The 60,948-nt window shown below is 42.7% G+C and overlaps 3 protein-coding genes and 1 long non-coding RNA gene across 4 annotated transcripts; 1 reads left to right on the top strand and 3 right to left on the bottom strand.

The window, feature by feature from the left end:
- Positions 1-3,783: 3,783 nt before the first annotated feature.
- LOC117459680 (radixin-like) lies at positions 3,784-26,570 on the bottom strand. The gene is made up of 15 exons (XM_034100753.1): positions 26,349-26,570; positions 24,853-24,930; positions 13,008-13,091; positions 12,768-12,863; positions 12,142-12,264; positions 11,900-12,051; positions 11,629-11,712; positions 11,339-11,485; positions 10,408-10,504; positions 10,138-10,301; positions 9,219-9,349; positions 8,724-8,884; positions 7,931-8,023; positions 7,609-7,845; positions 3,784-5,956 (listed from the first exon to the last, which is right to left on the bottom strand). Exons 2-15 carry the CDS (start codon positions 24,862-24,864, stop codon positions 5,792-5,794), a joined length of 1,746 nt encoding a protein of 581 aa, XP_033956644.1. The 5' UTR covers positions 24,865-24,930; positions 26,349-26,570; the 3' UTR covers positions 3,784-5,791.
- On the top strand, positions 18,809-23,040 carry LOC139435322 (uncharacterized). Its single transcript, XR_011644599.1, has 3 exons — positions 18,809-18,939; positions 22,066-22,232; positions 22,445-23,040. It is a non-coding gene; the product is annotated as an uncharacterized lncRNA (long non-coding RNA).
- A 4,176-nt stretch (positions 26,571-30,746) lies between the features above and the next one.
- LOC117456196 (receptor-type tyrosine-protein phosphatase-like N) lies at positions 30,747-35,333 on the bottom strand. The gene is given in 11 exon segments (XM_034095983.1): positions 30,747-30,885; positions 30,978-31,016; positions 31,221-31,356; positions 31,549-31,581; positions 32,898-32,932; positions 32,934-33,036; positions 33,038-33,057; positions 34,261-34,325; positions 34,328-34,337; positions 34,609-34,670; positions 35,204-35,333. Coding segments are annotated over 11 exon segments (699 nt in total). The 3' UTR covers positions 30,747-30,819.
- A 17,284-nt stretch (positions 35,334-52,617) lies between these two features.
- Positions 52,618-57,169, bottom strand: spry2 (sprouty RTK signaling antagonist 2). The gene is made up of 2 exons (XM_034100891.2): positions 56,672-57,169; positions 52,618-54,568 (listed from the first exon to the last, which is right to left on the bottom strand). Exon 2 carries the CDS (start codon positions 54,518-54,520, stop codon positions 53,504-53,506), a length of 1,017 nt encoding a protein of 338 aa, XP_033956782.1. The 5' UTR covers positions 54,521-54,568; positions 56,672-57,169; the 3' UTR covers positions 52,618-53,503.
- Positions 57,170-60,948: the final 3,779 nt, after the last annotated feature.

The following is a 60,948-nucleotide window of genomic DNA, read 5'->3' as shown; positions in this document are numbered from 1 at the left end:
GTTTATAAGGGGGTCACCCACAAAACACTTTTTTAAATCATAGTGTGTTGGAAAATATGGAGAGAAAAGTCCTTGCATGGCATTTTAAAATATGAAAAAGTATAGTGTACTTTTAGAATTTGCTCCACATGTATCCACTCACTGGATGCCAGAAGTGCTCCTGTGACTATGATGTGTGTGTATAGCTCCACCTGGTGGTCACTCACTGCACATGCTCTCCCTCCTCCTGTCTGCCTGTGGCCTCCATCCAGCAGCTGATGCAGCCCTCCACCCTGGGAAAGACTGCTCTGAGCCACATCAGCATGATCAGCTACACCTGGAGGAGCTGATGGAGGAGTGATGGAGCCATCAGCTGTGAGAGGGGGGAGCACTGCTGTTCGATCTGCTTCACCTTCTCTTTACAGACACATCAAAACAAACTGTTTCTGTCCATACACATTTTATTGTAATTTAATATCTATATATGTCTGGCATGTATTGTGAATGTGTTTTTAATGTTGATACAGTCACCTCAGCCATTTCGAATGTGGCGCGCTCAGCAGCAGATTGATGCGCTGCAGAGGTTATGATTGTGCGGGGGAGAGGTCTGAGGATTTAAACATTAAACTAAATTATTCTAATTTTAATATATTTATTATGCAACACCCGCGACCCGACCCACATCATCTTTGTTTTACCCAGAACCGAACCTGGAAAAAAGCGTTTGAAAAAATACCACCCGCGAATCACTTTTTTTGCGGGTCACCCGTCGGGTACCCGACCCGATGCAGGACTTTGCTGCACGTGCTCTCGCTCCCTCTCCCTCTCGCTCAACCTCTCCACCGTGTGCTCGCTCAAGTTGGCACAGCGTTACAAATGTGCCACAAAACCAACCAATCGGAGAACTCAAGGAGGTCCATTCTGACTGGCTTATTTCAGTTAACATGCGTTTTAGGACATATTAAGTATGTGTGGGCTTGAACGGGCTGGGCCCACCCACTCTTTGATATCTGCCTACGCCACGCTACTATACTATGACTTTTCTGATATTTCCAACATACTACAGTATGACCATTTACAACATAGTCATATTATACTATGCTATTTGTATTTACATTTTGGACATACTATACTATGTTGTTTTTCCTGGATTTTTTGACACACTAAACCAGAACGTTTTTCTGATATTTTCGACATACTGACTTCCTGGTGTCTTTTTCTTCTCCTCTCCTCACAGGACTGCGAGGACATTCATCTGACATCAATGAAGACGGTGGCTTCTGGAGTTTCTGAAGAAGTTACGGTACTATACTATGACTATTTATGATATTGTCAACTTACTATGTTGATTTTTTGCATTTTTATATATTATATATATTTTCATTCTACTAAACTGACTTCATGGTGTATTTTTCTTATTTTCCCGGAACACCGAGTGCAAGTACATCTGACATCAACGAAGACGGTGGCTTCTGGAGATCCTGAAGAACTTACGGTACTATACTATGACTTTCATGATATTTCCGACATACTATATACTATGTCGTTAATTTCAAAATGTCTGATAGTACTATATTATACTATTTCATTTTCTATGTTTCTGAAAAACTTGTGGACGTTTTCAGCCTTGGGGAAGTATAGCAGACTTAGCAGCCTGAGGGACGTATAGCAGACTTAACAGACTATCGATGTGGCTGCAGTGAGAGCCCACAGCCACTTAGCAGACTTGGGGCGGTGGCTGGGGGGTGCCGAGCGCCCCCCCAGCCACCCCGACTTAGCAGGCCTACAGATTTAGCAGACTATCGGCAGTGACTGCACGGCCCTGCACAGGAGTGCAGTGAGAGCCGACAGCCTCCTATCGGCCGCTTATTAGGCTTAGCCGACTTGGGGACAAGGCTGCACTGCTATGTATGAATAAAATCAATAAATGTGAATAAAGCAAAAGTTTCTTAAAATACATTTGTCTCCTTTCTTCATTTCCAGTTCCTAAGATAGTATCCTATTCACTACTCTCTTACTTCCTAACCCTCCTTTGTTCTATTCCCTTAATTAGCATCCTATTAACCTATTCATTACCCCCTTATCCACCTACTCTCTGCAACGTAGAAGTCTTGAACCAGCAAACTCTGGTCTATTTCCTTGAGCTATGAGACCTGATGACAGTTTATTCGACTTCTTCATCAAGGGAAAGACACATTAAAACTCTGCATGGCACAAGACTCAAACTCCTGGGATCTTTAAACCCGAGGTTCGAACTCACGTTCTCCGGTCTCCAAGACGGGTTCTTATCACAGTGAGCCATCCGACCTGACAGTGAGATGTTCCCTGGCCTCTTCGTGATTTTCACCTCAGGTTTGGACCTTAAAATACACAGCCCAAGCAGCTCTTATTTGAGATATAATATATGAAACAATAATATAGAGATATTATTGTTTCGTAGAGCTTATGTCTTGTTCATTCGGGTTTGTGGACCTTAAAGATGACTGCACCTGATAAGCCTTCAACCCACAGTCTCACAGTCAGTCTTCTATCCCTCTGACCCGAGAGGTAAACCTTTCATTTGGTAAATTAATTCTCAACTTTTGAAAACTCCTGCGCCTCAGGAGGATCGAACCCAAGCCTTCAGCTTACCTGAGCAGTGTTGCATCACTGACTGTTTGCACTATGACTTGTTTTTTTCACATTTTCTTTTTGTGACAAAATCTAGAAAACACCAACAATAGCTCAGAGTATGTGTATGATGTTTAAACTATCCTCCCCTGGCTATAACTAAGCTTACCTGTGTCTCATCTCTCTGAGCCATCTGACCGGACGGGGTATGGAAAGGTTTTTCGTAGTGCCAAGTAGTAAAATCCTCTTTTCATAAAAAGGGGGGACCCTTATGTAAACACATTTGTTCAGGACATATCTAACTTTTTCAAAATTATAAATTAGAAAAGAGACTTTGTATTTGTATTGTGTTATATTATTATAACACTGAGCAGTGTTGTATCTCTCTGAGCTATAATATAAGGCGGACCCTTATCTTAAAAAAAACAATTTTTTTTATATAATAGTATTTCAACAACTTTAGAAAAAAACATTTTTCCTTCCTATATTTCAGATATATTGATGAAATTAATAACATTGCATGACCAAAAAAGTAATATAGTAATGTTGAAATATTAGTATGTGGAAAAATGTAAAAAAAAAACATGTCAAAAAAGTAATTCTTTACCCAATGCTCAAACTATTACAAACCTCTGCTGGCACCCGCAGGACTGTTTGGGAATAGCAGGAACACCTCAGTCAAGAAGAACGAATGAACAGCCTTTCCCTTAAATGGCTGATAAAACTCCCCCCACTCTCACATATTCAAACATAAGGTCAGATGTATAAATAAGAAATGAAAGAAAACCCACATGCATTTCTTAAGGCTTAACTACTTAAACAGCAAAGGACATCGATGCTTGATATAAAGTGTGGCGTTCCCGCGAAATCTATAAATATATCAATTAGGCTGTGATATTATCCTCTGGGGAAGGACCACATTGTTTTGAGATACAATGTCAAATACTTCTACAGTTAAATGCAAATACATTTTTATCTTTTATATAATGTCAATTTCTGGATTTTCGTTTTGATATTCTTACTCACTGTTAAAATAAACCATACACATTATAGACTGTTCATTTCTTTGTAAGTGGATGAACTTACAGAACCGGCAAGGGATCAGATGTATGAATACATTAATGGTGACACGGCGTATAAAACTAAAAATGATGATCCATTCAATCGATAAATACAAACGAGTCGATAGACATCAAAATTTAAAACTTTTATTCGCAAACCAATGAAGTGGACTGCAATCCATCATTGCCTTCGATCTTAGAGAATACTAACATGAACATAAAGAAAAACAAACGGCAGAACATGACAGCTGGCGCCAGAGCAGGCATCATCACAGACACTGGCTTCATTGGAGTGAATACACTTTGCTGTGAAGACGATGCAGACATGTCAACAAGAGACTTCCCATCCAATGAAGCCGTCTGTAATAGTGACGCTGCTGGTCTTTGCTTCCATCATTTGTGTTCACCTGCTATGGCAAAGGATGGCAACACAAGAGGCAGGCTTCAGTGTCCAAGTGCTTTCACTTGAAAACTGACAATAAAAAAAAAAAGAGAACAACCTAAACCAGCTGTCAAGTATAGCTTAACACAACCATACATTTTTTTATCGTTAATAAAATAAAATTCAATTTAGAGATTTGCCCATTAAGCAAAGTCCCTTCACATTAAGAACTAATAATTATAACTAATTCATTCCCATAAATCCATTGGTCTGCAAACTGTTTTCTTAAAGTGAAATCCAAACAGAAAGCAATAAACTATTATACAGGAGAGCCTTCTTTCAAACCAACAATAGGAACCACATGCTTCACAGGAAAAGGACCTTCTGTTTGCTACAGTACATCTCAAACAGATAACTTATTTCCTCATTGTTTGGGATTTTCTTTTCCAGACTAAGTGAACCACTAGATTAAGAAATAACACTTTCTGACCTAGAACGCAGCTAGGAAGTTTCACAGACGCTTTGAAGCACAGCCACAAAGCAAGCCTTCACGGGAGCACCACTCCGCAACCAAGTGAAATCATGACCATACGTTTAGTTTTAGAAGAAGTAGGGCATTGAGTGTTTGACTGTCAGTCACCACTGCTCTCTGAGGTAGAGACGTGTCCTGGGTGAAGCACAGATGTTTTCGTACGCTCCTCAGCCAGAAAGGAGCCAGGTCTCAGCTTGTGAACACTTTGACAAACAGATGCTCAAAGAGACGGACGGACGGACAGCATCCTCCGTCTGACACCCTGGGTTTCTTTGTGAGCTGGTGGGCAGAGAAAACCATCTCTGGTGACTGGGAATAAAACACTCGGACGCAACTGGAAGGTTTGTACAACTATTAGCTTGTCTTCATCCTACTTTTAAAGCTCGAAGGCGAAACAGGCTCACTACATGTTATCCCATCACCTCTGCGTGTGAAAAACACTTTCCCTTCGTTACCTCTGCTACATTCTTTCAATGAAACCCGTCTCCTTTTCTCCACGAGGGTCAATAACTTACTGCTCTTTAGCCTGAAAAAAAACCGATTAAAATACTGCAGTGTGATCTTTCGTATAGAACATAAATGTAACATTGAGTTTGATTCAAACGACCTTGGCTCAGCTCTCTAACGACTCACGATGTGCGATATGTTTTTAAAATGATGTAACATAAGAAGTGCTTTGGACGCTGAATGAAAATATTGACCTCGTTTTTTATTTATTCAAAGCTTGTAGCTGAATGCAACTAAAAAAAGGAGGGCGTCATCAATACAACGAGCCAAACTAAAGCAGAGGAAAACAACTTAAAAACAAGAGGAACATTAAACTGAAGACATGAAATCATACGAAACCTTTGCATAAGAGTCAAAACAAAAAACAACAACAGAAGCAGCTTTCTATGGCCATGTTTGCTCAAAATAAAATCCAATTGCTTCCATTTGGGTGTTACAGTTTCTCTCGTCTCCCGTGTTTAAGGACGCCAGATATCTGCAGTCAGCGAGATTTGTCCGTTCAGAGCGGCGTGTAGGCAGCTCCGTGCAAGAGAGATATCCGGAACACTCAGAGAGGAGGTGTGCGGCCGGACTTTGGCAACGTTTGACAAGATGATTTCTCAAGATTGGGTGTTGAGGTGGACTTGGTGGGACGGCAGCATCTGTTGTCCATGAAAACTGGGTAGCTGCTAAGGGGAAAGTTTGGGAGCATGAACCCTCGAGGGGACAGAGGTGCGGTGCTCACATGGACTCAAACTCATCGATGCGCTGCTTCGTGTTGCCCGACCGGATCTGCCGCAGCGTTTTGTATTTGTCTCGGCCTGCTTTCACGTTCTCGGCGTGAAGCACGTCGTTCTGCGTCTTCTTGGTTTCATCTCTGGCATCGGCCAGCTCTGTGCTTAATGTCTGGAGGTAAAAGAGGGGGGAGGATGACAGCGCAATGAGGATGAGGAAACAAAAGAATAGAAACACCAAAGAGGGCAAGGTAGAGACATGGAGGTTGCAGAAGAGAAAAGCGAAGAAACGGGTGCAGAAGAGCAAAACACGTCTAAATTATTAAAAAGTAAAACACATCTGATTGACTCTGGTTGTGTGGCAAAACGGGTTTAACAGGAATAAATAAATCCTTCGAATGAGGTGCAGCAGTTATTTTAACATATTTAAAACCCTGAAGAAGAGGTCGTTTTAAGACAAATATGTGACCGGCTCCATCGAAATCAGTCGCGTTGACCCGAAGACACATTTTGAGTTGTATCCACTGTTGGAAAGAGGCGAGTCCTAGCTTTCTAATGATATCAGGATTCTTGTTGTGCTCCAGATATTAAGCTAAATATGTCACATTATATAACGACTGTCACCGAGTCATCACTTTGAGAAAAAGGCCTTCAAAGTTTCCTCTCTCTGGAATCCATCGATCTGATTGGTTATCAGCAAATGATCAAAATACTACGGAGGGAAGATATTTTCGTTTGGATTACTGGTTTGGGGGAAGCTCGCGAGTGTGTGTGTGTGTGTAATTTTGCGTTTGTGTGTATTGTGTTTGTTTCCCGGGGAAAACACGGCTGTTGTTTTGCCTGCTGTGACGTCAAGTTACTCCGTCCTCCGCTTGTAATTATCCCGAAGCTTCAAAGTTGTATTTATCATCTGAATTTGCCGAAACAAGCTTAATATTCTGAAAGCCAAGACTTTGTTTCATTGAAACCAGATGAAAACAAACCGTAACGGACCCTGCCGTGTTATCTATGATGACGAGACGCTTCCATTCATAATGTCAGCGGGGGGGGGGGGGGGGGCTGCGGAACAGCAGGGTGCGAGGGAGAGCCGTCGTCTTCCCTTCACGAGCTTCAAACATGTATTTATCGTGTGATTTTGGAAATAAAAGTTTCATATTCTGAAAGCCAAGACTTTGTTTATTTAGAATCAAACAAAAACACCGAAAAAATTGTTTTTTACGCAAATCTACATTTATTTTGAAATGAGTCGTCGCGACTTCCGACTGATTTCGATAGAGCGGGTCACACATGTCAAATATTTGAGTTTGAATTCTTCTCGCCATAGCTTCAGTACAAGTCCTGGGTTATGCTGTAGCCTAGCTCAGATCTCCTGTTACAAAGTTACAGGAGATCTTCTTTAGAGCCAGGCTACAGTCTAAGCCAGCACGTTGACTCCTTTAAAGGATGGACAGAGAAGGATGCCTCGTCTTACCCTGATCTGCCATCGCTTGGCCGGTGTCTCTTCCTTGCAACAAAACTGCTGTTAGAAAATAATATCATCTGGGTGTTACGTGTGCCGCAAATGTCTTTGGGCTAAATGAACCGGAAGCATTTCACTTGAGTTTGAAGTTATACAGAGTTTAATTAAATGTTGCTGTTAAATGTTGGGGATGACATTTCCTAGATTGTATTTGTGATTTTTACGGATTTAATTTGAGAGTGGAATCTGTGGAAAAGTAGCATCGAGAATCTTATATTTTTCAAGGGATTTTTCAATATGACAAAAGTGTGCAGCCTTTGAAAAGCAATGATTGAGCCCCCTAAAGGATTTACACCCCTTCTCACCTGCAGCTGTTTCTTGACCCTCTCGTTCTTCTGGGCTTCGGTGACGCGAGCCTCTTCACTGCGGAGGTCGAGCTGGCTGACGCCCTCAGTGAATAAGTCGGCACTGGCTTCCTCGTTGATCTCATCGTGCTCGTCCTGGTCGCTCTCGTCGTTGTTGTCCAGAGGAGCCGGCACTATAGTCATCGCTGTCTTCAGCTCCTCCTTGGTTTTGTCCAGGTCCTCCTGGGCGGACAGAGCCTGAGGGGGAAGACAGAAAAAAAGGACATGAATGTTGAATGTCTGGGGACATTTAAGGAAGCTAATGTTTGTAGCAGTCTTGTACCTTGTGCTGCCACTCCACGGCCTCCTCATCCTTCTTCTTCTTGGCTTCTTCCAGGAGAGCGATCTTGGCTGTGAATTCAGCCAGCTCAGCAGCCTGGGATAAATCAAAAAAGGCCCTCAATGTTAAACAAACTGTACATTTAAACACTTCAACGACTATATATGTCGTAGCTGCTACATTGTACTGCCATGTGGTTAATGCTTCTATGCTGCTCATGCTCTTCCTGCATATCATGTATTTATTGTTGCTATGTATATACCGTACTTTTCGGACTATAAGCCGCGACTTTCCCCCCCCCCCCCCCCCCCCATTTTTTTTGTACAGCTAACGGCCACTAGGGAACCTCCTAAATCTATGGATTTTACAGGTCAAATTAACCACCTTTAACTCTATGGGCTCTATGACCGGTCCGCGCCCGCCACCTTTAAGGGGCGGGCTCCAGCAGGAAAAGCTGGAGGCCGGAAAAGAGTGAGACAGGTAGCGCGCCAAAGTAAGAGTGGAACCGAGAGACAGAACGAGAGCAAGACAGACGGACCATTTAGCTGCTGCGGCTTATATGCAGGTGCGCTTTATAGTCCGAAAAGTACGGTAAATGTCATGTTCTTAAATGTTGTATGTGACTACGGATGGAAATGAGCTCAAAGCTAAAATCCGGCTCATTTACACTTGTAAGCATTATTTTGTTTTAAAGTGTTCATCAATGTGAACTGTCCCGATTCAAATTGTGCAAGCAGAAATGTAACGATGTCCACATAAGCCAGGGTGTTATTGACTAAATAAAACCAACACGCACCAGTTGTTCCTGGGTCTTCTGCTGGTCTGCAGCCTGCCTGGCCAGCTCTGCTTTGGCCTCCTCCGCTGCATGTCTGTCTCTCTCCAGCCTCTCGGCCTCCTCCCTCGCCCGTTTCCTCTCCTGCTCCAGCTCCATGGCGCGGCGAGTCTGCTCCTGGAGCTCTGTGACGGGGCAGAAAGGAAAAACACACGTCACATCATTTTCTAGTTCACTTTCATCTCCTACAATTCACATTCGAAGGTTACAGGTTGAGTGCGGTACTGTTGAGTCGGGTGCATACATCTGAAGTGAGGGGGCATTTACAAAAAAGGTTTGATGCTTTTTTATTTTTATTTAAATGTAGCGGTGATCAAGGTTAAACAGTAAAAACAACCAGAGAAATGAAAGTGAATTCTCTTGGAGGGTGGATTTGATTTCTCTCTAGTTTGGAAGACACGAGGAGGGGAAAGTAAGGTCGCAGCAAAGAGGACGGATGGATGCAAAAGAAAACGTTACCTTTCTGAGCTCTCATCGTCTGCTCTTCAATCTGCCTCAGCCTGTCCATCAGCTCCTCTTTCTCATGCTCTATCCTCTCCTTCTCTTTCTCTGCGTACTCTCGCTTCTTCTTCTCATTCTCCAGCTGGGCCCTGAGAAGTTTGGCAATCACATGTTTCAGATTTGTTGAGTATATAAAAAAAAAAAAGGGGAGAAAACCAATATATTTGTACAATAACAGAATAAAATACAGCAAATCAACCGCCCTGAATGAGAGCTCTTCTGGTGCAGGTGATGAACGTGATGGAGGCAAGAAAGCCCAGTGCACTTATTATTTCAAACTTATTTGAGCATGCCTAAAAACTTCAATACATAAAAACATCTATAAAAATGTATTATGGTCTGCAAAAGACACATTATTTTACAATTCTTTTCCAGAATTATATCAGGGTGTCAAACTCAAATACACAGTGGGCGGCCAAAATAAAAAGAATGGGTACAAGTCGAGGGCCGGATTGGTTCAATGTTTATTGCTAAACTTATTGAAATTAATTTATTGCTCAAACCTGGAACTAACAAAGCTTAAATTATTGCCTATAAAAACAACATTACACATTAAATAATCAGTTGCATTCATTTCTTATCTGCAGCTTTTCCAGAGTACATTTCCCCACAGGCCAACAACAGCTTCAAAAAAACAATTTCCCTCAAAGAAAAACAAACATGTCCTGTTGTCATGGGAGAAAGTGCAGAAGGAAACATCCATTGAAACTCAGTGTGCTGCTCTGTGATGCTAGTTCAGATACTTGGCGTCTCATCAATGTTTGGGCCCAGGCTCTGAGCGGAGGAGACCCTCAGGATGGAGTGTGCGTGCAATATACCGGCAGGCCAGATCTAATAGTAATTATCCTGTTGTATACACAGTATTCCTGAGCAGTACCTCTCCATCTGTTTGTGGTGCTTCTCCTCCCGGGCCTGAGCCTTCATCTGCTGCACCTCGATGGTGTCGGGCTTCCTCCTCCTCATGTACAGCTCATGGTTACCCATACACAGCGCCAAGATGCGCTTGTTGATGCGCAGTCGCGGGGCATAAAACACAAAGTCCTGCATGTTTTAAGAAAGAGAGCAGAGAGAAAATATATCCTTTAATGGGAGGCAGGACTTTTTTTTTATCCCTGGAATTGTTACACTTTTAATGGATGACACTCACAGGAGCTTTCTTGTCAATGGGTTTGATGACAAACTTCTTGTCGTTGAAAGAGATGTTTCGAATTTCACTCCAAGGGAAGCCGATCTTTGGGGTCAACCTGAAAAATAAATGTACACATTAACATCTCAACTAATGACATATAGAGCTCAGGGTGACGGATATTATACCCATTCTAATATCCAGCCAGCAGATGGGGCCTGATATGAACAGACAGGAAACCACGAGACTGAAAACTCTTTCAGTTCACGTTAGATTTTCTCAGTCACGTGGTGAAGAATAGTGACAGGAAAGAGAAGTAGGTGGATAAAAGTTATCGTTTCCTGCCAGGAATTCTAATCGAAACGAAACAAAGAAAGGAAAAGAGAGAAATGAAGTGATGGGATGTTGCTGTCTAAAGAGACAGTTAGAAACTATCCTTTACTTCCTTTCTTTGTAACCTGGAGAAGACAAGAAAGATGGCAGTTGTGAGGACCTCAGATAACGAACAGGAAGGGAAAGGCAGTGAGGGGAAATGCTGCAGGAGTTGTGATCGAATCTGTCCATTTAGAAAGGACAGGAAAGACTCTCCTATAATGGACAGAGACCTCTCCTAGTTATTAACGCTAAAAATATCTGTTTCCTCTTGTTGGACATTATGCATCTCATGTTGACATCGTGGTATTTTTTGGCTATTGGGTAGCATCAGATTTAGGGCCATTGATTGTCCGGATTTGACTTGTTTCCAAAAGTTGGGCCAAACACGAAGAAGGAGTCTGCAGGACGTGACTTTGGTTCTTAAGAAATCTATAAAACTTGGTTTCACTTGCAATAGAAAGGGAGGGAAAGGAGGGGGGGGGGGGGTTCAGCAAAAGGTCAGGCTCAGGATAAGACTGAAACAGAAAGCATCATTTATTTTGTAAATAAACTAGACAAATCTGTGTGTGTCCCTTACTTGTCTTCGTGTTCGTAGATATTGAGGCCAAGGGCATCCACGCCCAGCCACAGCTGCGTGCCTTTTTTGTTTTTGATCTCAAAGTAGTTGACTCCGTACATCTCCAAGTCCTGGGCGATTTTAAGATATTCCATCATCGAGTCCTCTCTAGAGAGAAAGAAATACAGGGTATGTTTTACAAGAACACTTCCATATTAACATCAGTGAAATAATGTAGTCCATAAAGCACCGAATTCAATACCTTGGCCTAGCAACAAGCCTACACATGCACATTCAGATGAGACACACACCTGAGCATTCCTCTGTGTTCTTCATGCCAGGTCTGTATTCTGTCCTCCCACTGCTCTTTGGTAAGCTTGTGCTGCTCCAGGACTCTGAACACAAACACAAACACAATGACTTCACCCGAGGGGATGTTGAGCAGCACACAATTGTTTCCTGCGAGGAAACAATTGCAAAATTCCAACAGGGAACGAGACAAATTCCAGGTTTCAACAAATCTGCTCCATGGAAATCTGTGGCTAAAGCGTATAAGACGTTACATATTGTGTGTGCCAGTACCTCTGAGGCAACAGTCTGTCGTGGGTTAGGTACCCAGCCTTGTGGACATCTTTGTTGTAGTCTCCATACTTGGCCTGGACAGAGTACGACGCCAGAAGCACGGCAGTCTCTGGAGGACAGTAGTTCTCATCGTTCAGAATAGCCTCCTTCACCTGGGAGAACACGAGGAAGTTCAGTACTTCAAATGTACTTATTTAAAACAATCAATTTGATGGAAACCTGACTAAGGACTGGCTCAGTACCTGCAGGAAGAATAGCCTCTGTGTGATCTCCTGGATTAGCTCCTCCGAGACGTCCTCGGGGAAGAACTTGGCTCTGAACTTAAACTGCAGAGGGTTCTCCTTCTTCACATCCTGCTGAGTCACCTACAGGAGAAAAACAGCATCGTCATCAAACCACCCATTAACCACAGGAACCCTACATCATCTCAAATGATGCTTGTGACTTTTATTAGAGTGCAGAATTTGGTTATCCGTCACATAAAACATTGGTAACGTGGGTCAAATAGTGTTTTTTGGGGGCTGTATGCGGACAGTTTCTGCCCACACTTCTATAGAATCGTTTTCACTACATTGTCTGTACCTGCTGCTCTCTCTCACACACGTATTTTCTGTCAGGCCTACCCGGAAACACACTGCAATAGCATGGGTGTTAAGGCGAGAGGTGTGTAGGGTGATGAGTGAGAGAGGAAGCCACATCTGAGGCTCCAGACCACAACAGAGCAAATCCCAGATAAAGAACAGACAACGAGTGGATAATAGACAAACAGATGACGTGAGGAAAGATATCCTGACAAAGGGAGACCGACAGATAAAGGAGACATTAAAAGAGCAATTCAAATGTCAAATGAAAGCGGAGGAAGACTGACCTTCTTGTTGAGTTTGAGCCAAGTGCTGTAGCCTTTACTGTCCACATACTGCAGGCCGAAGAACCAGACCTCCCGTAGTCCCACCGTCTTCACCACCTGACAATGACACACATTTCAATCTGAATTCTTAGGTTCTTTTATAAAAGGAAATGGTTGACCAGAGATATTACGGTGACATCACGGCGAACCATCAGGACAAGACAAAGCAGCCGCCTGTGGACATTTGTCAGGCATGCTCACCTGGTCAAAGAGCTGTTTCCCTGTAGTATTTGGTTGGATGGCAAACTCCAGCTCTGCATCCATGGTGGTCACACGGACATTGATCTGGAAAACCAACAACAACAAGTTTACCATGTTGGTTGCGATATAGCACAGGCAATGATTCTGAAGAGAGATACAGCACTGCAGCCTTGGCGTCGTCATCATTAGTTTTCTTGAACGAGTGTTTAGTTTAATGTGGGGATGAAAAACCATACGGCGTTTTGTTTAAGGCGAGACACTACAGGTGAATAGGGTACTTTTTCAGCTAGACATTTCTCCACTTAATTACTTCCATTAAGACAATGTTTTTTGTATTACAAGTTTTATGAAATAGCATGTTTAAATATGCAAATGAGCCATCATCTCATAAAAAAAAATGCGCATATTTTAATACATTTCAGGAACACAAATCTGAACATTGGATAAAGCCAGGTTCAAAATTATTGTTTCATTTTGTAGTCAAATTAGAATCTAAAGTTTTTACAGAAGGGATTTTGGATATCTCTTTTTATCACTCCATAAATCAGAAAATACTCTCGACAGCCCTAAAATATCAATTTTCGCCATGTTTTTAGGTATAAAATGTTGTATAATTCAGGCTATGAATGATATATGAACAAACCCTTCTGTAAAAGCCTTCATAATATTGATAGGAATATAACTGGAAGGTTTGGTGTATGTACGTGCAACTGAAGTGGGCATTTCTCACTCATTTTGAGAAAACGACCTTTAAAGATTGCAGTGAGGCGCTACCTGAACCCTCCTGTTCTCTGGACGACAGCTCGCGCCTCGACGCACTCCGTGAAGGTTGGTCGGGGTCATTTGTTTTTTGTATAACCTTGCTTCGTGCAAGTGACAATTGTTGTCGTCTTCTCTGAACGTTTTTTTCACTGCCATTTGAGATTTCAATTTCAAGCGGAAAGCTAACCAGGAAGTGTTTTTAGCACACCACGTGACGCATCTGAACGAATCACGTTGTCAGAAGTTGACACCAGCCAATGAGATTTAGTTTCCCATTGGCTTGGTTTAAGACCCCTTTGTGCTTTCACGATTGGTTGCTGATACAAAGGAAATGACCATATTTGGATCCGATGATTGTGCAGGAGAGATGGAGCTTTCCAGCGATACCTCTGATGACATGGTGCACACAGCGGTCGCGGTACTTTACGTTACGTTAGAATGCTAACTTTTGGTGACGCAAATAGACAAACTATAGTCAAATAAACACCTAAATGTGTATTTTGTACGTTTTCCTTCCAAAAGCCTGAAAAAAAACATGTTATAGAATCAAAATAGCACAAAATCTCCAAATTGACCAGTGCATGAAAAACGATGTTTTTGCCTGCCGTGTCTCGCCTTAAACTAGTAAATCGAATAGCCGAATACGCCAGGGATAACCACTGCCATACTAAAATATTATAATTCCCACCTCAGCTTTGAGCTCATTACTATTAGTGCTTTTTTTATAATCTCGACTAAGCATCCACTAATCTCCATCATCAATCAGATGACTGGTAGTGAACAGTTTGTGCTCAGTAAATGTGTCTTCCTTCGATATAAAGACAGATTCAGCAAAGGGACTGGCATCACTTTCCACCCTACGCTGCCAGTGGAAGTAAGCCCCACCTTTGATGGCAGCCCACTACTCTGTTGGGGTGGAGCAGCGGATACAACTCAGTCATTGGCTGAACAGCGGAGGCAGTAGGCCAGCAGCAGCAGCTGATGGCACAGAGCGAGGCTGATCTCCGAGGCCACACACACACACACACACACACACACACACACACACACACAGTCAATGCAAACAGACCATTATAGCACCGTTATAATTAATGTTAAACCTGAGATTTGAACAAATACATAATAGAATAAAGGTCATGAGATCTCGGCATTGCACAAACAAACAAATCTCATCTTTAAAATCAACATTTGCCTTCACTGGTGAGAGAAAACAAATCCCATCACAGTTCATTTGTGGGACTTTTACCTTTCTAGTATTGAACAAACAATGAAAAATATTAGTGCTGCACAATAATTATCGGCCCGATATTAGGAACTATGACGTCATCCCGATAAAAGTATTAATAGCCCCGATAATATACAATATATTTTTGGGGTAAAAAGAAAGAAAAACATCCTGCGGTGTGGGTGGATTGGGATGAGGGGCGCTTGTTTTTCACTCGGCTCCTCCCGTGTTGCCAGTACTGTGGTATTGTAGTTTAGGAAGAGGGGAGTTCTTCACAAATCCAGCGCTCCCTAACTCATGCCTGGCTGTGACGTAAATGGTGTGCGGCCGTGAAGCCAGGACAGTAAACAAACATGTCGTCGGTAGCATGGGACTATTTCAAAGTTTCAGAGTTAGATAGTTCGCTTGCTATCTGTATTAACAGATGCAGAAGTTCCACGAGGAGGGAAAAGGCAACGAGCTATAATACTTCCAACCTGATCAGTCACCTGAAACATCGCCATCGCTACGATGGTGTGTTAAAAGCGTACGGAGACGCCTGCGCTGCTAAACTAACGCCGAATCCAAAGCCAGCTGCAAAGGCACCGGGGCTTTCACCTATCGACGAGGCTTTTGAAAAAGGCAAGAACTTTATTTGGGAAAATAAATATGGTCACTTTGAAGAGTCAGAATTGTTCTTGGCTTTGTTTTGTTCATAGTAGTAATGCTCATGTCATTTGCTCAATACTAGTCTTTTTTTTAACACTAGGTGTGCAAAAACTACAGGTACATTCAATATATATATATATATATATATATATATATTATATTATTATCGGTATCGGTCTTGAGAAGCAGGAAGTTATCGGTATCGGTTTCAAAAAAACAATATCGTGCATCCCTAGAAAATACATAAAATATGAAGAAAAAGGATTATGCAATCTAATTTATATATATATATATATATATATATATATATTTATAACACCCGCCATCACTTTTTAAAAGTATCGAAACCAGATCTGATTTCGGTACGGTATACCGTAGCCACCAGTAACCGGTATTTCGGTAATACCGGTATGCATCCCTAGCTGTAAGTAACTCAATAAGATAGACAGAGGGAACTGCAAGTGGCAGAAATGAGAGTGCTAGTTAGCAGAGAAAAAGCAGGCAGATTGCAACAGGAAGCAAGAGAGATGAACTAGGGTCACTTTCAGATTGAGTTACAGTGAGCTTTCTGTCGATGAGCCAACCATACAGAATAAAGGGAAAGTAAGCAACTGAGGATAATAATCTTTCCTTTAAATATACACAAAACCTCAGGAAGCTTTTTATTCCCTCCCTCTCCTCTAAGTATTTATTTACTTTCTCTCCCGCCGTCACCCTTCTCCGTTTCTCTCAATATCCCTCCCTGCGATGAATAATCCATGTAACTTGTGTCTATACCGCACATAGCTGGACTCCCCGCGCCACATAGAGGTCTGAGCTCCGTCTCCCCCTCATTTATTACCCATGAAAAAGTTGCAGCACTTTCTCTAAACTATATACATCTCACATGAACATGAGTTTGGCCTTAAACTATTACTGTAACGTACATTTTACAACATTGTTTTAAAACGGTATCCCGCGCGCTCATCGGCAGCTGCCCGGGAAAAGAGATTTAACCGACTGAATAATTGTATTCTGCCTTCAGTCGGGTTCAATTTCGTATTAATGAAGTGCTGTTATTTTAGCTTAAGATTCCACTAAGGAGTTTTAGCCCACATCAAGATCAATGCCAAATCTTTGTGATAAAAAACAAACATGATGGCTTTTCAATGTGAACACTTCTAAATACCGTCAAGTGTTTGATAAACTTCATAATTAAATCAAGTCTCTCTCTGAGATTGGAGTATAAATGTTGTTTTTGTGCGTGATTATGAGATGCCTTATGGAGGAAAAGGCACTCTACACCAATGACACCCAATAACATAAGCTGCTTATTACAACACAGCCCTGTCAGCATCATTTCAATGAGGTTGCCGAGGATATGGTTACATGATAGAACATGAGCTACTGCTATCAGCTCTATAGTTAGTTTCACCAAAAATCAACACAGATTGTGGATCGTTATTCATGATAAAAAGTCATCAGGTATATAACCGGTACATGTGAAGGAATATTCTACACCATTACGTTGGGCAAAGTTCAATAAAATAACAAGACCACTGCTGCCAGTTTCATACATTGCATTTAGCTGACGCTTTTATCCAAAGCGACTTACAATAACTGCGTTCGACTAACAAAATACAAACTTGAAGAAAACAGAATCATAAAGTACATCAGGCTTCATAGAGCAAAGACATTTCAAGTGCTACTCAACTGGCTTTAGATAAGCCAGCCCTTTATTAGTATATAAGTGCTTTGTTAATAGTTCTATCGCTCGAAGTGGAGTCGAAAGAGATGAGTTTTCAGTCTGCGCCGGAAGGTGTGTAAGCATTCTGCTGTCCTGATTTCAATGGGAGCTCATTCCACCATCTTGGAGCCAGGATAGCAAACCCACGTGTTTCTGCTGATGGGAACTTGGGTCCCCCTCGCAGCGAGGGTGCAGCGAGTCGTTTGGCTGATGCAGAGCGGAGTGCGCGTGCTGGGGTGTACGGTTTAACCATGTCCTGGATGTAGGAAGGGCCAGATCCATTCGCAGCATGGTACGCAAGCACCAGTGTCTTGAAGTGGATTCTAGCAGTTACCGGAAGCCAATGGAGGGAGCGGAGGAGCGGAGGCAACATTTAGGAAGGTTGAAGACCAGACGAGCCGCTGCATTCTGGATGAGCTGCAGAGGTTGGATGGCACATGCAGGTCGACCAGCCAGGAGGGAGCTGCAGTAGTCTAGGCGTGAGGTGACGAGAGCCTGGACCAGAACCTGCGTCGCTTTCTGGGTCAGCTGGGGACGCATCCTCCTGATGTTGTACACGACATGACCTGAATAATACTTAATACGAGTCTTTCAACCAAGAGGCACTATTACTTGGAAAAGCAGCAAGCCGGGTTAAGTGTTGACACCTCCGCCCTTCTCTTGTCACACTGATTGCAAAAATGGGTCTTCCCTTGAGATATTGTTTACTACATGCGGGTGGCAGGGAGGAAACAGACTGTTTCTCTTTAACCTCTGATGAGTCACTGATAGTTACAGCTGCTACAAGAAAAGCACAGGCTTAAAGTATTGCCATGGTATGTACGGACAAGAGTTGCAGTGATCACCTCATGGAGCGATAACAGCCTTTAGCAACTCTTCACGGGGCTGTAGTTAATGCATTTGGGATCTGAATGGGAATATGGCACTAATTCATACATTTATGTCTAAACTGACCTAATTTAACTTTAGGAAAAGGACTATTCAGGGGCTTTGCTCTTTAGTGTACATTTTAGGGAACACATTCCATCAAAACACAAGAAATTAACAGAGACAAAACTGTTGTACTACTAGAGGAAAATGTAAATCCTTTCTTGCAAGTTCATGGTTGACTGACTGGTGTGTGGAAACCAAGTTGCTTTCAATACGACGCGCCTCATTGACTTTCTGAGAGGAGTAGTCAAAGACAATGTTGTGCAGAGCTGGCGTTTCCAAGTGACCGGCCTTGAATGTCCCTTCTTCCCTGCATGAGTGTGTCATCAGCAATCAGCTGTGCAAGAGGTAACCTTTGTGCTGCATGTGTGTCACTGCCAAAACACAGACGGGGAGAGGAGGAATCCTGCACGGAGCAGACGGTCAGCTAATCCCGTCTCTCCTGCAGAAAGGGGGGGGGGGGAGGGACGACATGCCGAGGCAGTGACACAGCTAATCACACACTGCGACAACTGACTGTCCTTACACCACCTTCTGGGTGTTTCTCAATGTCGAGTAAAGCTGCTCCAGAGCCACTATTTCAAGCATCGAGTGTAATACACGTTTCAAAATGATGCCGAAGTAACAACATACTGATACCGGTTAGTAAAACATGAATTAATGCTTTGACAAGTCTGCAGACAGACGGCAGAGAAACACCTTTTAAAATGCGTGTTTTCTGAATGGAGATCGGCTAAGCTAACATAGCAGTGTATGCTCCGACCGTCCACACTCACAGCAACGGCCTACAGACATAAATAAACCAGCGACTGTATCCTCCATGACACAGGCAGTCTGTGGTTTGTACTTGTTTAACTTAGGTCTGGTTTCTGAACAGATATGAGGAGCTGTGAGCTCTGAGTGCTAACAGCTAACGGCTGTGTTGTTTTTCTGGGGTTCTCATTGAAGAAGACGTCACGGCTCCGCCTACACTGCGTTACTATAGTTACTACCCCAGTTCCTAAACTGTAATGGAAATGCGCCATAAAGTGAGCCTGTCCTAACGAGGCCTAGCCATACCGAGCGAGGCCGTGTCCGAGGCCGTGTCATGGAAATGCGCCATTAGTGAGCCGAGCCAAATGATCCGGCTCACTAACAGGGTGTACGCAGGAGTCCTGAAGTCAAATGTCAGACCTTTTAAGACCCTTTCCAGATATTTTAAGACCTCATCGCCACTTTGAGTTCTAACCGGTTACCTTGGCGACACACTTTACCTCACATTGACTATATACAGTATTGATTGTCCTTCCTCCTTATCTTCCAACCATTTGGACGCAAACTTGCATTTCCCCATAACGATGTTTAACAACCGGCGTAAACGGACCTTCGCGCTATCAAGCAGTGAGCGTGCGATGTCCTGTTCAGATGACGTCCAACCCAACGGGATGCCATCAATAAACTACACAGAATCACACTACACACCTACGCCATGACTACATTCAGGCAGACTGTAGAACACAACCTCTTTGGACCATTTATATACTTATTGAAGACGAGCTACAAAATGTAAAACCTCGGAGAATGCTGTTTAATATTTTTGAATAGCCTTAATTTTCGCTAAATTGATTTATCAACTTTTAATACTTTTTAAGACACCCTGACTAATACGTAAGTAAGGGATAATGTGCTGCGACGCGGTCATTATGGGGAAAAGAACACCGACAGGCTGATGAGGAGCCCGACGCGAAGCGGAGGGATCTAGATCGGCATGAAGGTGTTCTTTTCCCCATAATGACCAAGTCGCTGCACATTATCCCGCTTATTACATGGCCACATTCTCAACAAAGTAACGTTATGACTCCCAATATTAATTGAAATGCTTTTATGGATTTAGAAAATGATTTTATTGATTTAAAAAATAGTTGTATGTATTGATTTAAATTGACATGCATCCGCGAAGAAAAATAGTCCGATGTTACTGTTTGAACTAACGTAGCAACGGCAGGAACTGCTTCGATAGCGTTTTTGAGGAGCTTTCTGATTACAGATTTGAAAACATCGCTGCTTGCTTTAAAAGTAGCACAATTCATGATGTCAAAGCTTGGAAAGTATCTCGATATCCCTGCCCTGATGCCAAAGTAACTGCACACTGTATGTTTTGCCATTTGATGTGTATGTCTGGACCGCTGCGTAAAAAGGAGGGTTTCTGCCCGTTACTTCTCCGCTGTTTTCTTGTCCCTCTTGTCTTTTTCTTTTCTTCACTGGGGACTCATCAGCCACTAACCATTACTCCAAATTACTGTGCTCTCCAAATATATTAAAATGAATGTTAAAATCCTCCATGTTGCTATCACACGGCAGCGGAAAACTAAAGACAATCAGACAGTTTGCTTGCTTTTCAAACTGTTACATTTGAAAAACAGTGAGAGCGTCTCTTGTCAGTTTGAAAAGCCAACGGTAGGACCTGCTTGCGTTTTTGAGGAGATTTTTGATTACAGATTTGAAAACATCGCTCCTTGCTTTAAAAGTAGCACAATTCATGATGTCAAACCTTGGAAAGTATCTAGATATCCCTGCCCTAATGACAAAGTAACTGGCAAGTGAATATGTGTCGCCGTTTGATGTCTATGTCTGGACCGCTGCGTAAAAAGGAGGGTTTCTGCCCCGTTACTTCTCCGCTGTTTTTCTTGTCCCAGTTCCAAGTTTTCGGCCCAACTGTATACAGTTAAATCGACCGGACTTCTTTCTGAAGATGTGAGCGTCCTTAACAACGGTCAATAAGTCCTTGACAGCGGTCTGTCTGTTCGGTATTAACAACGTGTCACGTGTTCTGAATTGACCAATCAGAATCGAGTATTCAACTAAGCCATGTAATAAAGATAGTTATAAGGGATGGCTCAATTCAAAATTCAAGTCATGTGACATCACACACACCCCCCCCCCTCTCGGGGTGGACGCCCTCTCAGCCCTGGTCTGGCGGAAACACTGGCTCTAACTCCTCCTTGTGCAGAATCACTAAAGAGGCCTCTTTAGGTGTTCAAGATCACAAAGAACGGACAAGTATGGGACAAATAAGGCCATGAGTCTCAAACTAGTTGCTGCATAATTCACATCTGATCCCCCTATGCGTCTTTTAAGCATGTTCCTAAATCCCCCTCTCCATTACAACTGCCAAGGCGACTTCTCACTCAGACGACCCCTTGTTAAATGTGCAGCTGTTAAGTTACTGTAAGCTGTTTAGAGGAGCTTTGCCTAAAGAGACACACACACACACACACTACAATCAGTGGAGTTGCTAATCTGTCTTTTGAGGCTCGGAGCAGCTGTCTGTCCGTCTGATTAACCGCCCTGCAGGGAGAGGCAGCATTTGGTAGGGAGCAGGAAAGGAAGGAGGAGGAATCACTGCTACCTACAAACACAAACATTCATCCTGTGTCCTTTCACAAGAGGACACAACGTTTACTTCTCCTCCTCCAGTCATCTGCTGCAGAGAGAATCTGAAAAGCTTCCAGGGATTTTTCTCGGAGGGTCTTCCTTACACAGACCTCCATTTGTACACACTTGTGATGTTGCAACTCCTCCCTTCCAATAACCTTTACCGTTTGTGTACCTCCTAAAAATCCCTGTATCTCCTGAGCACTACAACAGATTCAGATCTCATTTTCTTCTCTTTCCATTTCGTTCTATTCCCTCTTTTTGTAATGGTCTGACTCGTTCCAGGCTGCACGGACAGTCCCTCAGCTGTCTGGTGATAATCCCCTCTTCCCATTGCTCCTGTACTCCCACAGAGACAGGATGTTGACATAGGCTGGGCCCCCGATGTACACAGCGGGCCCCTTCTTCAGCAAATGGAAAAACAGCCACAAGCTAGGAAACCAGCGAGGGCCGTCTGTCTTCCTGTGGGGTGCCATCACTTCATAATGCGAGCAGAAGGGGTGTGATATGATTTCAAGAGGTATGAAAACACCCACGCAGGGGTTCAAATGTGTCAACTTTACCTCCAAACTGGACAAGATAATCACTGCTAAAGACTCACACGAGCAAGCACCATGTTTGTGTTTTTATAGTAACCTCTCCTACGTGACTCTTGATGCAAAACAATTCCTACTAGCTCAACAAACCCTTCTGTTGCTCAACCTCGCAATCGCTTGTATTCTTTGCTCACAGATGAATGCTGACACTGAGATACAAGAGGCCCTTTCTAGAGTTTTGATGTCTGGCTGTGGCTCCAATCCCAGAGAAGGTCATGCCCGCTGGACCCTGCTCTCACTTCCTCTGTTTACCGTGTCGGTGCCTCCCTGCGACAAGCTGTGCTTTCTCTGTCAGTTTGTTATCGTCTGTGACAGAGATGTGGCTCTGAACTCGGCCCTCTGAGGAGCTGTTTTGGGACGGTGCCCGGGTGACTAAGGGGACAAGTGGAGGATGAAATCAGTGCCTGGCTGGCGGTCCCTTTCTCTGTAACTTCTCAAACACACATCCACATCAAGAGCTAGCTGGAAATGAGGCAAAGCATGAAGCCTGATGTCCTAGGAAAGCTACTGATGTCGTTTTTAGCAACTAAAAACATTCTAAATCAAAGCACGTCACGCCCTGGCTCAAGGACGGACAACAGAAGAACGCCACAAATGATTCATTTCCAATTAAAGTACATTTATTTAAAGAAACTAAGTAAAGTGTGATGTCAGTTAATAATTAATGTGTGGTTTGTGAACATGCATCAGTATATTAAGTAGGGGTGTAACGGTATGCGTACCCGTACCTTCGGTTCAGTACACCTGTGTACCGAAGTGTACCGAACGAATATAACGTTAAACATAAAACATTTAGAACGTGAACAACTTCTTTGAAGTAATCTCAGGTGCTGCGTCGCAGCATTCAGAGTAATTTGCTCACATTGGGTTCAACACGTCAGAGCGAGCAAGTCATTTCATTGGACGAGAAGCATACTATGAGAGCTGGTCAGAGGGATGCGTTCAAATTAGTCAGTAATTTGAGGAACTGTCGAAATGGCGAACGCAGATAAAGTTGAGCTCGAAAATCCTCCAGCATCATTGAAGTCTCCGGTTTGGAAACATTTTGGTTTCGCAGTTACGTACAAGGATGACGGACAAAGACAGGTGGACCGAACCAAAGCTGTTTGTCGGCATTGTTCAACTAACATTGGTTACGCGGCTGGCAATACATCAAACTTGCACACTCATTTGAAAAGGCATCACCCGAACGTGAATATCACCGGTTCCAAAAGAAAAAAGTGCAAACCCAACTCCCGCTAGCATTCAAGCCTCCACCACTCGCAGAGACTTCAGACCGAGCCAAAGCTATTACAAACGCCAAATATCCTTATGTTGCCATGTTAGCAAAGCGCTACCTGGCTGTATCTGCTACCTCTGTCCCTAGCGAGAGGGTGTTCTCCACAGCAGGAGACATTGCTAGTGCCAGCAGATCTGCCCTTTCGGCAGCCATGTGGACAAGTTCATCTTTCTTTAGAACATGAAAATACAATGACAAGCAAGTCCTAATGTCAAACTGGCTGCTTAGGTACTAGTACAGTACAGTTCAAATACAGATTATTTCAGTTCATCGAAATGCTGCACCTTAATGTTAATTTTATTATATTTTATATTTATTTGAGTGAATACATTATTCACAGTTTAGTAATAATTAAAAAAATATATATATGTGATAATTTTTTCTGCTGTACCGAAAACGTTCCGAACCGAACCGTGACCTAAAAACCGAGGTACGTACCAAACCGAAATGTTAGTGAACCGTTACACTCCTAATATTAAGCAAAGACAAACAAATCAAGATCCAGTAGAGCTAAGCAACCCAAGAGGAGATAGAGACTGACTGCTCAGACACTCAGACTTGTAGTCGAGCAGTCAACCCAAATCAGGTGTCAGCCATCTTTCCTGATTGGGGGGGGGAGTGGCTAACCAATGTAGGTTGTCTTAAAATTCCTCAAGACTTTAGAAAGAAGGTTAAATACTCAGTAAGAGTATCAGTTGCTCAGAAACAAAAGACCAAGACTTTGAGAATCTGCTACAGTAGAGTTCGTCCACCCAGGTGTGTTTATGAGGAGAAAGCAGCCTGAGAACAGCGGGACAGCCGCAAAGGGACTGCATCAAATTGGTTGTGTTTTGGTGTCGATCACGTCCCGAGCATTCTCTCCACCCTTTAAGCAACAATGGCAGCAGTGTTGCAGTTACGAGGCTCGTGGGCCGGGCAGTTCATTCCACACTCTGGCTGTTGTTTACTTGGAAGAGGAGGATTGGGAGTGGGAGCAGCCTTGGGAATGAAACCGCTACTTCCCAGAATGCACAAATGCAGCAGCGCATGCCAACTTTTATGACAACTGAAGATTTACTTCATACAAGCAGACGAGAGAGGAACCAACAAGCAACGCTCATGTTTCAGATTCATGTTAAATACCCTGAGGCTACGGCCTATTCAGTTCTAACATTACACAATTAAAAGTGCAGGACGATCCCAACTCAAGGTTTTTTTTGGTTGCTTTTTCCCTTAGGGCTGCAGCTCTTATTTCTATGCCAACTCTCATGTTTTTAGGATCTTACCGGTTTCGGCATCTTTGCTTCGCCTCCTTCTTACACCCGACAGCTGAAAGGACGGCAACAACTGCTTAATCACAGGACCTGAAAGCAAAACAAAAAAGAGACATGTTTTCCTACATTGATGAAACAATATGTACAGCAATATTTCCTTGTACTACTCTTGTTCTCTCTGTACAAAAAAAATACAATACATTACATTTGGCAGACATTTTAATTCAAAGTGGACATAAGCAGTGCAATGGTTTTGCATTCAATCTCAACAAAATAAACTATATTTCTGACACATAATTGCTGGACATTTGCAGCAATTTGTCACCCTGCATGCCACGGTATACATGCGTAGTCGAGGTTCGCTCTAGTTGAAACACAAGCCTGCAAGTTAGATGATGACCTGGGTTGAACTGCCATATGATACAAGAGGTTTTCTTTATGTGAGCTCGTCACATTTAAATTTGGATGCTCTAGTTTATGTTCTAAAGGTATTGTGCTGAGTCACAGATAACATCACCATCTCAAAGCTTACAAAGTGTTGTACAGGATACTTTTGCACATTCGTGCAAAGGGATGCTTTCAATCACTGGGACTTAAAAACAGTGCGAATGACACAGTTTCGCCCCAAGCTGTCTTTTAACGCAACACAGCTGATTGATATCCTGTAATTAGGGAAAACGTTTCAATACAACACATTCCTGAGGTATTCAAAGTTGCATGCAGCATTTGTCCTTTACCATATAAAAAGACAGGTTGACAAATATATTGAATATATAATGAAGCCATAAACACGAACAACTAAAGAAAGACCAATAATTACTATTACACACAGTATAATTCCCTCAGCAAAGAATAATTAGAGGCCTTACACAACAACAGTGTGATAAAAACAATGGTTATGTTAAAAGAAATGTGTAGGGAAGCCCCCCTGAGTATTTAAGCTTTAACTAGTGTATGTACTACACATGAAGACATGCCCACTTGTAGCTCGTGAGCAATTAGCATGCGTATTTACCCGCCGAGTTAGATTCCGTTACACTGTAATTTGACCAAATGTACACAAATGGTGGACAACAACTGTAACTTATGTTAGATGCAAAGGCATGCCACGAAGATACAACATAAAATGCATTAAATGAGTTATAAATAAGCCCTTTTACCGAGTTTCGCTCCGTTAGCCGACAGAAATACTCCTCATAAAGTGAAAATGTGGCCGTCATGTTTAGGCTTAGATAACGTAGATAACGGTGCACACGGTTATCCTCTCTCATACATGTGAAGTTTTTAAAGCCATACAAATGTTTGGCCATCATTAATTCTCCACATTTTCATAAGAAATAAAAAGAAACGCGTGTAAAATGGTGACTACGTACAGCAAGCTACTGTGCGTTAACGAGCTGATTAAAAAGTAGTCATTAATCAATGTGTGGTTTAAAATATGATTTGCTCGAACACGAGGATATTCGCATCAAACTTGAGGCTCATCTTTTTAGGGAGAGGCAACTCACCGGGGGGACGAAGTATATCTTCAAATGAACAGGAAAGCCTTGTATCTTCAAATGGTACAAAAATATCCACGATGATATCCCGTGTCTGGTCCGCGGTTCGTATCTACTACTGCTGCTTTTTAGAGAAACAAATTCCCGCAGACATGGAAAAACCGTTGAAGTCTTAACAACCATAAGGCGATTTGGGGTGCTAGTGTCGAGCTAGCTGGAACAAACTAACACAACATCCGGTCTCCTCATTCAAAATAAAAGCCTTATAGAAGCAAGAAAAGAATACATAATTTCTGAAGATTTTTTTGTTTATTTTGAAGTTTCAAATCAAAGTTTATTCATATTGCATTGCTGTCAATATCTCAATATTAAAAGACAATACGATTCAGAATTTACAAAATAAACCTTGGAAGCTAAGATGCAATAATTATTTGTCTGTACAACCGAGTTTCTCTTAACCTACATTCATGTTTTAGTTTACTTTGAAGGCAAACACTCCATAACTTCCGGTCTTGTTTTCAGGTTCTGCGCATACTTGACGCAGCTAGTCGGGGAGATGTTCAATATGGCTGTCAGCAGCTGAGGAGTGGATGAAAGGCATGTATGCGGCATGCATCGTGCCACGAGTTGTATGGGGAGTGAATAATATCAGACTGGACCATTTTTTAAGAGACTCACTCGGGGGTAGGGCTCCTCCCTCTGGAGCCCCTGGCAAAATGCATCTGTGCATTGGCTCGCAGTGGAAGTAGATACACCACTTAAAGATTGTTGCAGAAAGAGGAAAATGTGACCCTATTATTTCAAGTATTCACATGTAACTGTGTCAGAAGTAGAATATGACTTTGGTATAATATATTTTGTTTAATTATTTGCCATTGGCACACACTCAGGTCAAATCACTTCAACGCGAGTAATTGCGCAACGCTGGCACATCATGGGTACCTTAATTTATTATGTATGTCCACCAACATGTTGTTGGTCAATCAATACATGCACAAATCGTTTTATCACTGACATATATTACCCCACCTAACAAGAGCAGCGTGGCAATAAGCATCTTTTAATGTAATGTTAACAGATAATAGGCCCATTATGAATTACAACTGCACCTGCACACAAACACCACTGCAGAAATAGTCTAACTGCTTCTACTTAGTTTGTCATGGATTAAATACCATGACAAACAAAGTTTAAGCTACAGCAAATGTATTAAGAGAATCATGTGAGGTGTGTGTATTAGCAGAGCCTGTACACCGGAAGTGCTCGTTGATTACCTCTGAAATGTGATGCAAGAGGGCCTTCGTGCACTGGGAGAGGAGATGGAGGAGGGGGAGTTCTCCGAGGCCAGAGAGGACATGGAGAAGGACTACGAGGAGGTGGGCACCGACAGCGTGGGGGAGGAGGAGAACGAAGGAGAGGAGTACTGAGTCACTGAATTGATGGATTACTTAAGTGATATCTGCAGGTGGTTTAATGTCTGACCATCCTTCAAAACTCAATAGATTTTCATTTAAAAACACACATACAGAAACCAGTGACAGTTTAGTATTTTAATCCCCTAACAGCTGTAACATGTAAAGTGTTTTCCCGCTCTTTCCGGCCCGGAAGAAGATTTAAGCTCCATTTTGAATTTGGGGATCATTGATTACAATTTAATTTCTGTACTCAGGGGCTAGTGGGACAAAGTCTGGACCAGGCTAAATCCTGGAGTCCTCAGATGTGTGGGAGGGAATATGATATCTATCTAGGTCTAAAACACCTCAGGTGCTTCTTTAGAAATAAAATGTGGTAATGTTAGACGAGAGGGATGATTGCAGAATCAGTCCTTCTTTGTTGATATAAATTCTCTCTCTGGATCTTCAGCCATGCAGCAAACAAAACCAAACCATGCTCCCAGTTCCTCTCAGAGTCCTGCCTACTATCTCTGTAAAGCGACTTTGAGCACCTGTAAAATACTGCTCTCAGATGTTGAGAGCTTCATCGTAGGGTGATGTACTTAAAACGAAAGTTAATTATAATCAATTATATTCTTGTATAACTCAGAATGAAAAGGTTTCATCTGTTATGTTTTCTATATTTGCAGTAAAAAACAAAGTGGTTTGTTTAAGTTGAGTGTGTAAGGTCTATGATTTATGGGTGTCACTGATAAGGAAGAGGGCAGTTTCTTCTCCTTTTTTTTCCTCACAGGAATACACAGGGAGGGGGGGCTCTTGCCTTAAGGAGAAACACTGAGGCCTTTAATAAGTGGTTATGTCATAGCCAAGGATTATTTTGCAAACCCTTTACATCAGAGGTCAGGCCCAGTTTTACAAATATGGGCATAAAGGAGGTGTTTTTTTCGAGTTTTCTGTCCTGTTGTAGAGCATAAAGCCACGGGGTAAGAGAGAGGGGCCAGAGCTGGGTTAGATGGCTCTCGGTAAGGTATACCTGGAAGACGTTGTTAGAACGTACAGGAATAAAATGAATAACACTATTTAGATCTACCTGGAAGACGTTATTCGGAGGTACGGGAAGCTTAGATCTAATGGTATTATTTAGATCGACCTGGAAGGCGTTGTTAGAACGCACGGGAATAAAATGAATATGAATTAAGGTTTTAGATAAAAAATATAACCCCAGCATGATATGTTTTGTATGATTATAATGTGTTAAAAGGTAAAGACTCTGTATTAGTTTGGACCTATTTTTCTTCAAATAAACTGATCTCACCTTTTGGACTGGGACAACTAAAAGGACATCTGTGCTCTCCTCTCCTACTTCAAAGGTAAGACTGCACCCTGCCACACTCACGCTTAGGTAGGAACACACCTCATTCACTGATACCAAAATCCTTCGGGATCGCTTAAACAGATTAAAAAGAGTTGTCTGAATAGAAACAGCAGTTAATTGAACCTGGTTCTTTGGGGAGTTAATAGAGGTGAGATCTTGCTGACGTTTGGTGGATCTGAGCCAAGCAGTAAACTTACATAGACTCAGTAACTTCGGTCAGGTCAATTAGTAGGTCAGAGTAATTTACCGGAATAAATTATCAGGACCTCACCTATACTCTAAACACAGAAATAATGTATTCATTTATAGCCCAACGTCGGTATGCACTGTGAACAACATGCTGATGGGACTCCATGACCCCGCCCCCTCTGTTGGTCAGAGACGCTTCTTAGGCTGCGGCCCCACGAGGACGAAAACGGCTAAACGCATAGGATTAACGCAAACGCAATCGGCTTCCGTCCACATGCAATAATTATCCGGATAGTGCCTGCCCACACGAGACCGCTCCGTTTAGCTCCAACCGCTGGAGAAGCTGCAGTACATATGCAGGAGCCTCTACGTGGCGCTGTAACTTCCTCCACAAAAGCAGCGAAGAAGCATGGTTGTCATGGTTGCCCTTCTGTTTATTCTCCGCGGTGGGGGCCGAGGGAACCGGGCAGAGTTTTTCGCCAGTCAGCGTGTATTAAAGTTGAAATCTTCCGGACAAAATTATAAAAGTGCCGGTCAAAGGTCTTCTTTGTTATTTACTGAGCTTTAAAACAAATGAATAACGACTCTATATAATATAATGATAAAATACACGGAGCCTCTCTTTTTCCTCCCTCTCTTCGGACAGCGCCAGTGTCTGTCTCATGCAGCAGCTCATCCAGTAATCAGTGACCCGGCCGACTGTAAAAATAAACATATTTATAACTAGTTTAGGTAGTTTGAGTGGTAATTAAAATAGCTAAGGGTGATGATCTGACTTGAAGTGTGTGTTTTGCTGCAGCGGGAGGAGCTTCAGGTGAGCAGAGCTGCGTGTCTCCGTCCTGTCAGATTAGACTTCACTCGCGAGAGAAAGATAAATAATCTGAATTCAGGGTGCAGTTTACTTTGACTGGGGGTGAGCAGCAGAGGTGGGGAGAGGCGGGGCTATTGCCTCATCATTATTGCTGTAGATGTTGCACAAACAACTGTAGCATGGTCAATAGCGTCCGGAGCACGATAGCAACTCTGCGATCCGCCATTGTTGTTGTTGTTGGTGGCGAAACACTTCAGCACTGGCGCGGGGTAAGCGGAGGTGAGCAGAAGAGGTGGGGAGAGGCGGGGCTATTGCGCAATCACTATCAGTGATCTGAAAATGTCCGTATAGGGCGCACACACGGAGCTGTTTGACCCCCCAGAGAGTGGCGTATGCATTTCTATCCACCTTGGGACCCGTTGTCGTTTCCTCAGTCGTTTAGTGCCATATTCGGTCGTCCTCGTGTGGCTGAACGGTCTATATGACACTAAACAGTAACGCAAACGACCAAATTCGTCCTCGTGGGGCCGCAGCCTTAGCTACGTGGTAGAAATCAGACACATCCTTTCTGACTTTAAAGCCGTCCCAAAGTAAGATGGTTTTTTGTTTCTTTTTTGACACCAGGCGGGCAGACGGAGAAGCAGAGCGTCGTTCTTCATCGTGAGAATCATCATGGTGGAGAGGAGGAGGAAGAGGAGGAAGAGGAGGGTGTCACCGAGGCAGAGCTTTGAGGATGGCGTTGACCTTCTCAGCCGTCAGCGCAAACTCAAACCGATCCTGCACACAGAAAAAGGAGAAATGATTCACCCTTAAGATGACCCTTTGTTCTGTATATTTCCTGTTTCCATGTTTACGTGACAAACTCTGACCTTGGTGCGGACCATCCCCGGCCTCTGGTCCCGGACGTGCTCACAACACCCACACCCACACACACACACACACACACCCACACACACACACACACACACACACACACACACACCCACACACACACACACACACACACACACACACACACACACACACACACACACACACACACACACACACACACACACACACACACACACACACACACACACACACACACACACACACACACACACACACACACACAGTAGAACTGCATGATATACAAAAAGCTCACCTTTAGCCATGCGATTGAGAACCATGTCGATCAGGATGTACGTCCCAGTCCGGTATATCCCGTCACTTTTCAAACAATATATAATACAAATAATTAATAATCTGATTGCAAAAAGTCTACCTCGTTAACGATGGTTATTGCTGCCACCCAGTGGACTCGTGTGGTACTACGATGCCATATCAACGCCGTCCATTTATCTCCATCATTAGATCTTTAGTCTAAATTAAACGTCTTACTAAGTTTCTATTAATCCATGTTGTCGATGGATAATTCAGGATTTACCTGCAGCGCACGATGACCGTCCTCTGTAGCACTTATTCACCTTCCTGAAGAGAGGAAAAACACAGCAATTTAAACAAACAACATGTATTTACCTATTTAAGCTGGTGCATTAACTATTCCATATAAACATGGATGCTAGGAACATTATGCAATCTTAAAATATATCTGAAATCATTGCAGTATCTAGAAAGTGCACAGAACCACTTTACTTTACCCCTACGGCAGTTTAATAATTGACCTAGCATCTATGTATATATATTCAAACTGTTAATATATATATATATTAAAACCCTAGAGCCCCAAGGACAGACAACCTCTAGGTTCAGGAGATAATACATAAATATGAGAACTTTTTGCAGCCTCAGTGTTTGACTACAAAAGTCTCTTCTGTCTTAAAATAAAAGTACTGGTACACACAGACGATTTGTGGTTGGAGTAAGGGAGGATGGGAGGAAACACTTTGGTGTCTGCGACGTCCTCTTGTTGTCACCTTTCTTTAATAAATACTCAAACCTTCTGGACGCCTTTGGACACACTTCTATTGTCATTCTGTACAATGTTACGCCTGCTTTAGGTTGGTTTCCTCACGTAGAAATAAAGTGGAACAGTATTTATTTTCATGGTAAATTCCTCATGTTTCATAATGCATGACTTTGCTTTGTTTTAAGATGATTTCCCCCAGTTTTTAATGCTTTTCCCCACATTGAAATCACTTTAGATTCTCACTTTGAAACACAATAGACTCCTATCTTGTGTGCAATAGGAGTCCTTTACGTTTTATTTAATTACAGTAATTGCAGTAAAAGTATTTAAATATGAGTTTTGCTGCAAAATAATGTAGTTTTTGTTGTAGTAATGTTTCTGTATCTAAAGTGTAAAACCCTCCGGTAGCTTTACAGGTTATTTTATTTTATTTATTTTATTTATTTTATTTATTTTATTTATTTTATTTATTTTATTTATTTTATTTATTTTATTTATTTTATTTTATTTATTATTTATTTATTTTTATTTTATTTTATTTGCAGTAATTTATTGATATTTCACTGCAGAAACTCCTCGGTAAACCGTATTTAATTTTGTCTTAATGTAGGCTACATTATTACTTTCATATTCTGTTCTTGTACATATCCCATATTCTATCTACATGTATATAGACTTTTTGCACTACTTTTTATTTTGTATTTTGTTATATATGTTGCATTGTTGGAGGACCTCAGGTCAGAAGAATTTCATTGCCATTTCTACGCTGTAGCTGCTGTGAGATCTTTGAGCAATGCAGCTGCTTCTTCAGTCAGTCTGCATGTTTTTGTACCAGATTACGGGATGTCTCAGCTTCTTGTGCAGGTGGAGGCGGTACCTGCGGAAGTCGAGCAGCGGGCAGGTGGCGGGGGGGGATGCCCTGCGCCAGCCGGCTGAGGAAGTGGAACTGAGTGAGGGTCCGGGTGTCCTGCGTCTGGACGTTCTTCAGGTAGAAGCTCCGCACCAGGAAGTCGTTCGTGCTCCGACACCAAGTTCACCTGGAGAAACACCATCAGACAAGTAGTGGAGGACAAATACTTTGTTACTGTACTTAAGGTATCTGGTATCAGTGCTTTACTCCACTACTTATTTTTCTGACGACTTCTTACTTTCTACTTCTTACATGCTGAACACAAATACCTGTACTTTCTACTTTTTACATTTTGAACCCAAATACTTGTACTTTCTACTTCTTACATGCTGAACACAAATACCTGTACTTTCTACTTCTTACATGTTGAACTCAAATACCTGTACTTTCTACTTCTTACATGTTGAACACAAATACCTGTACTTTCTACTTTTTAGATGTTGAACACAAATACCTGTACGTTCTACTTCTTACATGTTGAACCCAAATACCTGTACTTTCTACTTCTTAAATGTTGAACCCAAATACCTGTACTTTCTACTTCTTACATGTTGAACACAAATACCTGTACTTTCTACTTCTTACATGTTGAACACAAATACCTGTACTTTCTACTTCTTACACGTTGAACCCAAATATCTGTACTTTCTACTTCTTACATGTTGAACACAAATACCTGTACTTTCTACTTCTTACATGTTGAACCCAAATACCTGTACTTTCTACTTCTTACATGTTGAACACAAATACCTGTACTTTCTACTTCTTACACGTTGAACCCAAATACCTGTACTTTCTACTTCTTACACGTTGAACCCAAATATCTGTACTTTCTACTTCTTACATGTTGAACACAAATACCTGTACTTTCTACTTCTTACATGTTGAACCCAAATACCTGTACTTTCTACTTCTTACATGTTGAACACAAATACCTGTACTTTCTACTTCTTACACGTTGAACCCAAATACCTGTACTTTCTACTTCTTACACGTTGAACCCAAATACCCAAATACCTGTACTTTCTACTTCTTACACGTGTTCTTTACACAAATACACACACACACAAATACACACACACACACACACACACACACACACACACACACACACACACACACACACACACACACACACACACACACACACACACACACACACACACACACACACACACACACACACACACACACACACACACACACACACACACACACACACACACACACACACACACACACACACACACACACACACACACACACACACACACACACACACACACACACACACACACACACACACATGATACATGTGATGGCCTCTTACCTGCCAGAAGTCAGAGATGGTGTGTGACAGCGGGCCCTGGGCGGCGATGTAAGCAGGCATCCGGCATCGTGCTCAATCTGAAGTGGGAGGGTTACAAAGGTCACATAAAATACAAATTTCGTGACGTTTTTGAAGACATACGATGACTATAAAAAAAAATGTTAAGATTAAGATGAGAAGATAAGAAGTAGTTTATTAATCCCAATTTGGGAAATGTTTGCATTGCAGCATCATAAAAAGACAAGGCATTGTACATTAGAGAAATTAAAAGACTTGAAATAAACAATACACAATTAAAATACAAATGAAAATACAAATACTACTACGACATTTAGTATTCATACGTACGATGGTGCTGGCGTTGATGTAGTCAGATCGTGAAGGGTTGACCTTCACCCTCGAGTGATCATCTGCAGGAACACAGGCACATTTAACCCTTCAACACCCCCCCATGTATCTCTTAAAGGCCCCCTATTATACTGTTTATCATCAATATATCACAGGTCTCAGATATATACGGAGCCTGTCTCTGATTGGCTGAAACAACAAACAGATCATTGCAGCATCCCATAATCCCCTCTGTTTCAGCCCTGTTTCCAAAGTGCTGATTCTCTGTCTGCAGAGCCACGCCCCTCTGAGAGAAAAAAGAACACAATGGTGCTCTAGGAGGAGATTCAGGTGATAAGGTGGGGGGGGGGGGTTGCCTTGGTTGGTGATTGGCTAACGCAAGCCAACACATCGTTATGACATAATAAAGTGGCCAAAATCTGATCAGCTCAGACAGGTTTTTATATAAATGGATCAGCACAAAAAGAGAGAGAATCTTTTGTCCTGAAACTTTCAGAGTCTCTTTCCACAGAGGGGACACATGTTGATGAGACATAAAAAGGTGGATTTTGCATAATAGGAGACCTTTAATATGAATATATTTCTGTTCACTCACAGGGGGCAGACTGGGCGCAGCGGTTCTTCTTGGCGTTGGCGTCGCTCTGGGCGATGGAGACGGCGCTGGGCTCGGCGGTGTCCTCCAACTCCTTCATCAGACCGTCCTTGTTCCTCAGGTGGTCCTCCATGTAAGTCTTTTAAACATCTCTATTGCCGGAAAGTGTATCCTCGATTATAGCTCCTCCAGAGAGCCTCCTCGATGCTCGATCCTCGGTCCTCGAAGTGCATTTAGAGAAATGCGATGTCCTTCAACATGACGCGCTGAAGTCCATTTCTGGGTCACTACTGGAGGACCGAGGATTCGAGGAGTCGAGGAGGGGACATTAGTGAAATGAGAAAGGGCCCGGGTCCCTTCCAACCCTGTTCCAACCTGGGGGGTCATGCCTGGGGTCCAATCATCACGTTTGATTGGTTTACAGAGGGAATCATGCATACCATAGATGGGCTTTTTTAAATGAACATCCAAAAATCCCTTTAAAGTCATGTCAGCTGTTTTTGTACCAAAACATAGAGTTAAAATGTGGCGTGAAACCCAAATTCTATTCTACTGTACATGTTTAATTTTGTTGAAGCTTTGTGAGGCTGGCTGGTGTCGTCAGAGAAATAATGCTGGCTCAGGTGTTCCAGGTATCCTGTGAGCAGGAGGGATTTCCACTGGTCATGGTACACACCTGGAGAAATGGAAACGGATGTCAATGTAAATCACCTCTCAAAAAGCCTCATATATGATGTTCATATTGACGCGCAGTAAATAAACATCCATTTGGAAATCTTGCATTTTTGTACACAAACAGATATACAGGGTCAGCTGAAAACTGGGCTGTATTTCTTGAAAAGTTGGAGCTTTCCCAGGAGAAGGACAATATTTGAATTACTAATGACGAAAAATAAATGGAAGGCATATTTCTGAAACCAAGTTATTATATTGTTGTGAAGAAAATAAAAAAATGCACTGCAGTGGGAAGGCACATAAATGTTGTATCAGTATATATACATCTGTCTGTGTTTTAGACATTTAAGGCCAAACTAGTGAACTTGAACCATAAACGCTGAGGATGCAGGGTAGATGTAATACCCAACGCGCCCACAAGATGGCAGCACAACGCAACTATTCTACAGTATTCTGAAAAGATGCTCACCAGAGATTCTCAGCGAGTATTAAATCAGAAGTCTGTTGCTAACCATATCCTATTATTTCAATAAATAAACTACTGAAATTAATATTTCAAAACTTAAAATGTCGTCCCAGCAGAAACACAACTAATCGGAAAAGAATGGAAGGGACTTAGTTCTTCTTCTTTATATGTTTTGTTTGTTTGTGTTTTGCTCACGCAGACTTATCTAAAGCGTAAGCAGCTTACCTTCAATTATAATTTTGCACATAACAATGTTCAAATCCTGCAGGCTGGGGATGATGTTATTTCGCCACAGGGGGGCACCAGTCAGACTCTGCTGTGGGCCGCTGAGGAAAACCACAGACTTTATGTTGAGGTTTGGCTCCAGTGGAGATGTTACAGGTGAAGTACCTTGCATTAAGAGTGGCAGGAGGTTACTCTGGTATCCATGCTCCTATTCTTCATAGAAAACATTTAGAATCCAGATGGATGACAATGACATCATCTGGCATTAAAGTGGAGGACAATAAAATGTTATCATGTTTTCAGCAGTGAACAGAAAAAAGTATGCAATCTGGACCTCACTAAAGACCACATGTGATCGCTTCCCGAACTGTGATGAGAGCCACTATGTGCCAGACCATGTGTGTGTGTTAACTGTGAAACCCTTGAAGCTACAGGCTGTCTCCGGACTCCTGACAGACACGGCTCAGGTGTTGCTCTTCTCTTCCTGTGTAAATTATAAGGCAGGGTTTGAAAGGTGTCACACCAGACACAGGATGCTGCCCCCCTCCCTGTCTTTCTATCTCTTCCTCTTTTCTTTTTCATGTAAATGACAACAGCTATGTGATCTGTCAGAACTGGCTCTACGACGGCAGCTTGTAGCGGCACATACTATTGTTGAGACTTGAATTGTATTGTAAAAAAATATCCCCGTATTTACTTTTTTCCACACATCCATACGTTGCCATTTTAGGCAAGACACTACAGGAAAAATGATGTTTCCTTTTCATATAGAGGTCAGTTTTGAGAGTTTGTGCTTCTTTCAAACTAGTGGAAATAAAACATCTAAAATATATATTCATGTGTTTACTTTTCTAACTTATTTGCATCTGTAGATGTAGATTTATCCTAATCTCACTATAAGTTAGCATAAGATAATACATTATTTGCACATGTTACAATAACATTCATGAAAACGTCATGTGTACCCTATTCAAATGTGTGTCTTTCAAAATGTCAAGAGTTTTGCAAAATATATTTTGAGAAAACAGTCTTTAAAGATACGATTTTCATACTACCCAAAAGATAAACCTTGTGTCTTTATGTCAAACAAAAAAACTGCATTGAAATGAATTGCAAAAAACATTTTATTGGCATAATTTAACATAGCATTTCATTACGCTTGCTTTTCAACAGGAAACGTTTCATGGTGATATCTAGCCGTTAAACCTGTTACTCTGTTCATCTGTAGTGTCTCTCCTACATAAATGTCCGCAGTGTAGGTTTTCTGAATTGACCGTGAAGTCCTGCTGTGTTGATGTATCCGAAAACCATAGTAACCCAGGAGCACACTGAATAACAATCAGTGTCTGACGGGCGAAGTTACACTGAAAGGATGAGTGAAGTAAAAGCCTCATTGTCGGGGAAATACTGTAATGACTGCCTTAAAATATTCTGGGTGTGTACTCCTTTTGCTGATATTAGCCTTTAAGTAAATATTGTAAAACTATAAAAAAGAAAGAGAAGCTTACGTTGAACAGAGGAGCCTATTCACATAATGGGTTTATGTTCCCTACTTGCCTACCCGCCTGCCCCTGGCCCCAATCTGGCCTCCTCTCTTTTAGAAGGCCTTAATGACTGACCCATTTACATAACTCCCTTCCGGTTTGCAAATGTTTCCCTTTATGAGGCCCTCCTCTGTCTCCGGACTCATTCTCCTCGTCCTTTCTCGCTTTCCCTCTCTCTCTCTGAACGTCTCTCGCCCACGTTCTGACCAGGTGGAGCCCAAAGTAAACTATGTCACATGCAGAGAGAGAAAGGCAGCCGGGGAACGGTGCTGATACTCTCTGTCAACAGCATATCTGAGGGCCTCGGCTGCCTGGCTACTGCCCACCGTGTGTTTGTGTGTGTGTGAGGGTGTGTGTGCTCGAAGCCAACTGGTCAAGTGTGTGTCTACCTCACCGTGCTCACCCAACAACTCATCCGGTGTGTGGGTGTTTCTCTTGATTGCCAACGAATTACCTCGGCCAAAAAAGCACGTGTGCTACATTTGAAAGTGTATGAACAAAATGCAACGCAGTGATCGTTGTCCGTTTCCAAAAGTGAATTGTGTCAAACCATACGAGGCAATGCTATGCTAACTTGCTGAGAGTTATATAAGAAGGTTGATACTACTTTCATGTCTGTGCCTTAACTGAGAAGCTAGCCCTGGGAGTCAGTTCGTTCAGCTAATCCCTCAAAGATACACTTTAAACCTGACCAATTATCATGTCATATCTTGTTTCTTTGATCTGTACACATATTAAGATGTTTCAATAAAGTTGTGGTTTTAAAGGGAAATTACATGATGAAATAATTGCTTTGCGATTTGCAGCCAGATTGAATGACTTCCTGGAAAGAAAATGTGGTCTGAGAGCTAACATGTCACACATAAGATAAGACCACGGTGGAAAATAACCACATTTATATATAGACAACCACTGAAGTGATGCGAACACAAAAGTGTATCAGACTATGCAGCTTGCTTCTTCAGTCACAAAATGTCAAACTAAGTTAAGATATTTTGTGAATATATGTTTCAAAATCTTTAATAATCACTCCATTCACCCACACAGCTTCTTAACCTCCGTGGCACCAGGTGAGGAAGTATGTAATGTCTTTGGCACAAGGCCTCGGCGCTGCTTTCAAGTGGGCACAAAACACGGTGTTGCGGAAGATCAGAATGGCTGTGTGTTCCGCTTTCTCGGCTTTCGCATGTACACACACGCCTCCTTCATTCAAGAGTCACCGCAAACAGCCGGGCCTCGGGGCATCTTTCATACACAGGAAGAAAGGCTTTGGAGCGGCTTCCAGGACACATACCTGTCTGTTGTCGAATGTCAAGCATGGGACTGTGACATTTCACAAGACTGCACGCACACACAACACACCCCTCCAAAACACACATAAGCACATATATGGGGGTTTTAAGACCACTTCCCACAACCGTGAAACCTTTAGTGTGGCCTGTGGGTTATCTTTCTAAAAGAGAAAGGCATTTGTCAATGGGATGTGAAGATCCAAAGCCTTTAAACCAAATATTGTACAATGAAAGTGTTGGTTGGGTTGCAAGTGTACTTTCCCTTCTGCCAGGAATTGTTTTACATTTTGAATGATGCTGGTAAAGAGAATGTCCGCCATTGGTTACCGAAAGAGACTCAAAGAGGGACCAAAAGCCGCTTGTCTTTAGAGAGACAGGTATAATAAAACACAGATTGTATGTAAAGGCTAAAAGGCTGAACACATGGTTTATCTTTCAACATGTTGTTCAAGTTTACAAATTGACCCGATGAGGAATATCGCATTAGGTAATGTTCTAAAAGATTGTAAAAGTACGTGTGCTAAAACAACCCAACATCAGATCTATTTCCTGGAAGACCCCGACTGATCGACAAACATAAAAATCGTTTTTTACGTTTTGTTTGACTTCGGCACCATTTATCCCATGCAGGAGTGTCCCTGGAACAACAATTATAATATGCACACGTGCACACACTGCCACAAGCTCAACGTCAGCCAATATTGACATTCCCCTGTGGATGCCACCTGGTCTGCCCGTTGAGGAATAATATACCAACAGTGCAACCGCCCATTAAGAAGTCACGTGACACGGGCACGTTTCAGACCATCCAGGTTGTTCCTCAGGCATTATGTTTAAATCATCCGGTATTTAGAATAAGCTAAGGGGCACACAGGGATTCAATAGAGAAGGAGAAGAGCTATGTTAAGTGTAGAGAAAGACATTTAAATGTATAAATCATTACCGTGGCAATAATAGTAGTTGACAAACACATTCTTTACAAATTTAAAAATACATGCAATTGTCTTCCTTCAGAGTTCATCCATCTTGCGTGCCCGAGATACTGACAGAAAGGATTATGGCATTTCATCACAACTTGTCTTCACTGAGCAGTCTGTTGCCCTTATTAAATAAAGAGTCATTTTCACACACACACAATACAATTACTTATAAAGAGAGGGAAGTATATTAACTGTAGTGATTCCTTTCTGACGCGTTTCCATGTGAGGACTAAATAGGGGTTGATGGGTAATTTCCTGGATATCGTGGCACATACAAGACAACTGATAGGAAAGGTGTGAAGGGTTACCCCTCTCACACGTAGCTACATAGAGAGGCTTGTAGGGATGAAAACGTGTGAATGGGATGGTGTGAGGTTGGTGAACACAATGGTTGTTGTGTGCAGCAGGAGCAGTGAGTGGGGGGGGGGGGGGGGGGGGAGGCACAGAGGGGAGAGAGTGTAGCTGCAAAACAGAGATGTATATCTGACCGTGAGCATCTCCCGCAAAAGGCCATACACTGCTTGATGCGTTGACAAAACTCGTGCATTTAGTCTCCACAGAGCAGCTCACTTCATACCTGATGACATGTCGAGGTTCAGGTCTGAGCTCTCTGGTTTCCGGAGAGACTAACTTCTTCATGTGCGGAGAGCCTTGACACGTGGAGTCGCGGAACTCCTGGAGAGCGACCTCTTCGTATTTTCACAGTAAACAGCCCCTCCGAAAGCTCCCGCTCCCTCTCCTCCGCCTCCGAACAGTGGCCTCCTTTCAGGGCCATCACTTAAGGGCCCTATTAATAATTTGACAAGTTTTCTCAAAGATTAATTACGGCAAGCTTCGAGGCTGCAATTATGCAGGGTGGAGAGACTCTGTAAACCTTCTCCAGCTCCGTTTCCAGGCCCACTTTTCCACTTATCAACATGTCAATGTGGAAGAGAAGTTTTACAGTCTCTCCGCAGCTCGGGTCCCCATTAGTTGAGGGGAATAAACAACACTTACTGGCGAATGCTCACCAATCCCCTTGCAGACAGCTGAGATTGAAGGCAGGATGGGAGTCAATAGGACCACTTTTCTAAATCCGAAAAACAAAATGAATGTGGACCTGGTTGCATTAGAGTTAGGGAAGTGGTACATCTTTCCAATTCTAACGAATGATAATGCTAAGATTAGGGTTTCCTCTTCGCTTGACAGCGGCAGGAATAATATAAATGGGCTTTGTTTAGCAGGTATATGTGACTGGGTTAATAAATCAAGTCAGCTAGGATTCACCCTTCATTCACTTCCTTTCCAGACCCTGATTTCACTTGGTTACGACCAACATGCTGGACCAAAAGACATACCGTACGTCGCCAGCACACTCCATTAATAGCAGCTCAGAAACCAATAATCATCAGAAACACATTTAACAAACCACCGTAAGACTCAGAATCGATCACACTGTCTAACTTCCGAGGTAAATTCCACCATGAAAGGCCAGTAGGTCTTATAGGCCGTCAAAGTCATCCACTCAAAGCCATTGGTGCTGGAGTTGGAGCCACTTCTGCCTTCTATATGATGAAGTGTGAACTTGTGACTGCTGGGCGAGGTGGCAAGTGGCAGCCAGACACCGTACATCACCACCGAAGAGTGGAGGGCTCCTGTCCTGCACGGCAGATGCTGGTACCGAGCCAGCAGGCCTGTACTTGAGTGTGTGTGTGTGTGTGAGAGAGAGAGGGAGAGAGAGGGAGAGAGAGGGAGAATACAATGCAGCGAGTGTCCCCATGCTGTGTTCTGCCAGAGATAAGAGCCACCTGCCTGTCCCACTCTCCCCTCTGCTGAGTTCAAACAGTCTCACTACAACTCGTGTAAAGCATGTATACAAATGATCCGTGCACATCATAATTGCCACGTTAGAAAATATGACTTTTATTGTATATAATGCTATTTTGGCCGATCTTAAACCTTATTTGTTTTTTATTTATTACGACGCAGCATTGGAATAGTCTACCAATAGTCTACCGTCTGATTTAAATATCATTATGATGTGTATATATGTTCCTCTCTGTGTTGAAACATTACCGTCGATGTTTGCACTCAGGGAGAAAGGAGGGGACGGAGAGGTGAACTCGGAGCACAAAGCCCAGATTGTCCCTGATAACAATGAGCCATTCATTGGCCTCGCGATGGGCCCTAATTAATTCCAACTTTACATTCTGACCTACAATCTCCCCCTGCTCATCAATTAATGCATCAGGCCAGATGACTTCACCCTGTCCTCATCTCCTTCACTTCCCTCCTTTTTTATGGAACAGATTATAGTGGGCAGCCAAATGTCATTACAGGCTATCAATGATTGTAAGCCAGTATCAATCTGATGCAATACATTTCCTTTAAGCTCTTGTATTGGTCTCCTGGCTGACAGAAATATGTATAGCTCTTAAACTTTGTTGAAATAATAATTGGTACTTTGCAGGTCATGTATAGTGGGTTCATTGGAGGGTCTTTTGCTGAAGAGATAACGTGAGACTAACTTCCAACATCATGCCTTGCGTTCTCCTATAGTTCAACAGGTTAAATGTACTCCTACATCAATTGTTTATAATAAGTGTAGGTGGTGGTGACAGCATTTTACCGTCGGCTGTCATGGCGGCAGAAGGAAGTTACTGCTCATGTCAATCTGTTATATCATCTCGCCACTTCTCTTTTCTTCAGTTGAATAAAGTATTTTTTACTGATATTTAGAGTTTTTATCCGTCTTTCTTCTACAATAGATTTACATTTACTATTCCCGCTACACTTAACAATAATAAATCCTACTTCGTAATACACTTCTGCTGCTCTGTGACATTGAGGGTTCATTATCATTTTGTTCGACTGTTAAGTACAAATAAGGTGGTTTTCCGACCCATTATACCTTCCTATCCCTCCTCTCCTCTGTACCCACACTCCCCCTTGACACCGCACTCTAGTCACCATGCAGCTACACACACTTTTGCTCACACACATCAAAATGGTCCCCTTGCCGCAGCCTCAGCCCCTGCTCTCCCCCTGACACACAGAGCTTGGCGCTGTTTCCTTTTCCCTGCCCTACATCCGAAGTGCAAGGAGCGAGAGGAGAGGGGAGCTGAATTAAGAGAGCGGAGGGAGAAAGAGAGGATGGAGCATGGTGGAGGGGGGTTGACATGGAGACGGAGAAGAGAGGCGAGAGAGGGACATAGGAGGGAGAAGGCATGAAATGTGTGGGAGGAGGAGGAGGGGGAAGGCGTCTGTGGTGGGGGGGGCACAAAATGAGGAACAGAGGCGGCTTTGTCGTTAGCAACAGCAAACTTTACGGCGATCATTTGCTGCTTTTGCTCTGCGGCCTCAAAGAGCAGCAGTCTGTGTGTGTGTGTGTGTGTGTGTGTGTGTGTGTGTGCGTGTGTGTGTGTGTGTGTGTGTGCACGGTTGTGTGAACGTGTGGCGGAGTGTGTCTACGGCGGCATGTGTGTCTGTTTGAGGCTAAACATGAAGGAGCTGTAGTCCGCCTCATGGAAAACACACACACACACACACACACACACACACACACACACACACACACACACACACACACACACACACACACACACACACACACACACACACACACACACACACACACACACACACACACACACACACACACACACACACACACACACACACACACACACACACACACACACACACACACACACACACACTCAGGATATTGGGTTGGTTAAAGAGGCAGTAACATGAAGCTTAGCTTGGCACAGGTAGACTAGATCCTTGATAAGTAACTTCCTCTTTTGCTCAGAGGGGATTATGCGGAGGCCTACGAAAATAAGATCATGGACATCATTTCTCTGGCAATAAAGAATAGCCTATGCAATTGTTATTTGGCTGAAGGCCATTATACACATTATATTTTAGAGTTTAAATAAGATCATGCCAACATGCTGGTTGTAGTTTTCCAAAAAGCCTGTTATGCATATGTTCATCTTGATATGCAAAGTGAACATGTCCTTTCAAACGCCAGAAAGGACAAAAAAGGACTGATATCATACCCACTATCTTATTGAGAAACTGTTCTTGAAGAGGTTGGAGGACTTGTGTGATAACGATAAAAGTTAAAGTCGTTGCGGAGCCTGACATATCCTGTATAAATGTACCAACTAACAGTTAAAGGAGGGGAAGGTCATTCTCTTCAGAAACACTTTTTGTTATCTTCCATGGAATGCTCTTAACATCCCGATAGCAATGAATACACGAAATGCTTTGACAATAAATCCATAGAGAAATGTCACTGTGGAAGCCGGCGCTGTAAAAAGCACGACCAATCATCTAACTGGATGTAACTGGATGGCCTACCTGCCTGTCAGCCTTCCATCGTGTGTTGGGGGAGGGGCAGATTTTTTCCGGTTGTGTACTTTCAAATTCTAGCGCACTCGAGCTGGTTTCTCGATTCTTACCTACCCCACCTTTAAGGTTAACATGATCTAGTAGAAACCCAAAATACAGGTATGAACCCAAACATTAGCATTATATTTCCCCTTAAATAGAACTGTGACCCTACATAATTATTCAACATATAGCCTACTGTCCATAAAATGTCAAAAATGTGAGATGCCTTTTCTTGTAAGACATCGCGAAAGGTATCCCTTGCTGGACGGGGAATGGCAGTTCTGCTCCCACGAGGGATGGTGAAACAAAAATGCTCCTCTGCCTCTTCGACATGTCACTTTTGACATGGTAACCTACTGCATATATTCAGTGACAAGCCAACACATACATATAAGCTAGTGCTCAGGCTTGATCCAATCTTGATAGTTTAACTCTTGGTATCCCACTCTTTTTACTAACCTGTGATCAGTGTCTCTTTGCATCATAAGCTATCACATTAATTGCGTATTATTTTCTATAGGAATGTGAAAATGCCCTGACTCCTGCTCATATAAAATACAGAATTCATCAACTGCTCTGGTTTCTGTGTTGAATGCAGCCACTGAACCTGCCCACAGGCGTGGACACCTAATAGTCCACCCAACAGCGTTAAATAAGCACAACTCAAGTAGGCATGATGATTTCACTGGCTGTGGTCTGTGCCAAAAAGAAGGAATCTGACTCGGCTGTGTGTAGTCATTTCACGCAGTCGAAGGAACGCAGTTACTGTAATGTTTCACAAATCACATCCATAGGGAGACTAAAAGGTGAAAAACAAATGCTTGTTTGAAGATGTCAACAAGATTTAATTAAAGGATTTCTAGGTTGAATCAATTTGCAGCCTCCCTCTCTTGCCCGTCACAGTGAAGGTTTCTCTGAAGGCCCATTCATCCTCCTTCCCCTGTGTGTCACAGCCAAGGCCTGCGCAGCGCAGTGTGTGCGCGAGGGAGACAGTGAGTTCTGGTCTGTAAGGGTCTCTTTCTTCAGGGTCGTTGAGTGCAGGTGACCACAGGAAGTTGTTTTCCAGAGCTTTTCCAGTGGTGTGTGCATGTGTGTGTGTGTGTTCAGCTTAGGGCCGTCTCACCACAGGAACTTCCTCTTTGGGCAAACACACATACATGCACACTCACCTGCACACTCCCGATTCCTACAGCACAAGCACTCCCATGTGCTTTTCATCCGGTGGCGGTGTGGCGCGTGCAGGGGAAAATCAACGTTAATGGCGGTGTGTTCATGAGCCCTTGGAGACTTCAGCATTGATTTTGACTTCCGCTTTGATAGCATATGACACAATGTCGATTCTGTTGAGCCATCACTGGAAGAGGATTCCTGTTTTTCAGTGCAAAAGAATTACGCCACCTTCTTTGAAAGCTCCTGAAACAATCCAATATTTAACGTTTGAGCTAAAAGCTGATTATAGTAAGTAGGTATAAGAGCGCTCTTTCCCCCGTCACGGCAGACATGCATAGTTATTTTGATAGGCAACTTAACTAGCAGGAAAGTGCCACACTTCTACACCAAATGAGCTCAAGTAAGACTCTGTTTTATATATTAATCAAGCAGGCATTCCAGGCTGAAGGAATTCTGTTGTGTTTGGCTCTGGGCCAGCTGCAGCGCTACTTCATAAGACGCCTCGCAGTGAGATGACATGTTAAGTGTGCGGCATGTTTTCTCTAACTTTGGGGTCCCTGCAATGAGGCAATCTCTGTCTCGTGGCCGACAGCGAATCAGAGATGTACGGTGAGTTCTGTAAACACACGTTATCAGAACAAAATGCACTTCATCAGGAGACATGCTGTTCACTTTTTGAAGTGGCTTGAAGTCAAACTGAACTTTGAATTCTCACCTTCACTCGGAAACATGATAGTGCAGATGCTTTTTTCAGATGGATGAATGAACTCAATCTTTTGAGAAACGCACAGATTCTGAGTTTATAGTACATGAAGTCACGCAAAAGTGAATTGGAGAAATGGGGTCACTGAGTAAAGTCACAGTGTCATTTATAAAGTCAGATTCACAAATTACTGGATGGAGTATTAAACACTTTCACATGTCCATTCTCCACATTTTTTTAGATACTAAATCCGCATAAATTACCCTTCCTTCTTTAAATCTTGACATTATTTAAGGCAATGTGACCAGATTTAATCAAAACTTTAATAGCTTTGCATCCCATGTTATGTTACAGTCTCTTTCCCCTGCAGCCTCTAAATATTCGCTGATTACCATGGATGTAAAGCTGCGTGTTTTCCAAACAGAAGAGCCTTTATCTTGTGGAATATTGCACCTGTGCCGTTACAGAGTGGATAGCCCCGGCATAAAGCCCCTCCCTCTCTCTTCATGCCTCTCTGTCTTGTCCCTGGTGGTTTGAAACGTAGAGGAATCTGTGGTATGCTGACAATCTCCGCAGCCATTGACACATTTCTGTCTTCAGGCCGGGGAACACACACACATACGCGCTCTCACGTGCACATGTTGGACGCACAGACACGTACACACACCTCGGCTCGGCTGTCATCATGGGCTTGTCAGCGTGTCGCACCTGTGAATGGTAACCAGAGCCTCTCATAGCTGCCGGACAGACTCAAGAGATCAATTTCCTCCAACAGAGAGAGAGAGAGAGAGAGAGAGAGAGAGAGAGAGAGAGAGAGAGAGAGAGTGTTCACCTCTCAGAAGCAAACTATAACATTCCTTCATGCTAAATAAATACATAATTGCTTTGATATCATTGTCCAACAGTGAAAAATGTACAACAACAACAACAACAACAACAACAACAACAACAACAACAACAACAACCTCTCAGATAGGACAGAGGTGTTTGAGTTCTTTCTCGACATTTGCCCATTTCCTGTGCAACATGTACATGCACGCAGTTTGTGCAACACTTCTCGATAACGAATCATTCGTCAGAAGCAACACTATGAAGCCACAGATCACACACCATTTTCGTCACACGATATAAGCTTAGATTTAACCAGAAGTCTGACGTAATGAAAACAGTGTTATCCACCAATTTCTCATTGACCTAGCAGCATCAATTAAACAAATACAAAGCACGTGCCTGTGAGTCTCAGGTGTATATGAATATTTCACACTGAATCGCACTTTGCCGTTCAGTGCAACACGTCTTCGTTACAGTCCTTTAACCTCCAAGACACACCCAACGCATCATTAAGATTGAGTCATTGAAAAAAGAGGGTTTTAATGGAGCTGAATGGCACACAGGTTGATCATATCTGTGTCTTCCACAGCTTTGTTCCACATGATTTCCCCCTCTCCTCTCACACTCTCTCCAGCCCTCTACAGAAGGACGACAATGGAGACATAGTCATATCACTGGTCCAGTTCTCTCTAAAGTAAAACCCTTTCCCTTTCTCCACAGCTGAATGGATTTAAGAGTGTGTGTAGTCTGCTATATCACTTTTCTCTACCACAGCGTCAGTTATGAGAGTGTCGATTTGACTTTCAAATGCCCTCACCCTCTGTACTTGTGCCTTCATTTGAATAATGTCATGTGTGTCTCAATGACACCATTCAGGTAGAGGGTTACACGATGCCACTGAGGTGAATGGGGCACCTGGGAAAGGAGAAGTTGGCTTGCAAATGTGGCTACAATAAGAATAGAAATACTTAAATATGGAAATATATTTTCCTACTGCATGTCAGAGTCCCATTCGTATGTGGAAAAAGATTTTTCATTTTCCACATTTGTAATCAAAAGGATATAGTCTGTGAATGATTGCACACATGCACGCCCCCAAAAGACACACACACACACACACACACACACACACACACACACACACACACACACACACACACACACACACACACACACACACACACACACACACACACACACACACACACACACACACACACACACACACACACACACACACACACACACACACACACACACACACACACACACACACACACACACACGATGAGGTATAGTGAGCTGTCAGACCACACTAATTCCTCTTTTTATGTGTGTCTGTCCTACTGAGGGATCAGGACTGCCTTTCAGGATAACAACTGAAGCTCTAAGCTCTTAGTGTGTGTGTGTGTGTGTGTGTGTGTGTGTGTGCGTGTGTGTGTGTGTGTGCGTGCGCGCGTGCGTGCGTATCTGGGGGAACAACAATTGGCCGTTAAGCTGTAAAGAGCCTTGCAGCCACGGTGTCGCCAACAAATATCCACTGGCTGTCAGCAACGGACCGACTCTGTTGGTGCTGGTGGGTGTGTGCGTGCGTGCGTGTGTGTGTGTGTACACGTGCAGATGAGCCAACTTCCTGTGGTGGATTGAAGTTAAGTGCTGCTATTAGACTTAGGCCTCCAGTCGGGCTTCATTGTCTGGGCAACATACTCGATTGTGCTGACAGAAACACACACGTGTGCAAGAACACACATGCATACATGAACATGAGCACACATGCACGCCTACAGGTTCTTAAAGTTTTCAACATGTGCAAAGACTTATCTGCAGCCTTTTCTGCTGCACACACACCCTCCGTCTCTTCACACTCACTAAACTTTTACGACAGATACACTCTTCCCTCTTGCTCCGTCTATTTGCCTTCCTGGCTAATGTAATCTTCCTCCTCGAGGCATAACAGTAGTTCAGCTGCCACTGAGTTGGGTGTTGCATACGATTTTTAACTGCAGGCGTGCCCCGTAATTCACCTGGCAAAGCAGCACGCCCTCAAAAAGCTGCAGGGGTGAACATGTGTCCTCTCTGCTTTATAGAAATTCAAAAAAAGGGAGAAGGTTGCTGTTTAGGACTTGGGATTTGTCTCTAACATTCTGTGCCAGGTGTCGATTTATTCTCAAATGAAACTTGTCTTTCTGTAATTGGACTGAATACACAGTGAGAGTAGCAGAGGACAAGCTCAATGGAAAGTTAAACCACAGTCAGGTGGGGGGGATGCGCTTAAGCTTCGAGATGTGTGCTTCCTCGCCGCCCACGTCGGAAAATCAGAAAGAAAAGTTCAGCTTCTGAGAAAACGCTTTTCACCGGTAGAGAAGAGATCAGTGTTTTTTTTTGTATTCAACACCTACGTTCTGTATCCATTTTTTTACGTCTTTGTCTATGTGTTGAATTCACTTTTCTGTGACCGACTGGAAGAACGTACATTTATTTGTGGCTGTTTTTGGCATATCTGAAAACACCTCAGTGACACGGTGCAGTTACAGAGGTTATGTAACTGAAAGAAAGTGTCGTGAATGTCGAACATGATAAACCACAGTGGCAAAGTCCAGACACTTTCAGGAAGATGATTTACTACCGAAGAAAAAAGGAAACTTCACTTTTGATGATTGTTCTAATGAAAAGGAAGTGTAAAAGTAAATCTGTCGAGTATGCAGTTGATTTTGCATCCCTGCCTTTGACATGACAAAAAGAATGTGTGATCTTTACCAACAGTAACGACTTTAAATGACTGCAATACACTTTAAAGCACTACTAGTTCATTTACTGTAGTCACTAGCTTATATGTTGGAAAAGGGAACTTTCCCCATAGGCCTGACTTACATTGTGCAAAGATAGAAGTTGTACTGAATTAGAAATTCCTTTCTCCACTTTAATATAAACTATGATGTAGCCTTAGTGCACATGTTGCTACTCAGTACCAAAAGTTCATGTTTAATGAATTTACCAGATTTGTGTGTCTTAAAGTTACACACAACAAGCTGCTGACTTCTTTTGGTCGACAGTTCCATATATTCTTCTTAAAATAGGTAAGGAGCGACATCATGTACCCGGTACTATGGAACAATACTGTGAGTATTTCTACTCGCGTTCTACATATTATTCCTCCCTAATCTTTATATTTCTAACAGTTGTAATGCTTTCACATGGCGGCTCACATCTCCTGAGCCCCCCTGCATGTCCCCTCTCTCTCACAGGGCTGTTTGATTGCTTAAGCCTGGCCGTCAGACACGCAGACAATGCGTCCATGAAGAATAGCCCTGCTTCCTTCCTGTCTTCCTGTGCTGCGTTCTGCCTTGGTGAGCAGGGTGAATAGGCCGCTCTGCCCCACAGCCGCCATGAGCCGCAGGGGCCACGGCAGCTAAAACCAACAAAGAGAGCCGTTCTGGGGCTTCGCATCCCCTCCTCCTCCTCCTCCTGCCTCTCTGCTGCCAAATCACTGGGACTGTCGGCGGATACACCATCTCTCCGTGCATCTTGTTTCTATGCTTTCATGCACCAACTCTCACTTTTAAGTCCTTTCTGCTCTGATCTCGTTGCTCTTAAGTCAGTGTATTGGTTAAATAAGTCTGTGAATGCATAGTATGTCGATTATTAAAGTTGTATTATGCGACAAATGAACTTTAAACATAATACCGCTAAGAAAAAAAGTTGTTTTAACATACATAAGTCTGAGAAGCCTTGTGCCCGGTGAACATCAGGTGACACATCCCTAAATGAGGTGTACAGCATTTTGACAAGAAAAGGTACCCTCGCTGCTCAGAGGAATTGAAATGACCCAAGAAACCCCAGGGGGGGGCTTATGCTTTGCAAACATGACTTCCAGACACTTTTTGATCTAAGTGTGCCACTGAGCATTTCGCTCCCAGCTGAGATGCAGACTTCCAAACATCTTGCAGCACAAAAGGAGAATTATATCAACGTGTGGAGACAGTCTTCAGCAAAGAAAATGATAACTTTATAATGTGCACAAGAGAGAAAAATAAGCGCTTTTGCTTTATAACGGCATAACAAATCAGCCCTCCCCTACGACACCCACCTCCCTATGGGAATACCAAGTAGGAGCAGGTAGCAGAGAGGAGCCAAAATGACCCCCCGACTATTGAAAACAGGATGAATGCATGCCGGGCTGAATACAGGGGTAAACTGTTAGGTCTTTGTCATTCAAAGTGATGCTTTTAACCCTTTGCGGTCCCTCTTCCTAACAACCCACCCCCTACACAGCCACCCCTTCCCTCTTCATTCACAGCTGAGACAATGGAGGCAGAGAGGAGGCCTGCGACTGGAGAGATAAAGACTAAACGTAAGATCAACTCTCCCTTTTCTGTCTCTAATGGGATTCTGCCCGTTGTTTCCATCGCTCCCTCCCTCCACCACCAGCACTGTAAAAGAGGAGAAAGTTGATAATTATGTAAAGCAAACCCCCGTCAGTCAAAGGCTGCGGATGAATAACAAACAAGTGAGTGCAGGTTGGGCCTCGGCGTGTCAATCACAACTCTGAATGCATACCGCGCCGCAAACACGTCCGTATGCTGTCAACAAGTGTCAGGGGCTTATGTTTCGCCTGCAGGGACATTCAAGACCCAGGAATTCCTGAACAAACCTTTGATAAAAAAAAAGGGAGGAAAAAAAGTATCTGCCGGAAACAGAGGCGTATGAAATGAACTTGAAGCCAGGAGTGTAAAATAAGCTAACATGCATATTTGCAAAAAAACAGGTGGGGTGTTTGATTTATTAGATAAAAAATAAGTGATTGCCTTTACATCTGGAGTGCATGCAAACAGAAGTGCACATTCCTATGAAGATGGCTTTACCGGAGCCAGATGTTTTTTTTTCTCAACAGGGCCCAAGGCGAACATTAATGCGTCCTTGTTTGATCTCTGTAAACATTGTGGGGCGATTGTGTGGCAGAGCCAGGCTGATGATAGCTCTACATGAGGTGTTCGTGCAGAGGTTCAATTAAAATGTTTGAAAACTGTGCTTAAGCCATCCGGAAAGGCCCCAACGCAAAATTGCCTCTCCACAAAATCGTGTAGAAATACTTTTTTTCTCCATCATGTTTTTGGAGAGTACAATGCAGGAATAAAAACAGGAGAAATACAGTCAGACTTCAAGGTTGTTTAATTTCAAACGTTAATATATTTGTCTTCTAATTCATAGTGAACTATTCATCCAGCTTTGACACTCCTACAGGTCACCTCACAATCTGCAGCAGCGACAGGAAGAGGCGACACATTAACAATGCTTTCTCAAAATAAATATCTTTCATTATAAAATAATAAACCTTCAAATAAATATATATATTTTTAACTTTACACTAAGCAATGTTGGAATTAGAAAATAAATTTCTCATATAAGGTCACTGTACAATTTACAAGTAGAAGGGATAAGATTTTCTTTTGTAAATTACATTAAATGATTGACATACATTCCAGTGAATGTACAAACATCGTGTGAATGAAGTTACTGATTCATATAGACGTGGATTTATCAAGGTGCCTCTGGTGTGGCAGAAATCTTTTCACAGTTGAAGTATTATTATATGTACAAAAATAAAACATCTCATTTTCTAATGTACATACCCTTTGCATTTACTACTTTACATACAGTTAGTAATAGGAGTCTGTTCTTAGCATATAAGTTGTATTAAATGTTAAAAAAAGTATATCCATTTGGACTCTCATAGCAACAACACGATATCTGGGCACTTGAGTGAACAATTTCTTTTCAGGACAAAACAGTAGTTGGATATGTCTTATCATATGGAGCGCTTATTTTGGTTTACCTTTCAAGTGATACTCATAACGCCAGGGCGAGTGAATGCTCCTCCAGTGCCTTTTGTTGTAACATTTTTGTCAACCAGCATTAAAAGTTGACAACTGAAGGCAAAACTGACTCTGCCCAGATGTGGAAGACATGAAGACCTTGATGGGAAACACAAACACTCTAATCAAACCGTCCAACTACAGAACTACAGGGCTGCCTACAGTCAGTCAACATCCTCACAGTGGATAAGGTTTGTGATCTTGCACCGACAGCCGGGTCGCGTGCTCCGGTCGTAGCAGCACTGGCATGCGCCGACACATCCTTTAGCGGGGAGGTAGCACAGGAGGCAGGGGAAGAGCAGGGAGAAGAGCGACACGGCGGTCCAGCGGACGCAGCAGTGCGACTGTGCGCACGAGAAGGGCTTGTCAGCACACGTGTCCTCGTCGTCGCTGGAGCAGTGGTAGAACAGGCCCTTGACGCAGCACACGCACGTGCCGTACTCTACGGCACTCTGCAAGGAGCACACGCAGCGGCGGCTACACATCCAGCAGGAAGGAAGCACCCGCGGGCGTCTGCACTCTGGGCAGCAGCACCGACCACAGTCCTCACACTTGGTGGTGTGTATGCTTATATTTTTATTGCTTCCGCTGCCTGGCACAGCCAACAGAGCCCTGGGCTCATCGTTCAGGGGTTTCAGCTCCTCTGAGTTGAGCTCTGCACGTTTGGGCTGGGTTCTGATTATCTGGTTGCTGCTTGCCGGGCTGCCGATGAGCCTCTGGCCTAAAGAGGAGCCCCCCACGCTGGTCCTGATGCTACTCTGGGAGTCCTCCACACTGGAGGACATGGAAGCATTTGTGTTTCCATGCTGAGTCAATGAATGCAGGTTACGGAGATTATTAGGCAGCTCTTCCCGGGTCTCATGCGGCCCACTCGTCCTTGATCCTGGTGACGTAATCAAGTCACTCTTCTGTTGCCTCTGCAGAGAGGCCGGAGATCTCTGGGCCACTGTGGGCCCTTCTGTGTACTCATTACTACTCCCAGATATCCGGATCTGATCCAGAGATAGCACTGCTGGTGTTTGGAGCGGCCTGCTGGTCAACCCAGGGTCTGGCGGACCATCACGGGTTTGCGGAGGCCGAGGTTGCGTTCTCCCTTCGTCATGCGGAGTGCCCGGCGATGGCGATGACCGCCCTTGGCGTCCTCCTCCCCCATCGCTGTCGTTCTGACTTGTAGAATCCATCTCGGGACTGAAGGGGCACTCTGGCTGGCATGGGACACATCTGAAGTCCTGTAACAGAAAGACACAGTTTTTATCCGGCTGTGACAAGCCATGCAAATAACGTCATGCAAATCATAACCGATATATAGACAAGCGCCACTATGGAAATAAGGCCCGACACACAAATGAGGAAGCGAGATGGACGTTACTGATTACATAGATGATGTAATGTTTGGAGGCAGAAGTAAGAGTTGTTTGGGCATTTAGGATCCGCTTTTGGCTTCAACCCAAGAGTGTGTCTGTGGAACAGCTATGGCTACGATACAAACTAAATAATGTAGAAGATACAAGTTCCATTTCCAGGTATCATGTTTATGAACTGAAATGGTCATCTAAATTAGATACTTCCCTGCCTTCTTATTTTCCCACACCCATGACAGACACATAACTAATCTAACCAAGAAAGATACATTGGCATTTGTTTCTGCAAAGTGAGAGAGACATGATTGATGGTTACTCAATAAGTTGAGTGAGAAACTTTTTTTAAGGGCATTCCGGTAGCTTAAAGACATTAAACATGAACACGCCAGTTTAAGTCCGGCCAGGACCTCGTTGCATCTCACAGCCCCATTTCCTGTCGTCGCTATACTGGGAACAAAAAAAGGCTTTAAGTGCACAAAAATACTTCTGAAACAAGTCAATTAATTGGCAACCATTTTGGATATCAATTAACTGCCATATTCTGGTTTAAAATGAAAACATACTGGTTCTTTTTGTTTTTGTAAAATAGCCTTAAACTTGACCAGCTGGATGATTAAGGAAATGATCCGATTTAAGCTGCAAACGTGTTGACTCATGAATCAATCGTTTAACAGAGGGAAGTGGAGCGCTTTACTGAACACTGATATGGGCCACACAGATGACACAGGAATGGAAATGTTAGGCTACGTGTAGCGGCAGATCAAGGCCTCTGCTCTTTTAAGTTTCTAACATTGACCCCAAAGTCTGAAGTCTATAGGCACGCATAGCCCCACATCACTCATTATCTCCCCGATTTATAAGAAAAAGAAAAAAGTATTAAATACATGCAGACGGACAGGGCAATATGCTAAAATATTCAAATGCAGAGGCCTTGTTTTCACCGACAGATCACACCAAAGCATAGAGACTGACAGTGTTGGCCTTAACTCTCCTTCCTTGTGGTAATTAGCTTTCAAATGGCATCTTAGGGGTTGCGCGGTTCCCCCTTTTCAATGACAATACAGGAAGGGCTTTTGTTTGTTGCATGACAAATGGCCTGCAGCAACCTTGCCCATTCTAACGCATTTTGCATTGTGACACTCTTGAAAAAAGGAAGATGAGTGACAAGATAAACAAAAGTTAGGAGCATGAAAGACACCATGTAAAGTGTGAGTGATGCGTTCAAAGTGGCGGTGGGAGGCAGTGAAGGACTGCTCTCTGTGAGCATGCACGGGGGTTCTTTAGGATTTATGAGCCTTTTTGCTCCAAATGAAGGGCTTCCAGGCACACTCAAATGTTAGCCTGTTAAGGGGGGGGGGGGACGTGCAGCCACTCATCCCCTCACAGGACGAGAGGAAGTAAACTGGGGCAAACTGATGGCATCAGTTCTTAAAATGACAGGCTATGGATATGAAAAGAAAAACTGACAATGTGTGAAGAGGTAAATATATAAATCCAATAAGTCATTATTTCTGATGCATATATGACAAGGCAGTGATTTCTGCTGTGCTAAGCAGATTGATATTAACATTATGAGTGCAGGAGATTACTAGTATCTTGTGCAGCGAGAGAGAGAGTGCACTTTATGAGCAAACACATGTGCCAACTTGGACACGACTATTTCCTAATAAAGCTGACACCAGCATTGAGATGAACAATTACATTAGACATTAGACTCAGTCCAGGCGAGCTAATTTTAGATGTAGGAAAACCACCTTTTATCAAAAATAGCTACGGATCAGAAACTCAAAATCTGTCAAAAGTAAGACATGGTAAAACCGTAACATTATATGTTTTGAAAAACATTTTTAATAAAAAAGGGGGGAGTTTTAAAAAGGCTACAAATGCAAGCTCAGAACTACGATAAACATGTTAAACAAGTGTATGAGACAGCCAAGCAACATGTTTTATTTAACAAAAGGCTTCACTTACCGTGCTTTCGACACTTTAGCCCCCGTTTAGGTGAAATAAATCCAATTTGAGAGGGAGTTTATTCCGTGCATCAACAACTCAGTCTGGAAAGTCGTCAGTAAAATCCATTGAGAAAGTTTCCAACCGAGGTGCATTTTCATGAGAGGCAACGCTAAAACGTAAATCCCATGTTTTGCGCAAGAGCACGAGGTATTAAAACGGGAGAAATGTTCAATCAATCAGCGTCGGAGTGCAAACTTAGCGGCACTACACGTTTCTTGCAGAAGAAGTAGAAGAAACTCCAGCTCAGAAGTTGTTAAAACTCTGTGTTTTATCCGCAGGGCTCTGGGAGTTTGCGAGTACTTTTTCTCGTGTATTTTTTTTTTGCTCTTTCCGGAGAGGAGGTCGGGATTTGGGCTGTAAATGGCGTCAAGCTGAAGGGGGAACAGAGCGCTTGTTGTTGCAGCGGATATCTCGCATCCGGTGCTCAGCCATTGGCTGTGAGAGAGCAGCCATTCACACCCAGTCTTATCAATTATACTGCAGGGCCAAACACTGCTGGTCCGGCTGGAAATATGAAGGCTGCGCTCCTCAAGTCCTGCACCTCTTATCGTTGGTGACCCATTTCTAGGCAGCACTTTACATATATCTTCCCTGATGAAGAGAAGGTGTTACTGTAGTGCATGCTGCTGGGGTAGTAATGGGATAGTTTGAGTTCTACATAGGCTGCAAATAAAGATATTATGATTATTAATAAGTGTACAACACTGTAAATACCAAGTCAAAGGATATCATTTGACTTTTGCAATGCAATTTGCATGGAGTGCAAACGTTTTCATAACATAATAAGTTATTTAGAGACATTTTAATTTTGTAAGTCAGAAATATCTGTGGTTGCATCTACATACAGGTAAAAGAGAGTACAAGTACAACGTTGAGGTAGCCTACTTGCACATTACTTGTTATAGTGTACTTTTCACTCCACAACATTTAACAGGTATACAAGTATATCAACTTGTGAAATATGTTGCATCTGTATAGATGCATGGCATCATTTGCCAACATGTCCCAAAATATAGTCGAGTAGATGTACAAAGTTCCCTAAAGCTGAAATACTTATTGTACTTATGAAGAACAAGTAGACTACTTTGTTGCTTCACATCACTTTAACCATATATACTTTAGTTTAAATTATTAAATACGTTTTTTCTCTCAGATGACAGAAGAAATTTACTTCAAAAAATATTTTACAAGTTACTTTAAGAGACATCTTCTGGCCTTGAGATATTGACTTGCCTTCGACTAACTGGGCACCCCTGGAGACTTTGATCACGTTTAACCATTTTAAAAACGATTTGCCAGAATGCTATAGATCTAAGGTTAAGGTTCAATTAAATCCATGGTACAATTCACTTTCAGTAATCTGTTGTGAAAAATAGTGGAACAGCTCCACCTTGTGGATATTCTTTGGTACTGCATACTGCAATGAGTAGAGGCTGTATGTGACAGTTCAAAAATAACCATTTAGATCTGTTTAAATATCCATCAAATACATCTGGAAAGTTTTTATAATGTATAATCTGTAATTAGAAGTGGCAAGTTTATATATTGTTAAAAAGGACTCAAGTACATGTGTGCATTCAAAAATACAGGAAATGTAGAACCATGAACAAATGTGAATCGGTAAGTTTGATATGAGATTTAAGGAAGACAAACAAACAACTTAAGTGCCAGGCTGTAGTCAGAGTGTTACAAATGAAACTGAGACATTTCCTGAAGAAGTAATACAAGGATTAATTAAGCCTGTGTTCATAAAAACAATGAGAGTCTAGACATCTCTCTTCAATACAGTGTCAAATTATGTCCAGCCGGTGTAATGATGAAGTTGCGACCACACCACTGGGAGAAGTCGCTTTAATTAACTCAGAGTACGACTTGGCAAATTAACTTGGATCCAGGTCAAGAAGCTTTCGAGACTCTCCCTTTATTTCTTCAAACAATTCATCTTCCTTTGTTTCCCCTGCCTCACCGGCTGCTGTTCATTTACTTTGAAGCCGTTATTCAATAAGAATGGAAATGTTACATGGTTGTGTACCTTGAACAGGCAGCAGAAAAATCACTGACATGATAAATCGATATTTCGTTTAGCGGATCAGCCTAATAAGAACATTAAAAGGCAACAACAGTAAATGTAGCTTTTAAGTTATAGAACAACAAAAACAAGCTCACAGACAACAATTACAAAGAGAGAGAAGCTTGACCTTGTGAACTCTTACAATGAATAAAGAATAAAGGATCTGCAAGGGCACACGATGCACATTCAAACCCATCGACCCCGAACCTTGTGAATTTCAATGTCAACAACGGCTAGCATTCACTCAGTTTCCACAGCTGACGTGCTCTGAATGGACTGCAACAGATTTGGAAAGGATAAGCAATGTCTCTGATGAGGTATACAGCCACGCATAAGCATGAGTGAGGGGTAAAGATTGAGGCTGATGACCACTTGTCTTCCTGTCACACACTAAAACTTTGCTGATTGTGTAAGGAGGTTGTTTTCCTCTGTGCATGTTACACTCAAGTGGTCATGCACTTGTCATTTCCCATTGTTATTCAGAACTGGGTTTCCTTAAAGGTGCAATCAAGACCTCACGCTTACTTTTGATTTCCTATACTGCAGCTCCACCAAAGCTACAACACCTCATCACCATCAAATTGAGACACCGTAAGCATTTGTATTCACATGCTGAAAAATGTGTTTACTGTACACTAAGATCCATGTATTTGTAGCATCATTTTAATTATATCTCAGTGACAATATTTCACCTATCCTGTCCCCGGAAGATTTGTCGATCCACCTTGACAATAAAAGGTCACTTAATTGAATTTAGCGTGCATTCTAGCGTCCATCAGTCATGTACTCTCGCCCAGCCGTGTCCCTGGCTGCTGAATCCACCATGATAAATGTCCGTCTACTGTGGAGCCAGCAAGGGCAGAAAATTGAGTATTTAATGATGTCTGACTTACAGCAATTTCAAAACTTTTTGTCCTGCACCGCAAGCAATGCCCTTTCTTTTGTTATCCCAGAATACCTGCACGGTGAATCTAACTCCCGCGGAGCTTGGTAGAATGGAAAAAAAAAAAAGAGGAAGAGAAAATTGAAATGAAACCTAAAGCCCCCGCTGCTGCAGGAGATGAACTGTGTCTGGATTGTCAAGCAGACCCTGCAGACTGTTTGAAAAGGTTTTGTAAAAAAGAAGAAGGACACAGTCTCAAAGTCCATCACCTCTTCCCCCGTGCTGTGACGTAGCTCACGCTGCAGCATTGCTGTGATATGATCCTGTAGCATGATGAGTGGGCCATTACAGCTGCCAGGTGGAGCAATGTACTACTACATCTACCCACAAATGTGTTCACCAAAGAGCCGTGCTTTTCTGTGCCATGTACTTCTTTATGGATCAATAAATCTAACCAGGTTTCACATTTAATGTGTTTTCGCTCCGTGACTCGGTTTGGAAATGCTGTTCTGGCTGACTTTTTCATTATTTCCAACTGACTTGTTTTAAAACTTGGAAAAGGGGGTTTAAATATGCATACATGGCAACATGCATGCCATTCTAATGAAACACTAAGGCCAAAGCTAACACGTCCCAGGTTAAAGTCGACATCAAATCATCAGAGAAACTAACATAAAGTGATTTGTACTGCAGTGCAGACCTACATAGTCCTAGTATTACAAATGCTAGGACTATGTAAGGCCATTCTTTTTTCTGAGAGCCAAAGACGATTCCAAGGAAAGCAGAAAAATACATTCAGCAAAAAAGTGATTGTATTTCTCTTTTAAAAGAAGAAAGTTTAAAGTGTACTTTGGATATAGAAAGACTATCCTCCACAGACACACAATAACACCTGCCTGGCTCAAGAGTTATATTGTGGCTGACTTCGGGGTAGTGACCTAAATAACAAATAAATGGATTTTTTGGATGTCAGAACAAAAATCTGCAGAATTGTCACATCTTCGGATCTGCTTTTTAATTCATCAAACCAACACCTCCTTCGAGCACATATGCAATACACTGACTTACTACACATCGCTCATTTTAACTTTTGTATTTTCTATTCTGCACTGGTGTGCTTCTATCAATAGCATGACCCTATGGAGTTCACAGCTTTGAATACTAACTCTGTTCCAACTTTTGCTGACTTCTCTGCTGCCTTCCCCTTTTCATTACAATACAGAGAATACATGCGGTACACAAAGGCTGTGCTGAAGACTCTCAGAGGAGGGTGATAGCACG

This window comes from Pseudochaenichthys georgianus, chromosome 2 (genome assembly GCF_902827115.2).
Source record: "Pseudochaenichthys georgianus chromosome 2, fPseGeo1.2, whole genome shotgun sequence".
In the NCBI taxonomy this organism is placed as follows: Eukaryota; Metazoa; Chordata; class Actinopteri; order Perciformes; family Channichthyidae; genus Pseudochaenichthys; species Pseudochaenichthys georgianus.
This window is presented reverse-complemented; position numbering and strand designations above follow the sequence as displayed.

Coding starts and splice junctions, on each gene's coding strand:
- LOC117459680 (XM_034100753.1), bottom strand. Junction 12,864..13,007: donor GGAAACAGCTCTTTGACCAG/GTGAGCATGCCT, acceptor TGTCATTGTCAG/GTGGTGAAGACGGTGGGACT. Junction 11,713..11,899: donor GACAGACTGTTGCCTCAGAG/GTACTGGCACAC, acceptor GTTTGTGTTCAG/AGTCCTGGAGCAGCACAAGC.
- spry2 (XM_034100891.2), bottom strand. CDS start 54,520: ATGGATTCTACAAGTCAGAACGACAGCGATGGGGGAGGAGGACGCCAA.